Below are 72089 nucleotides of genomic sequence, written 5' to 3'. Positions count from 1 at the left end.
AATGTGGTATCTTGATAGTATATGTTCAAGGCACATGACCGAAAAGTCTACATTTTTCATCAAACTCAATGAGTACAATGAAAAATTTGTGACATTCGGTGATGATAGAAAAGGCAAGATCATTGCCATAGATAAAGTGGGTAAAGACTTTTCTACTTGCATTGACAATGTGTTTTTGGTTGACGGATTGAGAAATAGTCTTTTGAGTATTAGCCAACTTTGTGACTTAAGTTATTCGGTAATTTTCAAAAGATTAGAATGTCTTGTTGTTAATGAATATTCTGATGAAGTGTTGTTTGGAGCTAAAATATGCGATAATGTGCATGGCCTCACACTGGATGATCTTAAAAATCAAAATATAGCAAGTTTTAATTCCATGGACTCTGAAAAATAGATATGGCATAAAAGGCTAGGTCATGCTAGCATGTTTTAAATAGCCAAGTCAATAAAGAAGGAATTAGTGAAAAGTCTTCCTAAATAAAATTTGACGAATGCATCAATTATGATGCATGCCAAATGGAAAAATAAACAAAAAGCTCATTTATATCAAAAGAAGACATTTCTACTAAAAAACCTCTTGAATTACTACATATTGAATTTTTTAGGCCAACTAGAACTCAAAGTTTAGGTGGTAAATATTATGACTTGGTTATTGTGGATGACTACACTAGATTTGGATGGATATTTTTCTTGAGCATAAAAATGATGCTTTTTCGGCTTTTGAGGTGTTCAGCAAAATGTCCAAAATGAAAAATATTTGAAGATTGTTTCTATTAAAAGTGACCATGGAAAAGAATTTGAAAATAATAATTTTGAAAATTTTTGTGATGAATTAGGAATTTTACATAACTTCTCTTATCCAAGAACACCTCAACAAAATGGTGTTGTTGAACGAAGGAATAGAAGTCTACAAGAAATGGCTAGAGCTATGTTATGTGAAAGCAATGTTCCTAAGTTTCTTTGGGTCGAAGTGGTCAACATTGCATGTTACATTTTGAATAGAACAATTATTAGAAAGTTTTTAAAGAAAACACCTTATGAATTATGAAAAGGAACCCCTCCAAATCTTAAATCTTTTTATATCTTTGGATGCGAATACTGTGTTGAATACTAAAGATAACTTGGAAAAATTTGATCCAAAGACTTATGAATGCATTTTCATTAGATATTCTACAACTAGAAAACTTATAGAGTTTATCATAAATATTCTAGAGTTGTTGAGGAATCCATACATGTTTCTTTTTGTGACACTAATATTGTTTCAAGATCTTTGAAAGATGACTATGCGGGTGCTCAAAATAGTGATCTTAAAAATAAGAATTTAGCTCAAACTAATTCTTATTTGCAGCAAAAAATTTAACATGCTGAGATAGTTGATTCTCCCAGAGATATTTCTATTTTATCTCCTGAAAATGCAGAAAATCTTGGAAGGGACAACCAAACAATTCAAACTCCAATTGAATCTGATCCTAAGACTCCCAAACCAAGAAAATGGACATTTTTGAAGAATTATTCACAAGAGTTCATTATTGGAGATTTGTCACAAGGTGTCACCACTAAATCATCAAATAGAATGAGGATGGAACAAAATAGTCTTACCTTCATTTCTCAAATTAAAACACAAAATATGAGTAAAACTCTTGAAGATCCATCATGGATCAAAGCAATGGAAGAGGAGTTGATTCAATTTGAGAAAAATGAAGTATGGACACTAGTACCAAGCTTCAATGGAAAAAAGTGATGGGAACAAAATGAATTTTTCGAAACAATTTGGAAAAAGATGGTAGCATAGCAAGGAACAAAGCAATACTTGTGGCTCAAGGGTATGATCAAGAGGAGGGAATCGACTTTGATGAGTCTTTTGTTTCGGTTGCAAGGATGGAGCCATAAAATTGTTGCTTGCCTATACCGCTCACCAAGGATTTAAACTTTTTCAAATGAATGTTAAATGTGCCTTCTTGAATGGTATCATTAATAAAGAAGTATACATGACTCAACCTCCCGGTTTTAAAAATAAAGATTTCCCAAACCATGCTTTTAAACTCTCAAAATCCCTTATGGTTTGAGGCAAGCTCCTATAACTTGGTACGAAAGATTTAGTTTTTTCTTATTGAAAAATAGTTTTTAAAGAGGTATCATGGATACAACTCTATTTATTAAAGAATCTAATGATCATTTCATTCTAGTTCAAGTCTATGTGGATGATATTGTCTTTAGCTCGGCTAATGAATCCTTGTGTGCTAATTTTAGCAAATTAATGACTAGTGAGTTTGATGTGAATATGATGGAAGAACTCACATTCTTTCTTGGACTCTAAATCAAATAAACTCCTGGTGGCACTTTTGTGCACCAAGAAAAATATGCCAAAAAATTGGTTAAAAAATTTGGTTTGGAAAAGATTATGCCAATGAGCACACCAATGCATCCAAATTCTAGACTTAAAATGGATGAAAATGGCAAAGATGTGGATGAAACTAGGTTTAGAAGAACGATCGATTCACTCATATACCTCACTTCCTCTAGATTCGACATAGTTCAAAGTGTTGGAGTTTGTTCTAAATTCCAATCACACCCTAAAGAATCCCATCTTTCAACCGTTAAAAGGATCATTAGATACATTTATGGCACTTCTGATTTTGGCTTATGGTATCCTAAATTTGATGAGTTTGATATAGTAGGTTACTGTGATGCAGATTTTGCTGGTGATCGAATAGACCGAAGGAGCACAATCGGAATCTGCTATTTTCTTAGACAGTCACTAAATGTGTGGTCTAGCAAGAAACAAGCCACTGTAACTTTGTCTGTAGCCGAGGCTAAATATATTGCTGTATCTTCATGTTATTCACAATTGTTATGGCTGAAAACCCAACTTGGAGATTACAAATTACAAGTCAATAGTATTTCCTTACTGTGCGATAATGAGTGCCATAAACATTTCAAAAAATCTTGTTTTGCACTCTAGAACCAAGCACATTGAAGTGAGATTTCACTATATTAGAGAACACGTTCAATAGAGAAACATTGACATTCAATTTGTAAGATCTGATGACCAACTTAGTGATATCTTTATTAAATCACTGTCTGAATACAGATTTTGCAAGTTGAGAATAGCCTTGGACATTAATTGTGCTGACTCCTTGAACTAATTTGATGATGAATTTTTTTTATGTATTTTTGTCTCTCAGGTCGGCAAGAGACAAATTTGGACAAACGATGAATTCCTCTAGATTTTCCTGATCAACGCTAAGTGTTGTCTTTTTTTATCCAATTAGGTCAAACTGAACTCTTTTTGGTGGTTCCTTGTGTTTCTTTAAAAACCATCATTGAGCCCAAAATAAAGTTCTATTCTATGAGTGGCCTCATCAATTTTTTTTATCACAAATCCATAATATTTGTTTTTATATTTTTTCTACCAAGTTAAATTATATTCAAATTCTCCAAGATATTTTTTACTTGTCTTTTCACATGCTTACTTTCATATATTTATAAAAAAATTTAATTATATTTGAGACACCTTTTCCAAATTAATTTGAAAGACCATCTTGTGTTTTCAAAATCATCATTCATTGTAGTTACTTCTTGAAAACTGCTTATCTTCCTCTTATAGCTTCCATTATTCTCAAAAACTGCATTCATAAGTGTTCATTATAATGAGAAAGAAGGTGGCTACCCACAGAGGTTCTCTCGTAAACCGTCCTCCTAGAAACCCTTCTTCAAAGAATCAAGCACACACCTATATACACATATATTCTCACTCTTTTTCACATTCTTCTCTAGTTCTCAAGACTATGGCTCGAACAAAAACCACTTCTCGCCGACCATCAACAATGCCTCTAGATGCTGGCACTTCTAAGGCAAATGTGGGCAAGGGTAAGAAGCCTATGACTAAGGAAGAACCACCTATGTCTCCTCCTCCTTGATCCTCTTCTCGTCCACAAAGATGTTCTGCTCTCAAAGCTTCCTTAAATCATCCATCCAAAGGTAACCGTCACCCTTTTTCTTCATTCTATAAAGGAACCTGATGACTTTGATCATGTCAGTTTCAAGTCTCATTTTGGTAACCTCCCACATTATCATTTTGACCCCTTTCGTTTCTCTTCAAGCATGAACTTCAAATTTTACAAGGTTGTTGTAGCTAGTCGCCTTTTATGTTCAATATATCTAGCTGATTTAGATGCTTTGTCTAAAAAAAAAAGTTTGAACTTTTATGGAAAATATTGTTTACCTGGATTGGAAAAGCTTTATTAAAATTCAAAAACCAGTCTACCCTGAGTTAGTTCAAAAGTTCTATGCTAACATGTACTATCATAAAGAAACTGTTCATTCATATGTAAAGGACCAAAAAATTTATTTAAACAAAGAATCAATTAGTGAAGCTCTAGATTATTATGACTTAGGTGTAAATTCTTACACCTCTGGTAAGTGGGATAATGATCTTGGCATTTCACATCAAGATGTTTTGGCCAATATATGTGAACATTTTTCTCATGGATGGTGTCACTCCAAATTACCGGTCTCTAGGTCCTGTTAGAGCCCATCTGTACCAAATCATCACTCACATTCTCTAGGTCCTGTTAGAGCTCATCTGCACCAAATAATCACTCACATTCTCTAGGTCCTGTTGGAGTCCATCTACACCTTAGTTCTATATTTCCTTCTCAACAAAGCCAAAATCTCTTTTGCATACTTGATGATGTGTTATATGTATGATTACATTCGTAGTGACAAAAATGTTTCCTTAGCATATAGCATGTTTTTAACATATTTTTTTGAACATTTTGGTGTTGATCTAACTGATGAGAAACAAGAGAATAGAACTTCTTATCTGAAAGGCGGTGGTGCAGTAAAATAATCTAAGGAAAAAGGGACTAGAACTGAAAAGGACACTGTCATGGAAGAAGAAGATGATGAAAATCTTCCTCCATCCTCAGTTGTCGGTACATCCTTCTCCAACAAGTATTTTGTCAATGGTGTAGTGAAAGATGTTCTCCAAAAATTTGTGAATTTTGTAACACCCTAACTATCAAAATGTCACGCTTCTGGCTGCACCACTCTGATAGCTCGAGTCTTACGATGACTCTTATAATATTTAATACTAAAATATGAGCCTGTTTAAAACTTAAACCAAATTTTTCAAAACATACATCCATACTAATATCAATACTTACAAAGGATACATATATATACATATTAATAATTTTACAAGCATTAACTAATACAATTCCTATCCCTCTTATAGAATGTATAAAGATAAAGGCGAGGGAATAATAAATAATAACTAAAGCAATACAAACATCACGACAACAACAACTAGGTAAACTCTTCGTGACTTCTACGTCTATATCCTGAAAAGAGAAATCTATAGGGGGTGAGAACATCATCCTCAAAAGGGTTCTCAGTAGAGGGTTTTTGAAAATTACTATAATAGGATACGTAAAGATAAAACTGTTACAATGATTAATAACCGTCTTATGCATCTTTACAAAACCAAAGGTTTAATATCAAAAATCCAAAATCCTTTGTGAAAGAGAAAACTGTTTAATTCCTCAATAAAATAAACCAAAAGCCTTTTTGAAAGTTTTTCTTAGACAGTATGAATGACCAAGTTGTTCCAAGCATAGGTTCATTAAGTCTATGCTGAACCAACTTAGTTTTTCATACTTTTCTAAAAAAAAACACAAATCCAAACACAACCTTTGGCCCATCTCATAATCAACCACGGCCCTAGGCCCAAACAATCCAAACAGCAGCCAATCCACCACAATACAACCAACTTTTCAGCCACAAACACAAGTAAAAGATTCAAGCATAATCAAGCAGTTACTTCAAGTAGAGCAATTAGCAATTAAACACAATTAATCACATAGGCAAACCAAGTACAATATGTACACCCAAACAATATGACATAGATGCATATGATGAATGCCTATCCTAGTGACTGATGAGTCTCATCTGTCGGTTATAAAGCCAACCCCGACAAGTCCTGGTAGCTAGCCATTGGACTGTCCCTCTGTCGTGCATCCCCAACTCGAGTTATTCACAATCATAATCATAATCATAATCACACAACACCCACACTGGTGTTTATCCACGGGGGCGAGCTCATCCAGAATTTTCACATTGTCCGGCCACACTTACGACATAGGGTCAGCAGAGTATCGAGTCTCAACCTGGAGCACGTGGTGGCTAGCCACTGCTTTTACCCAGGGAAACTCGTATCTCAGATAATTGGAAGTGCAACAATCACATCATTAATCTCTAATCATCCATATTCATACTCAGCCATAATTCAATACCAATATAGCCATCCGGCTCATAACATAACAGCACTTCCACCATGCAACACCATCAAACTCATATAATCATCATTCAAGCCATAAATTACTTTTTCTCAAACCACTTTACTTTGAAATCAAAAATCAATTCTCTCCAGCCTTAACTTAAAAATCCCCCATTTCACAAATCTTTTCAGGCTCATAAGCCACTTTTCCTCAAACGTAAATTTCTCTTTTCTAAAACAAAGTCACCCTCGGCATCATCTTTCCAAAAATTCCAAAACCAGGCCAAATTAAAATCTCTTTTGAAGGATTCAAAATCATTCATCCTAATATAGGATTCGGTAATAAAATTCCTCAGCCGAGTCTCAAGGCTTTAGGGAAGAATAACATAACTCATTTCCTCAAATTCGTTTAAAATCTGTAAAGCCTTAAATTCTTGATTTGAGTAATAAAAATAGAATCTAAGCCAAGCCGAGTCGTGTAATCAATTACTCCAACCACATTTTCAAAACCATTTCTTTCACTTGAACTAAAACCAATTTCAACCCCTTGATAAAAATCTGAAGCGTTTCCAACGGCTCGAAAATCATTTTTGTTTTGCTAAACCAGAATTCAAAGGATACTTTAAAACTTATCTAAAACGTCAAAAAAATGATATTTGTCAATCGAAATCCAAGTTCTTTCAAAGTCACTAAAACTCCTCCAAGTGAAAATCTTTAAGTTAACTTCAGAAAACATAAACCCTTTTCACCTTTAAAATGGCCTTAAAGCATAAATCTCTTTCGAATGACTTGCACCCAAAAACATAATATTTTTCTTAGGAAACAAGGCGAAGTCATAATTCTCTTTTCAATAATTCTTTTCAAAACATAGCTTCATCGCTTTCATAATTGATTCAAGTAAAGATAATAAAAGTCTTAAATTCACAATTCTCCAAGTAAAATAGTAAAGGCATTAAATTCATAATTTTTCAGATAACATTTCAAATAAAGAATCGAATTTTATAAGAATTTTGGCAACATCTCTCCTAAAACTTGGACTTTACCACCCTTTTCATGTCCCAACCAAACCATTCCGCAACCCTTTTTAACAGGTTTCAAAACCAAATCAATTAAAGCAAAACCAGGTTGAATCCAAAAGTGTATACCATTTTCATATTTCAAGAAAAACCAACTCAAACTCAAATCAATTTCCAATGGATTAAACTCGATTCCAAGTTTTTAAAAGAAACAACTTCAAAAACATTCCATTTCACAAAATCGAACAATAATCTAGTCAAACAAACATTCGTATTCATTCAAGACAACCAAACAATACATAAGACGTATACAATCACCAAATATACATTCTCTCACATCAATATCCATATATAATAATTCCAATTTATAAAGTATAGTTTTCTGAAAAGGCCCCTACCTCGACACGTTGAAACCACAACCCAAACGCGTTAACTGACTCCTTTTCTCTCAACCTGAAATCAACGGCAACTGCAACCTCCACTCCGCTCTCTTCCACAGCAGCAGAAACAGCCCTTACACGCAACATGCATCCCCAATAACTTAATCCTAAAACATTAAAGCCGCAAAAACCTTAATAATAATACATAACTGAATAACGCGATAGTTCCGAGTCAGAAATACTTACTATAATGGCAAAACGAAGCAACCAAAACTCCGAATCGACCCGGCAGTAGATCCTACAACTATTTCAAGCGAGGGTGGTGACTAAAAGCTCCGGTGACCACAACTGCAACAACCACGCCGTGATGATAAAAACCCAGGAATTTAAGAGAACGAAAACCAACTACAAAATCCTTACCGATGGTGGATCTCAGCGGTGGCAGCGGTGTTTCCAAGTGACAGAAGCGCGGCTGGTTTTTCCTCCAGCAGCAGCTGTAATGGAAACAGCTTCTTCTCCCTCCATTCGCGATCCCAACGGCGGCTTCCGACGGTGACTGCAGCAGATATGAACGGTGCCGCTGAAGGGACGTGGTAGCAAGGAGCACAGCGGCGGCGTTGGGTTCAACGGACGGCAGTGATGGCAACTGGCTTGACGGTGACAACCCTTCTCTGTCCGTGCTTCCAATGGCGGCGGCAAGGACGGGTTCGGCGGCGGAGATCCAACAAAGTTGGCAGCGACAGGCTTCCTATCGGCGACAGCGGCAGGTTCGGCAGTGATGCAGCTCCAACGGCGACGACGGACCCAGCTTCGACGGCGGCAGCTCGCTCGCGAGCTCCCTCTCTCTCTCCTCGCGTTCGCCTCTTTCTCTCTCCTCCATTGTTGGCGACGACAGCAGCGACTGGCGATGGGCTGGACGCGGCTGGGGAGCGGCGGGATGAGCCTGACGGCGAGGCGTGGTGGCGCGGTGGCGACGCTCCTCCTTCCCCTCTTACTTTCTTCTTCGTGGATCCCTCTCCTCACTTCCTTTTCTGTTTCATTTTCTTTTCTGAAGAAGTTGTCGTGTGGTGTTGTATTTTGTGTAGGTTTTAGGGGTGTGCATGGGTCAGGTGAAACCGGGTTTGATGTGACCCAGACCCGATCTGAAATATATACAGGGCCTATTTATTAGACCCGAACCCGACCTAGACCCGATGAAACCTATACACTTTCGGGTCACAATTATACCGGGTAAAAACCAGGTTAAAACTGGGTCGTTAACATTACATTACCTTGATACCTTCTTATAAGCTAGCATGTGAAAATATCCAAATTTCCAAGACTCCAACCATTATTTGACATGGTAAAATTCATTTAAAAAAATATAACAAGAACCAACTCTTCTCTAAAATTAAAGCATAACCATAATCAATACTAATATTGTCTAATAACACCAAATATTTAAATCAATACAAATAACACAATATTATGCATTAGTGTAAAATCTTATGCATTTTAAACATAAAACATTAACTTATAGTTTTATAATAACTAATAACACAAAATATTAAGGTTTACAATACTTAAATTTCACATAAGAATAGCCATTATCCATCACTAATAACACAAAATATTAATTGTGTATGGTGACCGGGCCACCGGACCGAGTTCGGGTGCCCCGAGCCATGGCCCGGACCCTACCCAAAATAATGACAGGGTCTATTTTTGAGACCCTTACCCGGTCCTAGACCCGGTGAAATCACACCAAAAAAGCCCCTAAAGTGTTCGGGGCCGGGCTGGACCATGCACACCCCTAGTAGGTTTGCTGAAGGAAAAAGGAAAGGTAGCGGCTAGGGTTTCATTTAGGAATAGGGGAAAAAGTGTGTGTTAATAGAATTAGGGTTTGTGTATAAAATTAGGGATTTTTGGTTTAATTTGAGTAAGATAATTTTAATAAAATTGGAGGATAGAGTATTAATTTAAAAAAAATTAATTTAATCTCTAAAGTTACTTTAAAATATTATTTGTGGTATAAAAATACTAATTGATTCTCAATAAATTACTCTAGTTAAAAATATGTGGTAATATAATTAATTTTCTTTATCTTTAAACTTAAGGTATTAAATGATATAAATATAAATTATCTAAAATCAAATCATATAAAATTCTTATTATTTCATAACTACCAACTTCATAATTTACATATAAAATAATTCAATAATTATAAAATTAGACAAAATTCTAATTTAAATAGCCAAACTTCATTATTTTTGAATTTCTAGAATTTTAAATCATAAAAAGGAAAATAATCTATAAATATAGAGTTTGGATAAAAACCTTAATTTATTTCAAATCCAATTAATTGTCTTTAATTATTTTCAATAAAAATAATTTCTAAAATTAAACTGTAAATAATATATAATTTGAGATTAGTTTAAAATAGGACTTTTCAAAAGTCTTAGGTCTTACAAATTTGATCAAACATCTTATCAACTCGAGCAAGAAAGCAAAAAAATTGGCAATTCAAAATGAAAATTGTAAGACCCAGAACTTTGAAAAGTCTTATTATGATCAAGTCTCAATTCCTACAGTTATTTATAACCTTAATTTCAGAGATTATTTTATTAAAGATAATTAAGGCAAGTTTTGATTTATTGGATTTGAGATAAGTTATGATTATTATCCAATTTTATAATTATTGAATTATTTTCTATATTTAAAGTATAAGGTTGATAGTTATGAAATAATAAGGATTTTATATGATTTGGATTAGATAAGTAATATTTTAAATATTATTACTGCTATTTTGGAAAATGAAGAAATTAAGTATATTATTCCTAATTTTTAGATTTGGGCATTTTATTGAAAATAATTTGTGAAATTGATGAACAAATAGTATTTTCTATATACAATTAGTGTTGGATTTAATTTGGGTTTCAATTACTACATTATTCCTAATTTCATCTGAAATTACAAAAATGCCCCTAACCCTAATTTTTGAAAATGAAACCCTAATCCTAAAACCCTAACCCAGTGACCCGGTTCTCTTCTCACCCAACCCAGCCGCAGCAACACAAATGTTTCCTTTTTTTTCCTCAAACCCATACGCAGCAACAGTAGCAGATCGGAGGAGTGGGGAAGAGAGGAGGGGCGACGATGGCTGGGGCCTCACTGCTGCCGCCGTCCAGCTCAACGCCGCCGCACCCTACCCGTTTCCCTTCCTCCCCTCATTCACGCGACACATAGCAGCAACAGCTGCCAAACGAAGCAAAGAAAGAAAGAGAGAACGGAGTGCGGCAGGGAGAAGAAGGAGAGGAGACGCGTCGGAGCCGCGAGGCGTCACCACCACCGTCGCGTTGTGCCGCCGCATTCCACGCCTTGCCGCCACCGTTGTACACCGAAGGGAGAAAGAGAAAGAGACACGGAGTCAGCGTCGCGCAGAGAAGGACTCGCCGCCAGCTCCATCGTCCTCACTACCTTGCCACCGTCGAGCTCGCAACCTTGGAGGGAGCACAGCGCCGCCGTGAGTCTTGACCAGAAGAGAGCGAGAGACCAAGAGAGGAACGTGGAGTCGGCGACGCACAGGGAGGCACTCGCCACTGCCGTCGCGCGCCGTCGTGTGCTGTCGCTGCTGTTTGAGCAATCATCATCCCCTGCATTCTACTGCTCTGGTCTGCCACCGCCACTGCTAGAGATCCGCCCGATCTGATCTGAAGGAAAGAGGTTTAGGGGGCCACTGCTACTTGCGCTGTGAGCTGCTGCACCGCCGCTGTTGGGGGGGTCTGCCACCGGTCCGATCTGAGGGAGAGGAGATGCGATCAGAGGAGCAGGCGTGAGGTTATCACTGCTGCTGCCAGCTCCTGGGTGCCGCCCAAGCTGCCGCTCCGGCCACCCAAAACCCCGCTGCCGTCGCCGGAGGACTCTTCCGGTAAGGGTTTTAATTGCGGTTTCTGCCTTTTTGGATTTCGAGAAGGTTTTAATGCTGCGTGGTTTTTCTAGTTGATCCACCGGAGTTTCTGGCCGCCGCCGGAGCTGTTGCTGCCGTTGGTTCAAAATCGCGGCTGCTTCGTGTTGTTATTCCGGTAAGAAATTATGTTTCGAAAAGCCTTGCGTTAGTATTCGGTTGTGTTGGTTAATGAATATGAGTTTTGGTAACGTGAGGTCGAGTCCTGATTACTATATGTTGCGATTAGTGTTGCTATGGTTATTGCGAAGTGGCTGGGAGCTGAGGTTTTGGTTGCCGTCAGTTCGGGTTGAGGCGAAAAGGACTTGATGAGGCGTTTGGGTTATGGAATTGCGTTTTGAGGTAGGGGCGCTTTCCAAAACTATACTTTATGTATTGGAATTATGACATATGGATACTGATGTGAGAAAATGTGTATTTGGTGATTGTATCGGCCTTATGTATTATTTGATTGTTTCGAAAGCTTATGAATGTTTGCTTGGCTGAATTGTTGTGCGGCTTTGTGAAATGTAATGTTTTAAAGTTGATTCTTTAAAGATTTGAAATATGAGTTTAATCCGTTGAGGATTGGTTTGAATTGAGTCAATTATTTTGACGATGTGAAAGATAGAATACTCTTGAAATTCAGCCTGGGTTGCTTTAATTGATTTGGTTTTGATAAATGATTTATTGCTGAATCGATTCTTTAAAGCTTTGGGAATGAGTTAAATCGGTTGATATTGAGTTGATTTTGAAATGGTTTTCTTGAGATATGCCACTGAGGCGACTGTTGGATTTAGCTTGCTTTTGAATTGATTTCTGGTTTTGGGCTGTTGAAAAGGAATGAGAAACGGTTTAGTTGGGACCCGAACCGGGTGGCAAAAGTCCAAGTTTTAGGGGAGGTGCTGCCGAAATTTCTACAAAATCCTAGTCTTGTTTGAAAAGATGTTTAAAAAGGGTTGGATTTGAGGAATTATATTATTTGAATATTTATGTTTTCAAGCTTAATTTGTTTAATGAACTTTATGCGTTGAGTTCGGCTTAGTTAGAAATGAACTATTTGTACAGTTTGAGTCACTGAAGGAAAGAATGATGCTCTAATATTGATTTCAATATAAAAATGAGCTTTTAGTGATTTTAAAAGAATCTAGACTTTTGATTGAGTAATTAAGTTTGAGGCATTTTGGAAGAGTTAGAAAAATGGATTCCAAAAAAGAAACCTGAAGGTGATTTGATTCAAATGAACCGGTTCCGTTTCAAATGAGTGATTTTTGGACCGGGTTGGAACTTGTGATTTTGAATGGCCGGTTTTATAGTAAATTCAGTTTTATTTACTTGAACCGAGAATCTATGATTTTAAGAGTTTTAATGAATTTTGAAGAATTGATGTAAGATGACCTTCCCTAAAGACTTGGGACTCTGCCGAGAAGCTTTTGTTATAAAATCCCATTGTTGGATGAGTGATTTTGAATACTTTGAAATAAATCCTTAACTTGACATGGTTTTGGAAGTTTTGGAAAGAGAATGCCGAGAGTGGCTTTGTTTTCAAAAGGAGACTCACTTTGAGTAAATTTGGCTTATGAGCCTGAGATGATTTGAGAAAATGAGATCTTTAATGCCAAGGCTGAAAAGAGTTGAAATTTGATTTCAGAGTGAAACGACTTGAGAAAAGTAATTTATGGCTTAAATTCCGGTTTTATGAATTTAATGATGTTGAACGGTGGAAGTGTTGTTTTGTTATGGGCCAGAATGGCTGTGTATGATTATGAATATTGGCTGGTTTTGGATTGAACCGTGAGCCGGAATGGCTGTGTATGATATTGATTTATGGCTGAATGCCGAATGAGTTATGGGCCGTATGGCTGACTATGAATTTTGAATTTAAGCCGGATGGCTGAGATGGATGTTGATCCATGGCTGGAACTGAATGAATATATGTTTGAGATACCTGGGTAGTAGCAAGGGTTGTGGTTCATCCCACTTGCTCCAGGTCAGAGACTGTGACGCCTGGGTAGTAGCGGTAGTAGTGGTGATTCCACTCGCTCCAGGTTGAGCTTTTAAACACCCGCCTGGGTAGTAGCCGCAGTAGTGGTTGTTCCACTGGCTCTGGGTTGAGCGGGTAGTAGCAATTGGGTTGTAGCTCAAACCTACTTGCTCCGCGAGGGGTGTTTCTGTCCATGGTTAGCTACCAGGATGTGTCGGGTTGGCTATATAACCGACAGATGATATCATCAGCCACTAGGGACAGGCATGCATCATATGCAGTTATGTGACATTGTTTGGGTGTGCATATTATACTTGGTTTGCCTATGTGATTAATTGCTAATTGTTCTACTTGCAATAACTGTTTGCTTGAGCTTGCATCTTCCTATTTGTGTTTGCTACTGGGACTCTGTTGGATTGTGATGATTGGTTGATGGTTGGATTGTTTGGAGCCTAGGGCCGTGGTTGGAATGAGATGAACCGATGGTTGATTTTGGTTTCGTGTTTCTGGTTTGGAATAAAATATGAAAAGCTATTTTGGTACAGTATAGATAAACCTTTTTGAAAGGCTTTGATGTTTTGAGAATAGAATGGTTCCTCTTTCAAAAAAGATTTCTGACTTTACTTTTATTGTAAACCGTTGTTTTTGAAAAGAGGCATAAGACGGTTATTAATCACTGGTACGGTTTATCTTCATGTATTCTATTACAGTAATTCCCAAAAACCCTCTACTGAGAACCCTTTCGAGGATGATGTTCTCACCCCCCTACATTTTTCCCCTTTCAGGATATGGGCGCAGAAGTTACGAAGAGCTTATTTAATTGTTGTTGTGATACTCTGTATTGTTTTAGTTATGGTTTATTGTACCCTCGCCTTTATCTTGATATAATCTGTAAGAGGGATATGAATTGTATTGATTATTTTTGTAATATTATTTATATATATTTTTATGTATATATATATGGATGTACTCTTTATGAGCCTTTGTAAGTTGTATGGTATCTATGGATGTACGTTATCGAACGAAAGTATTTTTTTGGAGCGGTATTGCAGTTTAAAGTTTTAAACAGGCTCATATTTTAGTATTAAATAGTATAAGTGTCGTCGTAATGTCTGAGCTATCAGAGTCGCGCAGCCGGAAGCGTGAGCTTTGGTAGTTAGGGTGTTACATTATGGTATCAGAGCAGTTCTTCCTGTAGAGCCTGAGGAATGGACTGACTATGCTTCAATTGCATACTCTGAGTGTTTGTCATGTATTAGGTCTTGTCGAACGACGAGAATTAGAGTTTTATGCACATGACGATCTATTGATTTAACGCTGTTAGTCTTGCATTGCATAATTCTTGGTATTAAGTTTGGCCGGCTTAATACTAGTGAATTATGTACATGAAAGCACTAATGGGTTATCATAGATAATATGCGAGTTTTGAGCAAAGCGAATCGCGGGTTTTGGGAACGTTGGAAACTATTTCTCGAGGCTATTCAGTTGTGTGTTTTGGATCTTGTTCGAGTCGACCTGTTCTTTCATAGCCTAACTTGAAGTTCTTGTTTGCTACTCCTCTTGAAAAGTAATTTGATGTTTCCACTCTGTTTCTCTATTCATATGAAATCTTGTTTGATCTTAAGAGCATATGCTTGCTTAAAATCCTTGTTGCATCTATCTTCCTCTATTTGAATTCTTCTTGAATCATGTATTCTTTGATATGGCTTTGAACTTGTCCTAATGCGCTGTGCATTTTTAACTCCGGGATTTCGAGTCCATTCTTAAAGAAATTGTTGATTCGGTTTTTCTCTTATTTGACAGTGATTACAGCCAATTTTGAGACTTTTATGAAAATTGCTGTTGAATAGATGTATACTTATCTATATATGAAACTTTGAAGATTTCTTACACAGTTTGACAACTATTTATTTCTAATACCTCGCTTGTACTTTTGCTGGTTTGCGGAACTGCATTTTATTTTAAAATTACAATTTGACTTTCTAGTAATTTTACTATAGTTCCAATGCACATTTTCATTTGATTATGTATTTGGATATTTTTCAAAATTTTGGAAAGAAAGAATTTTTCATTTTTATCCTGGTTGAGTTTAGTTTGATAAGCTTTACTCAATTCATTTTGATTTGAGTTTGATTTAGCATACTACATGGCTTATGCCATTGTTGTTCTTTTGAAAATGTTGGACTCATAGCTTTCTTCCTATGAACGGACTAAATTCTCTATTAAATCTTCCATCTCCATGAATGTCATGTTTGACCTTGTTTTTGAATGATCTTTTACATCTTGTGAATATTGCCATTGATTTTGGTTTTTTCTTTTTGTGAAACTCATTCGTATATGAGTCAGTTTGATTCGTATCAAGTTAGTCCATTGTTTATTCTCCCATTATCTCTACAAAAGTTTTTAGTCAAAGATTTATCATTGAGAAATTACAAATGATTGAGTTGTCTTTTTCTATGACTTTTGTATTCTTTTGGATCAATTTAAAACTTGTTTGATGTTTCATGTCTAGTGGCTCTTGTTTGAACTACTTTAATTTAAGATCCTTTCTAGTATGGCTTGACTCCTTTTTAGTACATCTTAAACTATTTGGATGTTCTTCTGAGATGGTGATTTCAAGAACACTTTTGGAGTCTTGTTTTGAGCCTTGGTTAAATGGGTTTTGAATCCTCTTTGAAGAAATATTAAACGGAATTTATTTTCTGTTGCTTGATGGATATTGAAACCATTGTTCAATTTTGACAAAGTTGATTTTAAGTTGGCATGTGCTATTTTAAATGAAGTTTTGAATAGCTTCGTGGTTTGATGGAAACCTGTCCGTTTGTAACGCACCACTTATTTCCTTTACCAAATTGTAAGCAAATTTTTACTTCGGAGTTTCTTTTCTAAAAAGAGTTTAATTTTCTCTTTCGTCTTTGCCATGATTTTATACACGCTTGTTTGAATATGAACTTTGGGAATTTTTGAACAAGCATTTGATTTCTTTTTTGAGTTTTATGATTGCCTATGGTTAAGTTGTGCACCTAATTATCTTTCTAAAATATTTGAGGAAATATTTTAGCTTTTAGCCAAACTTGTGTGCACCTTGTTTTTAGAATTCTACATGATCTGTTTCAACATAAAATTGTATTACAGCAAAGCCACGTTATTGCTTTTGTTATTCTCTTGGAGAATGTTTGTCACTTAACCTTTCTTTTAGACTGCGAAGTGGTTTTTCCGCAAGTTTCGGTTCCTTCATGAACAATGTATTCGAAAGTATTTGTAATTGTGCTCTTGAGTTCTGTGAGCTTTGCCTTGGGTTTGAAATATTCTCTTGTGTAAACCTTATACTTCTTCGACTTGGCTTGAGTTTGTTTCAAACTGGTGCGCTGGTTTTCTTCCTATTGATCTTGTTGAACTTTTTTTGATCCAAGGGTTATCTTTGAAGTTGTCAATTGATCTATTTCTAGCAAACTTCATTGTTTGAACATCCTTGTTCATCTGGAATTGGATATATTCCTTCAAATCTATGAGTATTGTCCTTGACATTTGTCTCTTTTTTTAAGACCTCGTATTCTTCTGAGTAGACTCGAGAATTGTTTTGACATCACGTGCGACTTGTAGATGTAGTGACGTGATGCGCTAGTTCTTTAAGACGTGATAGATGTATACGGAAGCTGGGGCGGTAGGTGTACAATGTTATGAGTTGTGGGTGTTTTGTCCCTTGCGAACGGGTTGCGGTTGTTAGGCCTATGATTGGCTATGAGGTTGTAAAATGATTGGTGGAGTTGGGAAATTGAAGTTCTGAAGTGGGGACGAGGATTGTCAGCGAACGTTATGCTGCTGTTTAAATACCAACATGCCTTGCAGCCTTTTACCACACTAATTACCACTTTGCTTTGTGAACGCCTATCTTGATTTGCACCCTATTTTGGCACCTCAAGTTTTGTAAAGCTTTGAGATCATATAACCTTGTGCATTGAGCCTATCTTATAACGTTTGCTTTGCAATCACACTCCTACCTTTGCACCCTTATGCATATGACAATCAAAGTATTTGAAAATCGTATATATGATTATATTTTGAGATATTTTTGCTTCTTCCTTAAATGTGTTCAAGGGTGAACGGTTATGGAATTTCTTTCATTTTGTATCAATTTTCAAGGGCGAAAATTTTTATAAGGTGGGTAGAATGTAAGACCCAGAACTTTGAAAAGTCTTATTATGATCAAGTCTCAAATCCTACAGTTATTTATAGCCTTAATTTCAGAGATTATTTTATTAAAGATAATTAAGGCAAGTTTTGATTTATTGGATTTGAGATAAGTTATGATTATTATCCAATTTTATAATTATTGAATTATTTTCTATATTTAAAGTATAAGGTTGATAGTTATGAAATAATAAGGATTTTATATGATTTGGATTAGATAAGTAATATTTTAAATATTATTACTGCTATTTTGGAAAATGAAGAAATTAAGTATATTATTTCTAATTTTTAGATTTGGGCATTTTATTGAAAATAATTTGTGAAATTGATGAGCAAATAGTATTTTCTATATACAATTAGTGTTGGGTTTAATTTGGGTTTCAATTACTACATTATTCCCAATTTCATCTGAAATTACTAAAATGCCCCTAACCCTAATTTTTGAAAATGAAACCCTAATCCTAAAACCCTAACCCAGTGACCCGGTTCTCTTCTCACCCAACCCAGCCGCAGCAACACAAATGTTTCCTTTTTTTTCCCTCAAACCCATACGCAGCAACAGTAGCAGATCGGAGGAGTGGGGAAGAGAGGAGGGGCGACGACGGCTGGGGCCTCACTGCCGCCGCCACACCCTACCCGTTTCCCTTCCTCCCCTCATTCACACGACACATAGCAGCAACAGCTGCCAAACGAAGCAAAGAAAGAAAGAGGGAACGAAGTGCGGCAGGGAGAAGAAGGAGATGAGACGTGTCGGAGCCGCGGGGCCTCACCGCCACCGTCGTGTTGTGCCACCGCATTCCACGCCTTGCCGCCACCGTTGTACACCGAAGGGAGAAAGAGAAAGAGACACGGAGTTAGCGTTGCGCAGAGAAGGACTCGCCGCCAGCTCCATCGTCCTCACTGCCTTGCCACCGTCGAGCTCGCAACCTTGGAGGGAACACAGCGCCGCCGTGAGTCTTGACCAGAAGAGAGCGAGAGACCAAGAGAGGAACGTGGAGTCGGCGACGCACAGGGAGGCACTCGCCGCTGCCATCGCGCGCCGTCGTGTGTTGTCGCTACTGTTTGAGCAGTCATCATCCCCTCCATTCTACTGCTCTGGTCTGCCACCGCCACTGCTAGAGATCCGCCCGATCTGATCTGAAGGAAAGAGGTTCAGGGGGCCACTGCTACTTGCGCTGTGAGCTGCTGCACCGCCGCTGTTGGGGGGGTCTGCCACCGGTCCGATCTGAGGGAGAGGAGATGCGATCAGAGGAGCAGGCGTGAGGTTATCACTGCTGCTGCCAGCTCCTGGGTGCCGCCCAAGCTGCCGCTCCGGCCGCCCAAAACCCCGCTGCCGTCGCCGGAGGACTCTTCCGGTAAGGGTTTTAATTGCGGTTTCTGCCTTTTTGGATTTCGAGAAGGTTTTAATGCTACGTGGTTTTTCTAGTTGATCCACCGGAGTTTCTGGCCGCCGCCGGAGCTATTGCTGCCGTTGGTTCAAAATCGCGGCTGCTTCGTGTTGTTATTCCGGTAAGAAATTATGTTTCGAAAAGCCTTGCGTTAGTATTCGGTTGTGTTGGTTAATGAATATGAGTTTTGGTAACGTGAGGTCGAGTCCTGATTACTATATGTTGCGATTAGTGTTGCTATGGTTATTGCGAAGTGGCTGGGAGCTGAGGTTTTGGTTGCCGTCAGTTCGGGTTGAGGCGAAAAGGACTTGATGAGGCGTTTGGGTTATGGAATTGCGTTTTGAGATAGGGGCGCTTTCCAAAACTATACTTTATATATTGGAATTATGACATATGGATACTGATGTGAGAAAATGTGTATTTGGTGATTGTATCGGCCTTATGTATTATTTGATTGTTTCGAAAGCTTATGAATGTTTGCTTGGCTGAATTGTTGTGCGGCTTTGTGAAATGTAATGTTTTAAAGTTGATTCTTTAAAGATTTGAAATATGAGTTTAATCCGTTGAGGATTGGTTTGAATTGAGTCAATTATTTTGACGATGTGAAAGATAGAATACTCTTGAAATTCAGCCTGGGTTGCTTTAATTGATTTGGTTTTGATAAATGATTTATTGCTGAACCGATTCTTTAAAGCTTTGGGAATGAGTTAAATCGGTTGATATTGAGTTGATTTTGAAATGGTTTTCTTGAGATATGCCACTGAGGCGACTGTTGGATTTAGCTTGCTTTTGAATTGATTTCTAGTTTTGGGCTGTTGAAAAGGAATGAGAAACGGTTTAGTTGGGACCCGAACCGGGTGGCAAAAGTCCAAGTTTTAGGGGAGGTGCTGCCGAAATTTCTACAAAATCCTAGTCTTGTTTGAAAAGATGTTTAAAAAGGGTTGGATTTGAGGAATTATATTATTTGAATATTTATGTTTTCAAGCTTAATTTGTTTAATGAACTTTATGCGTTGAGTTCGGCTTAGTTAGAAATGAACTATTTGTACAGTTTGAATCACTGAAGGAAAGAATGATGCTCTAATATTGATTTCAATATAAAAATGAGCTTTTAGTGATTTTAAAAGAATCTAGACTTTTGATTGAGTAATTAAGTTTGAGGCATTTTGGAAGAGTTAGAAAAATGGATTCCAAAAAAGAAACCTGAAGGTGATTTGATTCAAATGAACCGGTTCTGTTTCAAATGAGTGATTTTTGGACCGGGTTGGAACTTGTGATTTTGAATGGCCGGTTTTATAGTAAATTCAGTTTTATTTACTTGAACCGAGAATCTATGATTTTAAGAGTTTCAATGAATTTTAAAGAATTGATGTAAGATGACCTTCCCTAAAGACTTGGGACTCTACCGAGAAGCTTTTGTTATAAAATCCCATTGTTGGATGAGTGATTTTGAATACTTTGAAATAAATCCTTAACTTGCCATGGTTTTGGAAGTTTTGGAAAGAGAATGCCGAGAGTGGCTTTGTTTTCAAAAGGAGACTCACTTTGAGTAAATTTGGCTTATGAGCCTGAGATGATTTGAGAAAATGAGATCTTTAAAGCCAAGGCTGAAAAGAGTTGAAATTTGATTTCAGAGTGAAATGGCTTGAGAAAAGTAATTTATGGCTTAAATTCCGGTTTTATGAATTTAATGATGTTGAACGGTGGAAGTGCTGTTTTGTTATGGGCCGGAATGGCTGTGTATGATTATGAATATTGGCTGGTTTTGGATTGAACCGTGAGCCGGAATGGCTGTGTATGATATTGATTTATGGCTGAATGCCGAATGAGTTATGGACCGTATGGCTGACTATGAATTTTGAATTTAAGCCGGATGGCTGAGATGGATGTTGATCCATGGCTGGAACTGAATGAATATATGTTTGAGATACCTGGGTAGTAGCAAGGGTTGTGGTTCGTCCCACTTGCTCCAGGTCAGAGACTGTGACGCCTGGGTAGTAGCGGTAGTAGTGGTGATTCCACTCGCTCCAGGTTGAGCTTTTAAACACCCGCCTGGGTAGTAGCCGCAGTAGTGGTTGTTCCACTGGCTCTGGGTTGAGCGGGTAGTAGCAATGGGGTTGTAGCTCAAACCTACTTGCTCCGCGAGGGGTGTTTCTGTCCATGGTTAGCTACCAGGACGTGTCGGGTTGGCTATATAACCGACAGATAATATCATCAGCCACTAGGGACAGGCATGCATCATATGCATTTATGTGACATTGTTTGGGTGTGCATATTATACTTGGTTTGCCTATGTGATTAATTGCTAATTGTTCTACTTGCAATAACTGTTTGCTTGAGCTTGCATCTTCCTATTTGTGTTTGCTACTGGGACTCTGTTGGATTGTGGTGATTGGTTGATGGTTGGATTGTTTGGAGCCTAGAGCCGTGGTTGGAATGAGACGAACCGATGGTTGATTTTGGTTTCGTGTTTCTGGTTTGGAATAAAATATGAAAAGCTATTTTGGTATAGTATAGATAAACCTTTTTGAAAGGCTTTGATGTTTTGAGAATAGAATGGTTCCTCTTTCAGAAAAGATTTCCGACTTTACTTTTATTGTAAACCGTTGTTTTTGAAAAGAGGCATAAGACGGTTATTAATCACTGGTACGGTTTATCTTCATGTATCCTATTACAGTAATTCCCAAAAACCCTCTACTGAGAACCCTTTCGAGGATGATGTTCTCACCCCCCTACATTTTTCCCCTTTCAGGATATGGGCGCAGAAGTTACGAAGAGCTTATTTAATTGTTGTTGTGATACTCTGTATTGTTTTAGTTATGGTTTATTGTACCCTCGCCTTTATCTTGATATAATCTGTAAGAGGGATAGGAATTGTATTGATTATTGTTTGTAATATTATTTATATATATTTTTATGTATATATATATATATATATATATATATATATATATATATATATATGGATGTACTCTTTATGAGCCTTTGTAAGTTGTATGGTATCTATGGATGTACGTTATCGAACGAAAGTATTTTTTGGAGCGATATTGCGGTTTATAGTTTTAAACAGGCTCATATTTTAGTATTAAATAGTATAAGTGTCGTCGTAATGTCTGAGCTATTAGAGTCGCGCAGCCGGAAGCGTGAGCTTTGGTAGTTAGGGTGTTACAAAAATTCCTTGAGAAAGTCTCATAACCGAGTTGAAGTGCTTCTTAAGTACATTGATTCCTTGGAAGATGAACCAATGTAATCTGATCAAGAAGATGAAGAGATCTTGAAAACCGAGGATGAGGGTCTGATGTCTAGTCCATTGTCTCTGTTGTTACTGCTTAAAAATATTTTAGTGATGACCTTTTGATATACTCTACTTTTATCTGGATGATTGTAATTGTGATTTGAAGGATTTAACTTTTGATATTTCATCTCCTTGATAATAAAAGGGAGTAAATATGTAAAATGAATTGAATGAATTTGGCTGTCTGATTACTGATTGGTGCTGTTAGCACTGTGCTGGTTGTTTAACTGTTTTATCACTTTATGGTTGTTTGATGCTGCATTATGGATTTTGAGGCTTGATAGTTTATTTTTAATATATTAAAATACTAGTTCAATATTTTGAGAAAGTGGTTTGATTGAAGTTAATTATAACCATTAGTTATAATTTTCGCACATAGATGGTTGTATTAATAGTTATCACAGGTTGAGAAAGCACATATTTAGGGGAGAGCCAACCGAATGAAAGAAAGGAGGAGATCAACTTGAAGTTAAATCATCAAAGGGAAGTATCATTAATCTCTTCTCACTTCTTTTAATTCCAATTCATTTTATTTCATAATGTTTATCATCGATGGGGAGATTGTTGATTTTGAGAAAATAAAAACAATAATTTGATGATGACCAATATTATAGCTTTGGGTGTAAAGCCCCAAAATGTATATGATATGTATGTCCATTATGCAGAAAAATAAAATTCTCAAAACAAGCCCAATAGAGTGTTTAATTAATTTGGTTATTGTGCAACAAGCCCAAATCCTCTTAACAGTACACTCTTCTCCTCTCTGGCCCGTAACTAAATGATCAAACACTCTCTTCTCTCTTCTGATTGTTACCCACGTGATTAACCTTAAATCAAGGATGAAAAATTTCAAAAGCAAGCAAAGAAAAGGAAACTCAGTTTAGGTTCCATCAAAATAAAAAGGGTTATCACCAAATACAAGCAACAAAGAGGAAAAAGGAAGAAAAGTCAGATGCTAGTGCCAAAAGCAAATATCAAATCAAAGGTTGAATCAGAAGAAAGGTTAGCATAGCATTTTCATCTTTGTGCTTCCATTCTAGCTTGTTAAAGCTGCCTTCCCACTACATGCACCATTCAGGTAAGATGAAGAAAATGGAGGTTGTGCATCATTGCTACAAATCAAAGGTAAAAAAACAAAACTTGGAGCTAAAGAATGGATGAATGGCTCAGATCTTTGAAGCCAAAAGAAAAAGGAAGAAAGAAAAGTAGTTAGGTAAGGATGCATGCCAACTCTAATCACCGCTACTGTCTTATCTCTCCTTTGCATTTCTGATATAAATTTTGGAGAAGAAGAACAAAGTCAAAGGTATTCAATCAAGCTTAAGTTTTGGAAGCTTTATTCTTCTTTAAAAAGGGTAAATAGAAATTGAAGCAAAGAAAGTGAGCACAATGTTTGGGTCTTCATAACTTTCGAACTTAACCTTCTTCTCCTTCATGGTTTTACATTGAATTTTCTGTTCTTCAGTTTGATCTTTCTTTGTTTTTTATCAATGGAAGAAGTGAGGTATCAATAAAAGTCGTTAAGAAAAAAGGCAAAGAGAGTATTCATGGAGAAAAGTCAAAAAATTATTTCAATTTCTTTTGTATGTATTTCTGTTTTGTATTCATGATCTTGAGAGGATTCCCTTGCTAAGTTGGGTGAGCACTTAGTGGTTGAAAGTCTAGGGAGTAAACCTAGCTAAATCAAGCTTAAGTAGAAGTTTGGTTTGTCCCGAATAGGATTGAGCACAATTCTAGGAAATTGGTGATTGTAATATTTGTGAAAGATAGTGAAAATTCCAACATAGTTGTGGTAGAGAATGGATGTAAGTCATATTACACATAGTGGTTGAACGAGGATATATGGCTGTGCATTTTTTTTCTCTATTTTGTTTCTGCTTTTTCATTCGAAGAGACAAAATAAAATTATCTCCTGCTTAATCTATCTCACAAAAGTCACTATAATTGAGAGTATCTAAAAGCAATGAGTTTGCTATGTTCCTAATCTATCGTGAAGAGACAAAACAAAATTGTCTCTTGTATTATTAACTTAGTAGAGTCAACAGCAACTTAGTTCTGAATCTAGTTTAAAGTTAAAGTGAACGAGTTTAAAAGAGACCATAGATTCAAGCCCCCTTCTCTAAGCCATTGATAACCTTCACATCCTAATAATGCTTTTAGAGTGTTGGTAGAGTGATTAGTATGATAGTATGTTTGTTATGCATCAATCTTTATCTTTTATGTCTCTTTGTTTCTATTAGGTTTTTCCTCTTGAAATTTAGTAAAAGTCAATTGTTATGCTAGTATAAATTCTCTTAATGAATCTATGAGTTTTGAATGTATTATCCGTAATTCAGATGATGGTTGGTTGAAAGGTTACACAGGAATGTTAGTCTTTTGCATGCAGAACTCCGTGCTATATAGAGGGGTTTAATTGTTGGCTTCTAGAAAGTTAGACGTGAAACTGATTGCTTAAATACTTTTTTGATGATGCATAAGAGGAATTTTACTGATATTATTATAGAGCAGAACTTGGTGACTAAGATTCAAGAAACTTTGAATAGGAACTAGAAGGCTAGTGTCATGTTGATTAAAAGAACAACTAACAATGTAGTTGATCTTATTGCTAGAACTACAACCTCGGACGAAAATCTCTAAAAAGAATGGCTTCAGCCTTAGAGTCACCATAATCATCTTATAAACTTAGACAGGAATCTGGCCAATTAGTTTGGCCCATTCCTTTTTTCTTCTCTACCTTCTTCTGTTATTTTTTTTTATTTATCTTTAGTCACCAAAAAATATAGCATGTCAATGAAACATGGACAAACCATATTCTGTCATATGCTACTATTGTGTACATTATCATGCTATGTGTCACTATATGACATGTCATCATCGAATTACATTACATGTAACAGCATTATATTCTTACACATGGCATTGACGATCCATATTAGTATGCAACATCAACATGCTGTTAATAAAAAATAGTCGATTAACCAGCGTGAGTCACAATCATAGGGATGGTAATGGGTACTCATGGAGGTGTCCATAGGTACCTCTCTCCCACTCTTTGTCCCCATTTTAAAAAATGCCCCTGTCCTTGGCCCATCTTCGTCACAAATTCTTGTTTGATTGTCTTTGCTGGAAAGACAAATACTCGTGAATACTCATGGATATTTATTTTAAAAACTTTAAAAATAAATTAATACAAAAAATAACATAATCCAATACCATTCAATACAATTTAACATGATGTAATACAATTGAAATAAAATTTAATATAATCTAATATACACATTAAATATTTAACATACACAATAAAAAGATAGTATAAAATAGTTTCTAACATAATAAAACACTAACATAAATAAGATCATTATAATAAATCCACCTTTGCGTAGATTTAACAGGTCCCATAGGGCGGGTAATTATAACTCTGTCTCCATCCCATTTTTTCGTGGGGGTAGCTCTTCGTCCAAATGAGAATTTTGTAGGTCCCTATTTATTTTTTCGTTGCGGGTATTCTATATAGATACCCACTTTTGCAAGTTTTTTGTCATTCATAATCATGAATGTCAACTTGAAGGATAAATTGAGTAAATTGAAAATTTGAAGACTAATTTAAAGCGCGAGCACAACTGCAGAAACCAATCCAATTAGTAATATGTCAATCATAAAATAAGTATGATATTATCCATCAACTCTAGATGAAAAGTTGATATTATCCTTTAACGGTTGACTTCTTTCTAACATCGAATATTTGTGTCAAATTTTTGACACAATCATAGTTCTGAGAACTTAACCAAATTGGCCAGTTCAATTAAGTTAATAAAAAATTAATCATCAAATTGGTCCAATTCAAGTAAAAAATAATAGACAATGAATCGAAAAATCGGTCAAAATCAATTAATTGGTTAAACCAATGTGATTTTTAGCAGTTAACTAGTTTAAAATAATAAAAGACAAAAAATATTTTTTTAAAAAAATATATTTTATACCTAAATATGTTATTTTATTATGTTCAATTCAAATACGATTAAACCTTAGTTAAACCTTTAACCCTTTAAAGTTTTAGCTCAATTAATTTAATGACGAATTTAATTTTTAGAACCTTGATGAGCAGGATACATATGTATTCAAATTATTACATTTGCATAACCTAAGTTTTCTTTCTTTGGAATAAATGTTTTATGTTATGGATTTTGTTCTTTTCGAGGTTTAAATCACTTCTAATTTTTCTTCTACCATATCACCTATAAACCTCATTTCTTGATTTTTCTTCTACTAATATTATTTGTAAAATACCTCAATCTACCATTTAATGTTGTTATATATCCATCAGCTGTATACATAATATTTTCAGTTTTGTGATTACTCTCATATCGCAAAATTTGTGAGAGAATTCATACTCTATTTATATAGACCAATATAATATAGACAGATGGGGCCATTAATTCCACTTAGTTAATAATCTAAATCATTTTAAAAAATTAAAATTTAATGTATTTTAAAGATATACTAAATATTATGTGTGCAAATACTAATACATATACACCGTTCACCATACATGATTAATCATAGTTAAATAATTTATTTTATTAAAATTTATATAAAATAAAAATAAAAAATTCATCTTTTTCCTCTTCAGACAACACTTTTCCCTAAAAAAACGAAACACCCTCATACTCAAAGAAACACTTCACCTAAATCTGAATCTTTACCGGCAGTTCTGCTATCACCGCTTACCAACACCGTCATATTCCTTCCGTCTTTCACCCCTTTATCTATCTCTCTCACGTTCTTGGCCTCTGTGACCCCCTGTTTGCACTGCCCCTGTGTCCGCCTCCTCTACCAGCATCATCGCGTCTCTCAATCACTGTCTCTCATGTCCTCTGCCTCCGTGATCCCCTGTTCGTACTATCCTTGTATCTGCCTCCTCCACTAGCGTTGTTGCAACTCGCCGCTGCTCGCGGTGGCCACTGCATCCTCCGTCACTACCGGCAGCACTCTATTTCTCCCTCCTGAGCCAGGGACACATAGCCAACGGTGATATTAGATTAGGTTTTCATCCTTCAAAATGTTCTCTGAACTTGTTTTGTGCTATTATCTGGGCTTGTTTTGCACCCTCTGGTTCAAACCATGAATTGTATTTGGTTGACTCTCTTTTTGTAATTACAATCCATGAGTAGTGCAATTAATTAGTTTCTAATAATAATTACATGTATAATTTTAATATGTATATCCTTTCCAATTATTTCTTCAAAATTTGAACATATTTTTTAGAGTAGTGCGACTAATTAGTTTCTAATAATAATTACATGCGTCCATATATAAACACTTAGAATTCAATTGATGGTTTATGCACTATAGAATTTAAAAATGGTTTATGTGTCTCATGGGCTTTAGACCTCATTCATAATGGATATATATATCCTTTGCTGCATTTGAGTATTTTTGTTATGGGAGTTTTTGAATTTGACAGATCATAATTGCTTGATTTATGATTTTTTTCGTTTGCTTTTATTTTTTTTAGGTTATTTTTTTTGTAAAATTTGTTAGTATCTTAATTAATTATTTTTATCATTTGTTTTTTGAATAGAATTTCATCATAAGTATGAACATCGATGACAATAAATTTTTAGAAGAGTCTATTGAATGTGATGAGTTGTGTTTTGGGTATGATAGTAGTTCTGATAAAGAGGAGGAAGATATTATCAACAATGAGAAAAAAGTTAGTGAATTTATAGAGGTGTCGAATTGTAGCTACAAAATTCAAGAAGTTGAGAAGAAGTTAAATGAACTAAGCTATGATGACATGTAAGGTATTGAGTTTAACACTGTTGAACAATGTTGTTATTTCTATAGAAATTATGCTAGAATACTGATGAGCGGATAATTTATACGCTTTTCGGCATTATTTTTAGTATGTTTTTAGTAGGATCTAGTTACTTTTAGGGATGTTTTCATTAGTTTTTATGTTAAATTCACATTTCTGGACTTTACTATGAGATTGTGTGTTTTTCTGTGATTTCAGGTATTTTCTGGCTGAAATTGAGGGACTTGAGCAGAAATCAGATTCAGAGGTTGAAGAAGGACTGCTGATGCTGTTGGATTCTGACCTCCCTGCACTCAAAATGGATTTTCTGGAGCTACAGAACTCGAAATGGCGCGCTTCCAATTGCATTGGAAAGTAGACATCCAGGGCTTTCCAGCCATATATAATAGTCCATACTTTGTCCAAGAATTGACGACGTAAACTGGCGTTCAACGCCAGCTTTCTACCCAAATCTGGCGTCCAGCGCCAGAAAAGGATCCAAAACCAGAGTTGAACGCCCAAACTGGCACAAAAACTGGCGTTCAACTCCACAAATGGCCTCTGCACGTGCAACACTTAAGCTCATCCCAAACACACACCAAGTGGGCCCCGGAAGTGGATTTATACATCAAATACTTACTCATGTAAACCCTAGTAGCTAGTTTATTATAAATAGGACCTCTTACTATTGTATTAGGCATCCTGGATTGTATTTGGATCCTGTGATCTCGTTTAGGGGGCTGGCCATCTCGGCCATGCCTGGACCTTCCACTTATGTATTTTCAACGGTAGAGTTTCTACACTCCATAGATTAAGGTGTGGAGCTCTGCTGTTCCTCAAAGATTAATGCAAAGTACTACTGTTTTCTATTCAATTCTTCTTATTTCTCTTCTAAGATATCCATTCGCACCCAAGAACGTGATGAAGGTGATGATTATGTGTGACGCTCATCATCCTTCTCCCTTATGAACGCGTGCCTGACAAACACTTCTGTTCTACATGAATTAAGCTAGAATGAATATCTCTTAGATCTCCTAACCAGAATCTTCGTGGCGTAAGCTAGAATGATGGCGGCATTCAAGAGAATCCGGAAAGTCTAAACCTTGTCTGTGGTATTCCAAGTAGGATTCAATGATTGAATGACTGTGACGAGCTCCGAACTCGCGATTGCAGGGCGTTAGTGACAGACGCAAAAGGATAGTAAATCCTATTCCGGCATGATCGAGAACCGACAGATGAATAGCCGTGCCGTGACAGGGTGCGTGAGCATATTATTCACTGAGAGGATAAGATGAAGCCATTGACAAGGGTGATGCCTCCAGACGATTAGCCGTGCCGTGACAGGGCATTGGATCATTTTCCCGTGAGATGACCGAAAGTAGCCATTGACAGTGGTGATGTATCACATAAAGCCAGCCATGGAAAGGAGTAAGACTGATTGGATGAAGATAGCAGGAAAGCAGAGGTTCAGAGGAACAAAAAGCATCTCCATTCGCTTATCTAAAATTCCTACTAATGATTTACATAAGTATCTCTATCCCTATTCTATTATTTATTATTCGAAAACTCCATGATCACTTTATATCTGCCTGACTGAGATTTACAAGGTGACCATAGCTTGCTTCATACCAACAATCTCCGTGGGATTCGACCCTTACTCACGTAAGGTATTACTTGGACGACCCAGTGCACTTGCTAGTTAGTTGTATCGAAGTTGTGACAATCATGAATTAAGATCAGAGCACCAAGCTTTGGAGCCATTACCAGGATTTGTTCGAGCCTGGAGATCACAATTTCGTGCACCAAGTTTTTGGCGCCGTTGCCGGGGATTGTTCGAGTTTGGACAACTGACGGTTCATCTTGTTGCTCAGATTAGGTAATTTTCTTTTTGTTTTCTTTTCAAAAATTTTTCAAAAATATTTCAAAATTTTCTCACTTGTTTTCGAAAAAAAAAATGTTTTCAAAAATATTAATTTTATTCAAGATTTTTAAGAATGAATTCTAGTGTTTCATGGAGCATGTGAAGCCTGGCTGGCTGTAAAGCCATGTCTAAATTCTTTTGGACTGAGGCTTCCAAACCATCAGAGGTAAGTTACATACTTGGTAAATGATGAGCAGCAATTTGCTATCAAGATCAATATACTCTGATGTTAAATGCTGAAGCTTGGCTGGCCATTGGCCATGTCTAGTGTTTTGGACTGGAGCTTTCTTTGAAAGCTTGGCTGGCTAGTGAGCCATGTCTAATTCCTGGACTGAAGCTTTAGACTAAGAATGCAAGATTCCTGGAATTCATATTAAAAATTTTGGAATCCTTATTTTTTCTTTTTCATATAATTTTCGAAAAAAAAAAGAAAAAAATCCAAAAAAATTTAGAAAATCATAAAAATCAAAAACAATTTTCTGTTTCTTGTTTGAGTCTTGAGTCACATTATAAGTTTGGTGTCACTTGCATATGCATCTTGCATTTTTTCGAAAATATCATGCATTCATAGTGTTCTTCATGATCTTCAAGTTATTCTTGGTAAGTCTTCTTGTTTGATCTTGATGATTTTTTGTTTTGTGTCTTATCATGTTTATCATATGCATTCTTGAATTCTTAGTGCCTAAGCATTAAAGAATTCTAAGTTTGGTGTCTTGCATGTTTTCTTTGCATTAAAAACTTTTCAAAATTGTGTCTTGATGTTCATCATGATCTTCAAAGTGTTCTTGGTGTTCATCTTGACATTCATAGCATTCTTGCATGCATCACATGTTTTGATCTAAAAATTTCATGCATTGCATCATTTTAGTGTTTTTCTCTTGCATCATAAAAATTCAAAAATAAAAAAAAATATCTTTCCCTTTTTCTCTCATCAAATTCGAAAATTTGGGTTGACTCTTTCAAAAATTTTTAAAATCAAGTTGTTTCTTATGAGTCAAATCAAATTTTCAATTTGAAAATCTTATCTTTTTCAAAAATCAAATCTTTTTCAAAATTCTTAGTTATTTTCGAAAATTTCAAAAATATTTTTCAAAAATCTTTTTCTTATTTTTATACCAAATTTTCGAAAATAACATAATCAATTAATGTTTTGATTCAAAAATTTGAAGTTTGTTACTTGCTTGTTAAGAAAGATTCAAACTTTAAGTTCTAGAATCATATCTTGTGATTTCTTATGAATCAAGTCATTAATTGTGATTTTAAAAATCAAATCTTTTTTTCAAAAACAAATTTCTATCATATCTTTTCAAAAATATCTTCTTATCTTATCTTTTTCAAAAAAAAATATCTTTTCAAAATATCTTTTCTAACTTCCTAACTTCTTATCTTTTCAAAATTTGTTTCAACTAACTAACTAACTTTTTGTTTGTTTCTTAACTTTTTCAAAACTACCTAACTAACTCTCTCTCTCTAATTTTCGAAAATATCTTCCCTCTTTTTCAAAAATTTCTTTTTAATTAACTAATTATTTTTATTTTTTATTTTTAATTTCAAAAATTTTCGAAAAAAAAATACTAACAATTTTCAAAAACCATTTTCAAAAATCACTAACTCCTTTTCAAAAATTTTCGAAAATTTCCTCCCCCATCTCATTCTATTTATTCATTCATATCCTAACATCTCATCTCACCTCTCTTCCATCCTCACAGTTGTGTTTCTTCCATTATATTACATTCTTTGTCTCTCCCTCTTCTTCTACTCACACAGGGATCCCTATACTGTGGTATAAAGGATCTCTATTATTATTATTATTTTTCTGTGCCTTCTTCTTTGTCATATGAGCAGGAGCAAGGATAAGAACACTCTTGTGGAAGCAGATCCAGAACCTGAAAGGACTCTGAAGAGAAAATTAAGAGAAGCTAAAATACAACAATCCAGAGATAACCTTTCAGAAATTTTCGAACAGGAAAAGGAGATGGCAGCCGAAAATAATAATAATGTAAGGAAGATGCTTGGTGACTTTACTGCACCTAATTCCAATTTACATGGAAGAAGCATCTCCATTCCTGCCATTGGAGCAAACAACTTTGAGCTGAAACCTCAGTTAGTTTCTCTGATGCAGCAGAACTGCAAGTTTTATAGACTTCCATCTGAAGATCCTTTTCAGTTCTTAACTGAATTCTTGCAAATATGTGATACTGTTAAGACTAATGGAGTAGATCCTGAAGTCTACAGGCTCATGCTTTTCCCTTTTGCTGTAAGAGACAGAGCTAGATTATGGTTGGATTCTCAACCTAAAGACAGCCTGAACTCTTGGGATAAGCTGGTCACGGCTTTCTTAGCCAAGTACTTTCCTCCTCAAAAGCTGAGCAAGCTTAGAGCTGATGTTCAAACCTTCAGACAGAAAGAAGGTGAATCCCTCTATGAAGCTTGGGAAAGATACAAACAGTTGACCAAAAAGTGTCCTTCTGACATGCTTTCAGAATGGACCATCCTGGATATATTCTATGATGATTTATCTGAGCTATCAAAGATGTCACTGGACACTTCTGCAGGTGGATCCATTCATCTAAAGAAAACGCCTGCAGAAGCTCAAGAACTCATTGACATGGTTGCTAATAACCAGTTCATGTACACTTCTGAAAGGAATCCTGTGAGTAATGGGACGCCTATGAAGAAGGGAGTTCTTGAAGTTGATACTCTGAATGCCATATTGGCTCAGAATAAAATATTGACTCAGCAAGTCAATATGATCTCTCAGAGTCTGCATGGAATGCAAGCTGCATCCAACAGTACTCAAGAGGCATCTTCTGAAGAAGAAGCTTATGATCCTGAGAACCCTGCAATAGCAGAGGTAAATTACTTAGGTGAACCTTATGGAAACACCTATAACTCAACATGGAGAAATCATCCAAATTTCTCATGGAAGGATCAAAAGCCCCAACAAGGCTTTAATAATGGTGGAAAAAACAGGTTTAGCAATAGCAAACCTTTTCCATCATCCACTCAGCAACAGACAGAGAACTCTGAACAAAATGCTTCTAATTTAGCAAATCTAGTCTCTGATCTATCTAAGGCCACTGTAAGTTTCATGAATGAAACAAGGTCTTCCATTAGAAATCTGGAAGCACAAGTGGGCCAGCTGAGTAAAAGGATCACTGAAATCCCTCCTAGTACTCTCCCAAGCAATACAGAAGAGAACCCAAAAGGAGAGTGCAAGGCCATTGACATAAGCACCATGGACGAACCTGTGAGGAGAGGAGAGGACGTGAATCCCAAGGAGGAAGACCCCCTGGGACGTCCAGTGGTCAATAAGGAGCTTCCCTCTGAGGAACCAAAGGAATCTGAGACTCATCTAGAGACCATAGAGATTCCATTGAACCTCCTTATGCCCTTCATGAGCTCTGATGAGTATTCCTCTTCTGAAGAGAATGAGGATGTTACTGAAGAGAAAACTGCCAAGTTTCTTGGTGCAATCATGAAGCTAAATGCCAAATTATTTGGCATTGATACTTGGGAAGTTGAACCTCCCTTGTTCATCAATGAACTAAGTGATCTGGATCAACTGACATTGCCTCAGAAGAAACAGGATCCTGGAAAGTTCATAATACCCTGTACCATAGGCACCATGATCTTTAAGGCTCTGTGTGACCTTGGTTCAGGAATAAACCTCATGCCCCTCTCTGTAATAGAGAAACTGGGAATCTATGGGGTGCAAGCTGCTAAAATCTCACTAGAGATGGCAGACAGCTCAAGAAAACAGGCTTATGGACAAGTAGAAGATGTATTAGTAAAGGTTGAGGGCCTTTACATACCTACTGATTTCATAGTTCTGGATACTGGAAAGGAAGAGGATGAATCCATCATCCTAGGAAGACCTTTCCTGGCCACAGCAAGAGCTGTGATTGATGTTGACAGAGGTGAAATATTCCTTCAATGGAATGAGAACTCCCTTGTGTTTAAAACTCAAGGATCTCCCTCTGCAACCATGGAGAGGAAGCAGAAAAAGCTTCTCTCCAAGCAGAGTCAACCAGAGCCCCCACAGTCAAACTCCAAGTTTGGTGTTGGGAGGCCATAACCAAACTCTAAGTTTGGTGTTGAACTCCCATATCCAAACTCTAAGTTTGGTGTTGGAGAGTCTCAACAAAGCTCTGCACATCTGTGAGGCTCCATGAGAGCCCACTGTCAAGCTATTGACATTAAAGAAGCGCTTGTTGGGAGGCAACCCAATGTTTATTTATCTAACTATATTTTTCTTAGTTATGTGTCTTTATAGGTTCATGATAATGAGGAGTCACAAAATAAATATAAAAATTGAAAACGGAATCAAAAACAGCAGAAGAAAAATCACACCCTGGAGGAGCATCTGTCTGGCGTTCAAATGCCAGAACAGAGCATAGTTCTGGCGCTGAACGCCCAGAATGGGAGCATCCTGGCGCTGAACACCCAGAACAAGCATGGTTCTGGCGTTCAACGCCAGAAATGGCAGCAAAGGGGCGTTGAACGCCCAAAATGGGCACCAACCTGGCGCTGAACGCCCAGAGTTGTGTGCAAGGGCATTTTACATGCCTAAATTGGTGCAGGGATGTAAATGCCTTGACACCTCAGGATCTGTGGACCCCACAGGATCATCTCAGGATCTGTGGACCCCACAGGATCCCCGCCTACCTCATCATCTCTCTTTCCATTCATGATCATCCCTTCTTTTTTTCCATTTACCACTCACATCCATACACCCACTACCTTCAAAAATTCAACATCTCTCTCCCACCCAATCCCACCCATATGGCCGAATACACACTCACATCCATCTCCTCCATATCTTCTTCTTATTCTTCTATTCTTTCTTCTTTTGCTCGAGGGCGAGCAACATTCTAAGTTTGGTGTGGTAAAAGCATAGCTTTTTTGTTTTTTCCATAACCATTGATGGCACCTAAGGCCAGAGAAACCTCTAGAAAGAGGAAAGGGAAGACAAAAGCTTCCATCAAGGGTCTATAGCTCAGTGGTAGAACATTTGACTGCAAATCAAGAGATCCCTGAGATACCTCAAGGGATACATTTTCTTCCACACAATTATTGGAAGCAACTAAGGGTGGAACACCAAGAGCACTCCATCATCCTTCATGAAATCAGAGAAGATCTAAAAGCACTGAAGGAGGAGCAACAAAGGCAAGGAAGAGACATAGAAGAGCTCAAGGACATCATTGATTCCTCAAGAAGGAAATGCCACCATCACTAAGGTGGATTCATTCCTTGTTCTTAATTCTTCTGTTTTTCGTTTTCTATGTTATGTACTTATCTGTGTTTGTATCTTCATTACATGATCATTAGTAGTTAGTAACTTTGTCTTAAAGTTATAAATGTCCTATGAATCCATCACCTCTCTTAAATGAAAAATGTTTTAATTCAAAAGAATAAGAAGTACATGAGTTTCGAATTTATCCTTGAACTTAGCTTAATTATTTTGATGTGGTGACAATGCTTCTTGTTTTCTGAATGAATGCTTGAACAGTGCATATGTCTTTTGAAGTTGTTGTTTAAGAATGTTAAATATGTTGGCTCTTGAAAGAATGATGACTAGGAGACATGTTATTTGATAATCTGAAAAATCATAAAAATGATTCTTGAAGCAAGAAAAAGCAGCAAAGAACAAAGCTTGCAGAAAAAAAAAAGAAGAAAAAATAGAAAAAAAAAATAATAATTAGAAAGAAAAAGAAAAAGCAAGCAGAAAAAGCCAATAACCCTTAAAACCAAAAGGCAAGGGCAAATAAAAAGGATCCCAAGGCTTTGAGCATCAGTGGATAGGAGGGCCTAAAGGAATAAAATCCTGGTCTAAGCGACTAAACCAAGCTGTCCTAACCATGTGCTTGTGGCGTGTAGGTGTCAAGTGAAAACTTGAGACTGAGCGGTTAAAGTCAAGGTCCAAAGCAAAAAAAAGAGTGTGCTTAAGAACCCTGGGCACCTCTAATTGGGGACTTTAGCAAAGCTGAGTCACAATCTGAAAAGGTTCACCCAATTATGTGTCTGTGGCATTTATGTATCCGGTGGTAATACTGGAAAACAAAGTGCTTAGGGCCACGGCCAAGACTCATAAAGAAGCTGTGTTCAAGAATCATCATACTGAACTAGGACAGTCAATAACACTATTCGAAATCTGAAGTTCCTATAGATGCCAATCATTCTAAACTTCAATGGATAAAGTGAGATGCCAAAACTATTCAAGAGGCAAAAAGCTATAAGTCCCGCTCATATGATTGGAGCTCTGTTTCACTGATAGTTTGGAATTTATAGTATATTCTCTTCTTTTTATCCTATTTGATTTTCAGTTGCTTGGGGACAAGCAACAATTTAAGTTTGGTGTTGTGATGAGCGGATAATTTATACGCTTTTCGGCATTGTTTTTAGTATGTTTTTAGTAGGATCTAGTTACTTTTAGGGATGTTTTCATTAGTTTTTATGTTAAATTCACATTTCTGGACTTTACTATGAGATTGTGTGTTTTTCTGTGATTTCAGGTATTTTCTGGCTGAAATTGAGGGACTTGAGCAGAAATCAGATTCAGAGGTTGAAGAATGACTGCTGATGCTGTTGGATTCTGACCTCTCTGCACTCAAAATGGATTTTCTGGAGCTACAGAACTCGAAATGGCGCGCTTCCAATTGCATTGGAAAGTAGACATCCAGGGCTTTCCAGCAATATATAATAGTCCATACTTTGTCCAAGAATTGACGACGTAAACTGGCGTTCAACACCAGCTTTCTACCCAAATCTGGCGTCCAGCGCCAGAAAAGGATCCAAAACCAGAGTTGAACGCCCAAACTGGCACAAAAACTGGCGTTCAACTCCACAAATGGCCTCTGCACGTGCAACACTTAAGCTCATCCCAAACACACACCAAGTGGGCCCCGGAAGTGGATTTATACATCAAATACTTACTCATGTAAACCCTAGTAGCTAGTTTATTATAAATAGGACCTCTTACTATTGTATTAGGCATCCTGGATTGTATTTGGATCCTGTGATCTCGCTTAGGGGGCTGGCCATCTCGGCCATGCCTGGACCTTCCACTTATGTATTTTCAACGGTAGAGTTTCTACACTCCATAGATTAAGGTGTGGAGCTCTGCTGTTCCTCAAAGATTAATGCAAAGTACTACTGTTTTCTATTCAATTCTTCTTATTTCTCTTCTAAGATATCCATTCGCACCCAAGAACGTGATGAAGGTGATGATTATGTGTGACGCTCATCATCCTTCTCCCTTATGAACGCGTGCCTGACAAACACTTCTGTTCTACATGAATTAAGCTAGAATGAATATCTCTTAGATCTCCTAACCAGAATCTTCGTGGCGTAAGCTAGAATGATGGCGGCATTCAAGAGAATCCGGAAAGTCTAAACCTTGTCTGTGGTATTCCAAGTAGGATTCAATGATTGAATGACTGTGACGAGCTCCGAACTCGCGATTGCAGGGCGTTAGTGACAGACGCAAAAGGATAGTAAATCCTATTCCGGCATGATCGAGAACCGACAGATGAATAGCCGTGCCGTGACAGGGTGCGTGAGCATATTATTCACTGAGAGGATAAGATGAAGCCATTGACAAGGGTGATGCCTCCAGACGATTAGCCGTGCCGTGACAGGGCATTGGATCATTTTCCCGTGAGATGACCGAAAGTAGCCATTGACAGTGGTGATGTATCACATAAAGCCAGCCATGGAAAGGAGTAAGACTGATTGGATGAAGATAGCAGGAAAGCAGAGGTTCAGAGGAACAAAAAGCATCTCCATTCGCTTATCTAAAATTCCTACCAATGATTTACATAAGTATCTCTATCCCTATTCTATTATTTATTATTCGAAAACTCCATGATCACTTTATATCTGCCTGACTGAGATTTACAAGGTGACCATAGCTTGCTTCATACCAACAATCTCCGTGGGATTCGACCCTTACTCACGTAAGGTATTACTTGGACGACCCAGTGCACTTGCTGGTTAGTTGTATCGAAGTTGTGACAATCATGAATTAAGATCAGAGCACCAAGCTTTGGAGCCATTACCAGGATTTGTTCGAGCCTGGAGATCACAATTTCGTGCACCAAATACACGGTTTTATTGCGAGGCTTGACGGAAAAGAACAAGATTTCAATGGAAACATTAATATGCGATGGATAGTTTGTAATAGAGAAGGTACATGACTACATGAAGAAAAAAGTACTTGGAGATGGAGAATTAAAAAAAGGATCATAAGCCAATCACACGTGTAAGTGTCAAGCAAAGATTACATCTTACCTTATCCCACCTAAGTATATCCAATTTGTTCTGGCATATTGAACTATGATCGACGCTAATAAAGCACAGGCTAATAGTTTGTATTTTTATGGTGTTAGAACTTGTCATATAATAGGGTTCATGATGGTGCAAAAAGAAGGTCCAAACAGGACAATATTCACAAAGAAAGATCTATACAATCATTTTGATAGATCGAGGCGCACAAAAATAAAAGATGGTGATGCACATGCAGCAGTGAGTTACCTAATTTCTAAGGTAGATGAACCCACTATTGCAAGAGAAGTTTACTTTGAAAGATGATAAGCTTGATAATTTAGTGTGAGCTGATGAGTTTAACATAACTGATTATCAATGTTTTGGTGATGTGTTGGCCTTCGACATGACATACCAGAAAACAAATACAATAGGTCGTTGGTTGTCTTCACAGGAACAAATCATCATGGACAAACATGCATTATTAGTTGCGGTTTATTATCCGATGAAAAGTGTGAAACCTATGTTTTGGTGTTGAAGATGTTCATGGAGATAATGGGTAATAAACAACCTATAGTCGTGGTGATAGATGAAGATCTTACAATGAGGGAAGACACATCAAATTACTAGCAACAAGTTTAATCCATAACCTAAAAGTGATGAACATGTTAATAATTGATTTGGTAATTACTAAAAGAGAGTCAACCAAATACAATTCATGGTTTGAACCAGAGGGTGCAAAACAAGTCTAGATAATAGCGCAAAACAAGTTCAGAGAATATTTTGAAGTGACAGATGACTCAATGGCCACGACAAGCAGCGGTGAGATGCGACGACACTGGTGGAGGAGGCGGACATAGGGGCGGTGCAAACAGGGGTCACGGTGGCAAAGGACGTGAGAGACTGTGATGAGACGCAACAGCGCTGGTGGAGGAGGCGGACACACGGGAGGTGCAAACATGGATCACGGAGGCCAAAGACATGAGAGAGATATATGAAAGCGTGAAAGACGGAAGGGATATGACAGTGTTGGTGAGCGGTGGTGGCAGAGCTGCCAGCGAAGGTTCAGATCTGGGAGAGGTTTTTCTCCGAGTGTGAGGGTGTTTAGTTTTTGAAAGGAAGGTATTGTTTGAGAAAGAAAAATAGGATTTTTTATTTTTTTTTGTTCTATATAAATTATAATAAAATAAAATATTTAATAATGATTAATCATGTATGGTTAATGGTATATATGTATCGATATTTGTATATAAATAATATTTAATACACTTTTAGAATACATTAAATTTTAATTTTTTTAAATTGTTTAATTATTAGCTGAATGAGACTAATAACGCCACGTGTTTATATTGTATTGATCCACATAAATGGGATATGAATTCTCTCACAAATCTTGGGATATGAGAGTAATCACCTTCAAATTTATATAACATACATGTCGAACACAACTATTTACTTTTTTTTTTCGCGTGTGTAACCAATTCATATCCATCTCTCCTCTTTACTTCACACCATTGATTTACTAGAGCTTTGATTTACTTCCAAACATTTTAAAAATTTTCATGTCCTTTAATTTCAAATAGACTAAAAAATAGCAAAAAACATCATTTTTCTTTTAAATAACTATTTGTACCAATGAACTTTATAAACATTGACCAAAGTATCCATCAAATAAAAAAACTAATGTTATATCCATAAAAGATGAATTTTATGTGACAAAAATATCCAAATCCTAATTTTTTTGTTAATTTTTTAATAAAATTCCCAAATTATTACTATCCTTTATCTTCAACCTCAACTCCACCAATATTTCTTCTTACCCAAAGATCAAATTTTCACATTTCTCTATTACATAACCGCTCGTCCTCCTATCCTGGCGGCAGAATTCAACTTTGATAGCAACTGTTCCTCCTCTTACATAACTGCCCCTTCAAACTCTCAATGTTTCAGCAACTTCTTTTTCAGTGCTCCCACAAGCCCCACTAGAATCTCCACCTTCATCAACAATAATATTCCACTTTCTTCTTCTCTTATTCACAACCACCATCAACATGAACAAGAATTTCAATTCAATTTCAACAGCCACCTCGAACCACCTTCCCTTTCTGCCAATGAACTCTTCGATGATGGAAAGATCCTCCCTTTAGAATTATAATCCAGACTCATTGCTTCGAGTAGCAAACTGCTTTCTCCATATCGCAAGAGCAAAAGCTTCGATCCTGCAACCGCCGCCATGGAAGACGAAGAGAAAAAAACCACCAACGTGAAGAAGAGAGGAGAGAGCTTTCTCTGGTAAAAAAGGAAGTAGATAACTATCTCCATTAAGAGTTCCAGACATCATCAACAATAGTAACCGCAACAAATTCTTCTTCTTCTTCTTCAAGAAACAATACAAAGCCTTCACATGCATTGTTCTTATCTTCAATCTCGTTCACGAGAGGGTACCCAAAATGGAGGTTAAAGGATTTTCTTCTCTTCAGGAGCGCCGCAGAAGGAAGAGTCATTGATAAAGACCATCTGAGAAAGAAGTACGAGGTTTTGTCCAAAGATAAATGTGGTGGTAATGAAGGGATGTGAAAGTTTGAGATTTGGGAAAGAGTAGATGGTAGTGGAGGTGAGGTTGAAGATAAAAAGTCGGATAATTTTAGAATTTTATTAAAAAGTTAACAAAAATTTAAAATTTGAGTATTTTTGTCACACAGAATCCATCTTTTATGGGTATAACATTAGTTTTCTTCTTTGATTAGTACTTTTGTTAACGTTCGTAAAATTTATTATTACAAATAGTTATTTTTTCTTTCTTTTTTTTGTTGTCATCTTGATGCAAGAAATTTTTAAACCATATTTTAATATCCATCACTCCTAAAATATATGTCACAGACGGTGAATATGACATATTATGAAGAAGAAATTATATGAGGGCGAGTTGTGGTGAATGAGTTGAGTGATATGCGAATAGTAACCATGGATGACAGTGAGAGAGGGTGAGCGGGGGGTTGAATGCGAGAGGAATAAGGTTGGCAATGGGTAGGGTTGGAAGTGAGTCAAGCCAGCTTATAAGCCAGCTCGAACTCGACTTTTTTAATAGCTCGATAAGCTCAGCTCGTGAGCTGATGAGTCGAGCTTGAACCTGGAATTGAGCTCATAAATTAAATGAGTCGAGTTTGAACTTGGATAAATTCAGCTTATTAACTCGTGAGTTAGCTCAATTATATATATATATATATATATATATATATATATAAAATTATTAATACACATATCCTATATACATTTAGTATGTACTTTTAATATTATATATATACATATAAAATAGTAATATATAATTTTATATATATTAATATTCTTCTTTAAAATTTTATAATTATTTTTTATATGATTTTGATGTAGGACATAAATAAAAAATTCATAATTAATAGATACACAATATATAAAATTAATATTTTTTAATATATATAAGTTATAATTTATTAATATAGAATTATAGATTATGTTCCTGTTATTTAAGCCAGCTCGGGAGCTTGAGTCGGCTCATGAGCTTTCGGTGAACCAAGTTTGAGCTTAAGAAATAGGCTCGATTGTTAATGAGTTGAGTCATGAGCCGAACTTAACTTTCGTGAGTCGAGTTTGAATTTGGTCTAACTCGACTCAACTCGACTCAGCTCAACTCACTTCCAGCCCTAATAATGAGTAGGATAAGATTTAAGCTCAACTTTAACTCTATCTACTAATTGAAAATATCTCTAAAGTTTAGAATTCCACGTCCCAAACTCTATTGACACCCTAAAGACCAACATTCGATCTTATTCCACCTTATCCACACAAAAAATATTAAAAAAAGAATTTAATCATACAATCTTTAATAAACATACTAATAATATAAAAACTACCAGATTAAGTTCATATTAAAATTAAAACAATAAAATCATCACGTTAAAATTACAAACGACACAAACATCAATTTGTAATCAGGTTCATGTTAAAATTAATAACACAAACAATATTAAAATGATCAGTTTAGTGGTTTAGAAAAATTATACAAAACAAAAAAAAGTGTGTTTGATTTCACAATTCACAGTAAATATATCATTTTTTTTTATAAAATATACTAATATATTAGAAGTATGGGTAGCTTAGGTAAGATTAAACTTAAACTCACACTCTATTTAAATTTGTGACAACAAATTAGATTATCAATACTATTTAAACGAATTATATGAAATTGAATATCCGCAAATAAAATTAGTATTACCAATCCTTAAAAAAAGAAAAATTTGAAGTGAGAGTAAAGAAATCATTTATTTTAATTGTTTTTTTTTTTTTCTTATGATTGCACTTTGTCACTCATTTTTTGTATTTTGTTTGAGTGTGCTTGTTTGGCCAGTCTAATATTTATTGACTAAGATTGGCTTATTAGATAATTGTATCATAACATAGTTGCATTTAAGGTTCTATTCCCTTAGACCGTAAAATAAATAAAAATAATAATAAAAAACAATATATTATCTATTATGATATCATAATTTTCTCTTCCAAATATTCATTTTAATTGTTCTATAAGCATTATTATACGGATTTTTTATTTTTATAAATTAAATAAATATAATAATTATCAAAATAAATACCTCTCTTTTATCTTGTTTATACTGTAAACGAGATAATTTTGCATGTATCTTATTTATAATGTAAACAAAATAAGACAGATGTATACAATACGTGTTTATCTCGCATGCAAAATTATCTTGTTTACAGTATAAACGAGATAAGAGAGATATTTATTTTGATAAATATTTTTTAAATTATTTATTTTAATAATTATTACATTTATTTAATTTTTAAAAATAAAAAATCCATTATTATACAAGTCAATGGTCAATGAGCGTGATATTATCCATCAACTCTAAATAAAAAGTATTATTATTATTATTATAACCATTTTCATCTTTTTTTTTCATTGTACATGATATAAAAATAATATATATATATATATATATATATATATTTCATTTTAATATATCTATATTATAATTACTATAGCGACTTTAGTATTTTAAAAATAATATTAAAAAGGTATTATTAAAATAAAAAATATAATTATTTTAATTTTTAAAATACTTGCATAATCATTATAACTATTATAAACATATGTATACTAAAATTCACTTTATATATATAAAGATAAAGATAATAAATACAAAATAATTTTATAAAAGTATTTCTGTTACAAAAATACGTGTTAAACAGATAAATATAAGAATTTAAATTTATTGTGACTAATTCATTCGTTGATTAATTTTTTATATTGATTATTTCAGTTTAAAATTAAAAAAAAAAAGCAATTTTAATTAGGATTGGAATGAGTTTATAGTCATATTTTATAGTCATTAGTTCCTAAATTGACTCGATTATATATATTATTAAAAATAAAGATTAAATTCATATAAGATAAGATATACGTATTAATTTAATATATATATAAAATATAATTTTACATATATATTAATATTTTTAATTATTTAAAATTTTATAGTCATATTTTATATATAATTTTATTTAATATATTATTTATCTATCAATTTTAAATTTTTTTTATTTATGTTTTACATTAAAATTATATATAAAATATGACTATAAAATTTTAAATAATTAAAAATATTAATAAATATGAAAAATTATTTATTAAATTATAAATATGTATATTTTATCTTATATAAATTTAATTTATATTTTTAATATTATATATATAATCGAGCCAATTTATAAACTAATGAAATGAGCTTATCTAATCTTAAATTTGGTTCATTTAATTTATAAATTTAATTTCAGATTTAAACTCAAATTTAGTTCACTATTTCATAAATTTAGCTTAACTATTAACGACCAATTTTAAAGTGGTGCATAAATGGGCTCGACTCACTCGTGCTAATCATACGGCTGCTGGTAATAACGTAGTTAAAGTTGAAGGATGAAAAGGTGGATAGAGAAAGAATAACCGAATAAGTGAATAATGAAAAAGTAGTAATATGCTCAATTGGTCTCATCCGTTTATTAAATGCTCTTTTGTTTATTATTATTTATTTATATTATAAATTATAAATATTTAATTTTCACAGTTGAATAATTCGAAGAGACCTGAGAAAATCACTTAGCAGGGTTTTGGTGTCTCACTCAAAACACTAACACACGCCGCACCCTCTCTGCTACCTTCCTCCACTCACCACTCGCCGTCGCCGACGAAGGCACCAGGTCCACCCTCCGTCGCTAATAGCTCACACCACAGCCTCAAAGCAAACAGCAATTCCAGCAAGTGCACACCAGGTTCTTTTTCTTTTAATCTGAATTTATTTTTATTGTTATTGTTTTTTGCCATTGGTGATTGCTAATTTATTGATTTGGTGATTGGAGTTGTTGAAATATCGATTGCTTGCTTATTGAATGATGGCACCAGTGAATGTAACACAATGCGGAGCAAATATTTATTGGCCGTGTTTTGAATTGAACTATTATATGAACGTTGTTGAATATAATGCAAGTATGTGTTGTTGCTGCTGTATGGTTTATTTGTACCTTTTGTTTTTCGAAAAAAAAAAAACTAACTGTAAATATGTGGTGGTGTTCTTGCTGCTGTATAACGGTTGTTGATATGGTGTTTTCAGGCTTCAGACCAGGGCAGTTACGTGTTGTGGTCTCTCTGCTGCAGCCGCGGGCGGTAGCTCTCTCCCTCTTTGCCAGCCGCTGGCACGTCACTTCATTGACTAGTCAGCTTCTCACTCTATAGCTGCTATATTGTAAATATCTGATCTTGAGGAATGAAAATATAATCATGATCACTTCTTGTGGTTTTCTTATTTTCTTTTTTCAATTTCCTGTTCACAGCTTTCTAACTTGATCAAGGACATGGTGGGTGTTAAGGATATTGGGGTGTCTGAATTCCTTCAGGTTTGATTTTACTGCCGCTTTTTGGTTAAGCATCATCATATAACAATGCTCTTTTGTTTTCTGCATTTTGTTTGCTGTAGTAACATAGAAGCTACATAATCAGTTTTAGCTTATTTGAGAAACTTTGATAACATCATGTTGCGATATATTTTAACATGATTTTTAGTTTCAAACTGAAGATTTCCATTTCCATTGGATCAAACAATAGATCAAACATGAGCTTGTTTTAATTTTCAGTTTGAATATTGTCTCTGATTGACCAATTAATTACGCTTATTTAATTTGGCATATGTGATGCTATTGGTGTTAATGTGGTTTGTGTCTTGGTGGTTTTGGTTTCAGGGTACCTGTAGGCAATCTTTGTTTTTGGTGAAGAAGTCTCAGAATCAAAGGAGTCATTTGCTTTGGGGTACACTTGGGAATAGGAGGCGGGCTCAAGGTTCAACTTGGAGAGCTTCTTCTTTAAGGTGCCAAGCACAGGAAAACCCTAGAGCTGTGGTTTCAGGGGCTGTGACAAGTTCAGTAGAGGAGCAACCTAGCTTGGTTGAGAAGCCTGCCTCTGAAGTCTTTCATTTGTATCGTGTCCCATTTATTCAAGAAAATGCAGCTGCTGAACTTCTCAGGGATGCTCAAACAAAAATCTCTAATCAGATTGTGGATCTGCAGACAGAGCAATGTTATAATATTGGCCTTGTTTCACAACTTTCAAGCATGAAGCTTTCAGTCCTTAAATGGCTTCTCCAAGAAACTTTTGAGCCTGAGAATCTGGGCACTGATAGCTTTCTCGACAAAAGGGGGAAGGAGGGCTTGACTGTTATAATAGAGGTTGGCCCGAGGTTGTCGTTTACGACAGCATGGTCTTCAAATGCAGTGGCCATTTGCCAAGCATGTGGTTTGACTGAAGTTACCCGTTTGGAACGATCAAGGAGGTACTTGTTGTACACTACAAGTGAATTGCAGGATCACCAAATCAGTGAATTCGCATCTATGGTACATGACAGGATGACTGAATGTGTTTATACTCAGAAGTTAACATCCTTCGAGACCAATGTTGTTCCAGAGGAGATTCGTTATATTCCTGTTATGGAGAAGGGTAGAAAGGCACTAGAAGAGATTAATCAAAAGATGGGTTTAGCCTTTGATGAGCAGGATCTAGAATACTATACTAAACTTTTCAAAGAAGACATAAAGCGGAACCCAACAAATGTGGAGTTATTTGACATTGCACAGTCCAACAGCGAGCATAGCAGGCACTGGTTTTTCACTGGAAAGATTTTCATTGATGGACAGCTCATGAATAGGACTCTTATGCAAATTGTGAAAAGTACTTTACAGGCAAATCCAAATAATTCTGTTATTGGCTTCAAGGATAACTCTAGTGCTATCAGGGGTTTTCCAGTAAAGCAGCTACGACCTGTTGAACCTGGTTCATCATGCCCATTAAGCTTGATATCACGTGATTTAGATATCTTGTTTACAGCTGAAACACATAATTTCCCATGTGCAGTGGCACCTTATCCTGGTGCAGAAACAGGTGCAGGAGGTCGCATTAGAGATACACATGCAACAGGTAGGGGGTCTTTTGTCCAAGCAGCTACAGCTGGTTATTGTGTTGGGAATCTTAACACACCTGGGTTTTATGCTCCGTGGGAAGATCCATCTTTTACATATCCTTCAAATTTGGCATCACCTCTCCAGATCCTTATTGATGCTAGTAATGGTGCATCAGACTATGGGAACAAATTTGGGGAGCCCTTGATCCAGGGCTTCTGTAGAACTTTTGGAATGAGACTTCCTAGTGGAGATAGGCGGGAATGGTTAAAGCCGATCATGTTTAGTGCAGGAATTGGGCAGATTGACCACCATCATATATCAAAGGGAGATCCTGAAATTGGAATGTTGGTTGTGAAGATTGGAGGTCCTGCTTATCGTATTGGAATGGGAGGTGGGGCAGCCTCAAGTATGGTCAGTGGGCAAAATGATGCAGAGCTTGATTTCAATGCTGTACAACGTGGGGATGCTGAGATGTCACAGAAGCTATATCGTCTTGTCCGTGCCTGTATTGAGATGGGGGATAAAAATCCAATTATCAGCATTCACGATCAAGGAGCTGGTGGTAACTGCAATGTTGTAAAGGAAATTATATATCCAAAGGGTGCTGAGATAGATGTTCGAGCCATTGTGGTCGGTGATCATACAATGTCTGTTCTGGAAATCTGGGGTGCAGAGTATCAGGAGCAAGATGCAATCTTGGTGAAGCCTGAAAGTCGTGAGCTCTTACAATCTATCTGTAAAAGGGAAAAGGTTTCAATGGCTGTGATTGGTACTATTAGTGGCGATGGACGTGTTGTATTAGTGGATAGCTTAGCAACTCAGAAGTGTCTATCAGAAGGACTTCCTCCACCTCCCCCTGCTGTGGATCTTGAACTGGAGAAAGTCCTTGGTGACATGCCAAAGAAATCTTTTGAATTTCATCGGGTTGTTCATGAGCGGGAACCACTTGATATTGCCCCTGGGACCACTGTAATAGATTCTTTGAAGAGGGTATTGAGTTTGCCATCTGTCTGTTCAAAGCGCTTCTTAACAACAAAAGTTGATAGGTGTGTCACTGGTCTTGTGGCCCAGCAGCAAACAGTTGGCCCTTTGCAGATTACCCTTGCCGATGTTGCTGTTACAGCTCAAACTTTTACTGGTGTAACTGGAGGTGCATGTGCCATTGGGGAACAGCCAATCAAAGGGTTGTTAAACCCCAAAGCAATGGCAAGATTAGCTGTTGGAGAAGCACTGACAAATCTTGTATGGGCAAAGGTCACTTCCCTTTCTGATGTTAAGGCAAGTGGTAATTGGATGTATGCTGCTAAGCTTGATGGAGAAGGAGCTGACATGTATGATGCTGCCATATCTTTGTCTGAAGCAATGATTGAACTTGGTATCGCTATTGATGGAGGGAAAGATAGCCTTTCTATGGCAGCTCATGCTGGAGAAGTTGTCAAGGCTCCTGGAAATCTTGTAATTAGTGTTTATGTTACTTGTCCTGACATTACAAAAACAGTGACACCAGATTTGAAACTTGAAGACGATGGTGTTTTGCTTCACATTGATTTATCAAAAGGAAAGCGGCGATTAGGCGGATCTGCTCTTGCACAGGCATTTGATCAAGTTGGGGATGAGTGTCCCGATCTTGATGATGTTCCGTACCTTAAAAAGGTCTTTGAAGGTGTGCAAGACCTTATTACTGATGAGCTGATCTCTGCTGGTCATGACATCAGTGATGGTGGGCTGCTAGTTTGTGCCTTAGAGATGGCATTTGCTGGTAATCGTGGATTTACTTTGGACTTGACTTCACGAGGTAAGAGCCTTTTCCAAACACTTTATGCGGAAGAGCTTGGGTTGGTTATTGAGGTAAGCAAGAAAAATTTGTCCATAGTAATGAACAGATTGAATGGAGTGGGGGTTTCGGCTGAGATCATAGGTCAAGTTACTATTGCTCCATCCATAGAAGTCAAGGTTGATGGGGTAAGTTGTTTGAAAGAAGAAACTACCCTCCTTCGGGATATGTGGGAAGAAACCAGCTTCCAGCTAGAGAAATTCCAAAGGCTGGCAGCCTGTGTAGAAATGGAGAAAGAAGGGCTGAAACATCGATATGAGCCCTCATGGAAGCTGTCCTTTACGCCTTCCTTCACTGATGATAAGTATTTGTCTGCAACTGTTAAACCTAAAGTAGCGGTGATTAGAGAAGAAGGGAGCAACGGAGACAGAGAAATGGCTGCAGCATTCCATGCTGCTGGTTTTGAACCATGGGATGTTACCATGTCTGACCTTCTTAATGGGGCCAGCTCTTTGCAAGAGTTCCGTGGGATTGTGTTTGTTGGTGGATTTAGCTACGCAGACGTACTTGATTCTGCAAAAGGCTGGGCTGCTTCCATTAGATTCAATGAGTCCGTTTTGAAACAATTCCAGGAGTTTTACAACCGTCCCGACACTTTCAGTCTTGGTGTATGCAATGGTTGTCAGCTAATGGCATTGTTGGGATGGGTACCAGGCCCGCAGGTTGGGGGCGTTCTTGGTAACGGCGGCGACCTATCACAGCCAAGGTTCATTCACAATGAATCAGGACGGTTTGAATGCCGCTTTACAAGCGTGACAATAAAGGATTCGCCGGCTATAATGTTCAAAGGTATGGAAGGTAGTACATTGGGGGTATGGGCTGCTCATGGTGAGGGAAGGGCTTATTTCCCGGATAAAGGCATGTTGGATCGCACAGTTCATTCAGATTTAGCTCCTATAAGATATTGTGATGATGATGGCAATCCAACAGAGACATATCCTTTCAATGTGAATGGCTCTCCTTTGGGGGTAGCTGCTATTTGTTCTCCAGACGGGAGGCATCTTGCTATGATGCCTCATCCAGAGCGTTGCTTCTTAATGTGGCAGTTTCCATGGTATCCGAAGCATTGGGATGTGGACAAGAAGGGTCCTAGCCCGTGGTTGCGCATGTTCCAGAATGCAAGAGACTGGTGTTCCTGAGATGAATATATTTATGGATTTCAGGTTTTCAATGTCACTTTTATGATTTGATTTTACTATTCTTTCAGGTTTTATTTCTATGATTTTATTTCCAGAGAATCCGCTAACACTTTCAATCTGCCTCAGCTATTATGGAATGTGTTATATTCGATGGTGTTAATCAATTCTTTGAAATTGATTATCACCATGGAAATTCTCTCATGACATTTATAGACTAATTTTGTGGTTAAGGTTGTTGAGATAGATTTTTCATCATTCAGGGTGATGATGTGGTGATAATTAACCAAGTCCTTTCACATTCATTTTATTTGAGTTGGATTTATTTGTTCATAGCATTGCCTTGGTTTGTTTTTGCATCCTACTTTGTTACACAGCTGCTGAAAATATATCTTTCTTTCTTTCAGCTGCAGAACAAGTCATGGAAAAAAGATGAAAAATCAAGAAGACCATGGACATTAGAAGAAGACAAATTCAAATGGTATTAGGGAACTTACCTGGATAGTATATAGTGGTTATAATAATGTCGTACTATCCATTCAATTCTTAGGAGTTTCTCTTTATTACTTTTATAGCTATGACACATCTTAAGGTGCCTTTGTTCCTAGTGTTGAGTGTAATACAACCTAGTAAATGCCCCCATCGTCAAACAGGTGTTACGGAGGGGAAAACATACCGTTCTATGTGGTCCCTTTTTTTTTGGGGTTTTTTTATAAATAATAAAGCATGTTCATAAGAGGAACTTTCTCATTAAAATTTTGTACTCAGCTTTGATATAAGATGAATTTTGATGCTTTTATATTAGAGTAAATAATAATTTTTAACCACGAAAGATTCAAGTATCGACAAATTTAGTTATGAAAAACCAAAACTAACAATGTACTCATAAAAGATAGATTTCATAAAAGATAGATTTCAATTGACAAAATTAATCAAAATCTAAAAAATTATTTAGAATTTTCAAATTACTCTTTTGCTAAATTTAATTTTACAACTTCTCTTCCTCTTCCTCTCTTACCACCACAAACAACTTTAACTTGACAAGCTCAGTTTCATCATTCTCCATCAACTCACCCACCATCCTGAGCTTCGATCTTTTTTTTTGGGTGTGTGAAACTCTGAAAGTTTTCCATGTTGCAAGGTTGGATCTTCATTGCTTCATGATCAAGGGTGGTTGTTGTGGCTATTGGTTCCACGGTTTTGTGAACTTTGTGCTAGTATTGGAGTGCATGTAGGATTTTATTTGAATTCTAGTTCGTTGAAGGATTTGGGAAAGAAAATAGTGAGTTCGGATTGTGGTTTTGCGATTAGAAGTAGGGGTAGGTGGGGCAAGTGTGGCTGAATTCTCTCTATGAAACCTTTATTTTCAGAAGCCTTGTGGTTTTCAAAAAGTAAATGTGGTGGTAGAAGAGGAAGAGGAAGAGAAAAAGAGGTTGTGAAATTAAAAGGTAAAATACTTAAATAAACTAAATGAATGCAAATATTACTAATATCACCCAAAGTAAAAAATGGTACATGTATCTTTTAAAGGTGTTTTTTATATAAATCGAATTAGGATAATTAGATTTACAAATTTTAATAGTAAATCGAATTAGATTAAATAGATTTATTAGGTGAACTTTACCTACACATAAATCAAAATAGGTAATATCGATTTATAAATAGATTTAGAATTAATGCACTAGTACTCAACTTTTTTTAACATATACTGAATTATTTATATATTAAATATTTGGAATTTGAATTATTTGAACATATACTCAATTATCTATATAGATTTGAGATAGTAAAATTCAAATGAATCTATTTACGTAGAAGTAAACATCACCATCCAGCAGTCTCTATAATAAAAATAATAATAATTCTATCTGATAAATATAAATTTTGTTATGAGATGGATAAGGATTCTTTTTAACTGGTTGTACTCTTTACTATTAGTTTTTGGATATTAATTTCAATTTTATATTTAAATATTTATTTTTGTCCATGATTTAATGATGATAATTTAAGTAGAATAAAAATGTTAAATTATAAAATTTAATATTTAAATAATTAAAACAAAACCATAATAATATAATATTCAATGTAATTTCACTGTAAGCACGTATTCAATTATTTTATAAATATTTATTATTATTTTTTAAAAAATATTATAGAAAATAATTTTTTGTGATCCTAAATACGTATTATTATTATTATTACAAATCACTCTAATAAATTAATGGCATGTAAATCGAAATAGGACAGCTAGATTTATATAAAGACTTTCGTCCTATATAAATGGAATTAGTCTGGTTAGATTTAGCATTGGGTAAATCGAAACCACCTAATTCGAATTACTATGGACACAAAATTATTGGCTAATTCAAACCAGTCCTGTTCGAATTACTATGGACAGTTTCAAAACCGTGTGGTTTACTAACTATGCCCAACTTGGTTCGATTTACATGCGGGAGTGTAAATCTAAATTGCCTAATTTAATTTAGTTGAAATTAAAACTTCTCCTAATAAATCTATGTAGCCTAATTCGAATTGCTACTAGAATTTGTAATTCGAATTAGTCTAATTCAATTTACATAAAAAATCTCTTTGGAATATATACATATCAAATTTTGATTTGGATGATATAGATAATATTTGGCTGCATTTGATTTATTCAAGTACTTTATCCGAAATTAAATTTGGTAAGAAAAGGTAATTTAAAAATTTTGAATAACTTTTTAGATTTTAGTTAGTTTTGTGAACTGAAATCTATCTTTTATGAATACAGCATTAGTTTTTCTTTTTTCTATGGACAAATTTATTAATATTTGAATCTTTTATGGTTAGAAATAATTATTTACGCTTTATATAATAACACGTGAATTGAACTGTTACTAAGTCACTTTTTTTTTTAAAATGCGAACGAGTGGATGGATGATGGATCATAGGTCGGACAATGTATTTTTGTATTTGTTAAGAGCACAACCACCTACACTAACTTAATTTGCTCAAGATTTAAAGCCATCGCCTAATCTATATATTATGCACATACCATTCATTAACCATTATCCCATGATGAATGGTATGTTGATCGTTGATCCCATCGACCATTCTAAGTTGTTATGATCGGTTATTAGATGTTATATATTCTTGCAATATTCTATGCTCGTCATAATTAGAGTCATGTCCATATGCATTTTGTCCTAAACTGAATGCTGCTCATTGAGAACATAATTTTCTCGTATGGAAAGAGATAATAATCTTCATAATCTATCAAAAAAAAAGAAATCATAATCATGTCCATTTTATGCCTGTATTATTTTTGTACAATATGTTCTATTTACATAGTGTGATAAACAATATGCTCTTCTATTACATAGTAGGATAAAGCTTTATTGTGTACTCTTCTCTTTACCTCCATTGATGATGATATATATACATGAGAAGTGTAGGTGGGTACAAACTTAACAGTGACTATAAACATATCCATATATTGGCAATTAAAGAGTAACACTCGTTCACCCACCCAAAAATAATTTGTTTGCATGAAAATAGTTGATTTTAGACAAGGAACCCCATGGTGGCATCATGGCAGTTAAATCCCTGGAGCTAACTGAAGGTTAAGATTCCAGAGACCACAACATCTTCCAAACTGCATTTGCATTAGATTCAAAATTTGATGTATTGGTCATGGCCAAAAAATCATAGAAATTAAACATGTAATCCAAGACAAACATGGAGACAAGAAAATAGACCAATATATTAGTCCAATCTAATGGGAAGCAAGTGATGATACAAAAACTACACCAATCGACTGGTCCAAGGGAAGGAAAATATAAGTTGAAAACCAGAATACCATGGAACAAGGTTTACCATAATTTATTCCTCCTAGGCGCACCAACCCCATCATCTACGGTTCAGAAAAGCTTGTCATGCCACCACCTAGTTCACTGGTTAAATTGGTGCACCCTCAGTTGCCACTTCAATTTGGATGTGTTACCTATAAAGGTAGATATGGGGTATGGACACAACCATCCCCATGCCTTTGTATGATAATATTAAAAGACCATGGGAATCCAAACTTACACCTAATCCTGCACATACTACCCCACTACATGCTCTCTAGAAGACCACCAACCCCGTAACAGGAAGCTCCCCCGTCAGAAGAAAAAGACAAGACAAGAGGAACATATCAAGCCAAGTTTATCATAATACACAATAGGCCTGATTGCAAATTTGTCACAAAATTCTACATGGCAAATCAGCAATATAACAAGTAAAACATAAGAAGAGGCCAAGACTTCCAAGGCAGATGAACCTGATACTTCCACAGCAGAAATTGCTCTGAAATAATTAGAAGCATAAGGTTGTCCCCATGTGATTTGGTGCCATTTTTTACTTCGAAGACAATCTCCTTCAGGAATCTGGATTATAATCAACTCAGCACTGACTCCGAGTTCACATGGCCGCCATTACCGCCACCATTACTGTTGAATCCAACTACGGGCATAGAGCGCTGAGCAAAATCAAGCAATAGCTTTTTCTGGCGATCATCAGTGTGGGGTAGACTGGCCCGTAAGAGCTCAACTGGCATTTCCCTACTAATAGCTCTGGCAGCATCTGAGCCAATACCACCCATATTTGGTATACCTTGAACAAGCAATGATTGCATGACACTGTCATATTTGGTCACACAATACTTGGTCAGAAGGCCAAAGAATTCATCAAATGAAGCCTGCCAAAGGGAACGATTTGCAATATTATAATGGCTAGCAGCATGAGGATCAGTCAGAAGTTCAGTTGCCTTCTCAAGCACAGACACCAAAACAAGGGAAGCCCCATCTCCAGCAGGGCTTCCAAGTGGACGTAGAGGAGGCTGCTCAGAAGAACAAACAACTGCTGCTAGACAAGCACTTAGTGCACCAAGATCCATTTCACGGATGCACTTTGAAACAACCCTTGCAAGGTTACTTACAGTTTCTGCAGCAACTGGATCTGAGGGAAGACCACCAAATAAGAATCTCAAATGACGAAAGATTGCCATGCACACAATTCGCATTAGCTCACCACCTGGAAAAAGCAGCTGAAGATACTTAGCAAGAAGCTTCCGACCCTTGGGTAGAGAAACTATCCTGAGAAACACAAGGTCATCTTTTGCAGCAAGCCCAACTGTATGTCCAGTCTTTCCCAGTGGATCAACTAACTGAAGTGATGCTGCAAGTCCTTCCAGAAGACTCTGCCGCTTCCGTTTTAACTGAATTCCACCATCCTGAAGCTGATTAAACTGTAGGAAACGATCAATATCATCTACATCAAGAAGAAGACAAAGACCATCCTCAATTGTGACCCTTGCTGCAAGCATTGGCTCCTTTTCAAGGGGCTTCTCTGATATATTTTGCTCATTGCCACCAGCTGGAGAGGAATTTGGAGGATCAACTTCTAGAAGAGGACGGGGCCTCCGGATTGATGAGAAAGGAACCCTTCCTAGAGCATCAACCTGAAGAAATGCATGTTGTTCAGTATTAGTAGAGGCTCGCAGAGGGAGTTCCCTTATTTGATTTGGACAAAAGTGATGCCTCAGCTTAGCACCTGCTGATCTTTTCGCAAGACAGGCTTGGTTGTAATAATCATCTACATATGGATCATTACTATGAGTTGCTGCAAGCTGCACTCTCAGAATATTCTCAATTTCCTCAGTTGACATATGCTTAGACCTAAATCGAGGCCATCCGATATTACTCTTCATGTTACTTATATCAAAACCCTGAGGGGGGAACCGAAAGTTCTGTCTACCTCTTTGAGCTGATTTTGGTATTTGATCCCTTAGTTCCATTAGCCCAGCCATCTGATCAAAGGGTAAACCTGAGGAAATACTAGGGTTAAATAAATGGGACTGCAAACCAGGTAAATATCCTGTTGAAGGCTGAGGGGGACGCATCCTCTGCTGCTGTTGCTGTTGCTGCTGCTGCTGCTGCATCTGAGTCACTAAGTGAGGAGGTATTGATCCATTATGAAGAGGTAATTGCTGCTGCAATAAATTGTTCAGAATGTTGGGAGGATCTCCAGAATATAATTCACCTTGGTTGAGCCATTGATTCGGCATTCGATTATTAACAGGAGATCCACTAGGAAACTGATGCAAATTCCCACCAAAATGAGACCCATGGGAAAGGCCAGCCAATGGGATCTGGGAGTTAGGCAAATGAGATTGATTAGGTGACGACATTGGCATCTGAGACCCACCAGCATGAAATGGGATATTCAGATGGCCCATGCTCTGATTTGGGGAATCTTGTTGTTGCATGCCACCAAAGTGAGGATAAGAAGAAAAAGAAGATTTTGGCACCATAATTGGTTCACTAGAAAAATGTTGATGTTGCTGCTGATCAGGATATGAGGATGTTCTATACAACAAGCCCTTAGACTCTTGTAACAGAGCCAATGAATTATGTGGTTGTGATGACCATCTTTTGAGATCTTGACCACCTTCACTGTCATAATCATGCTGATCATACCAATTATAAATATCATCCCTATGTGCCCGTTCAGCAGCAGATGAATCTAGACACAAAGAAACCCAAATTAACATAAATGGATCAACTAAGGAAAGAAGAGTGATACAGTTGACAATATGGTCTTTCAAATACATCTAGCCAACAACATGAATCACATTTCATTAACACAAACCTGTTCTGATTAAATCATGGCATAACCTAATGGGGTGCTTGTAAGGCAGTGTTCATGATAAGATTAATTTTAATTTTATTATAGAAGAACTTTGACTTGAATGGTTATAGCCAATGAAATGAACCTTAACTTCATCAGCACCAAATAAATATGCCCTCCTTTTCTAATTATATCATGTTGAATAATAGAAAGACGTTTGACAAGAGACATTGAAGAATACATTGCTCAGTTAACAGATGGGTCAGGCCATATAGCATTTAGGGCTATTTGTGCAATATATTATAAATATAAGGAGGTTTTGTGGTGGTGGTGGTCAGTATGGAAGGAAGGGATGCAAGAACTTTTAACAAATTACAGGTTAGGAAGGAGCACGTCACTCTTAATATGTATAATAAATCCATAGCTGGTCATTCCTCGTAAATATTAGATAGTTGGTCATTCCCCTATTTGTTTCAAATTATATAATTCGTCAACTCACTTTCTCTTGATCCATGTTCACCAATGAGTCCAGCACTTGACCCACTAACATCCTTGTTCAACTGAAATAAGACAAGAACCTAAGGTCAGTGTCAATCAACATAAAGCTATTTAAAATAAGCCAACAACATATACACTATTGACAGGCAACTACTAATTAGCATTGTAGTGAAGAAACAGACAATTAACATTGTTCTCAAACACCTTCCCTGTGTAACTCTTTCTTCTAAAGAAACCCATTATTTACCACGGAAACAAAACCTTGGCTGCATTCCACATATTCCTCTGATATTGCATTCATCAAACGTGACAGTGGAGGAGTGAAATTGTAGAATAATAATACTCATGCTATTGTTTAAACGTTACATACCCTTGTTCCCATAGAACTTGCTCTCTCAAAAACTTTCTTACTGAAACTAAAGCAAAACATCATCCTCCTTAGTTCATATTCCACAATTACCAGTCACTATTGTTCCTTGTGGAGAGGAGAGATGATTCATACATCATAACATAGCAATGCATTGGGATTTCCTTTTCTTCCTCCCTTTATGTTACTTACTAAATTGGCCAATCCAAATAGGTTGATATAAATGTTAAGTGCCAATGTTTTGGCCAACTAATCTAAAAAAATGTCCTGCATCAAGAATAAACATGAAGCACAAATGCTGAATAATCTAACCTTTGAAAATGTTGTTGTGAGATCATCAACCTCTGAAGTAGATCTTAAATCGTCACCCTGCAATGCAAAAATGAGAGTTAATTACAGAAAGAATAAACCTCCAAGCAATATCTTTTTCAACCATTCAGGTGTGCTTAAGTAACTGTTCAGTCAGAAAAAGAACAGCCATTAATGAACTTGTTATTTCCTAATATTTATGAAATCGAAGAAAAATTGTCCAGAAAGATTTTGACCATGATTGCGCCCGCCCGGCCGCCGGGGGGGGGGGGGGGGTGTATATACATTTCTTCTACCAACATTGAGCAACAAGAACTGACCAAAAAGGAGATAAAATCGTGCAAGGAAAGTGAGATAGGACAAACAAATCACTTATGCTAAGAAGGAGGGAGATCTCCATTTAAATTCCTTCCTTGGTTTCCAGAACCACCAATGAAACAATGACCAAAAAATTTAGAAGTATGCAAAACAAATGAAACCCTGCTTTATCAAAGACTTATGTACTTTTGTAAGTTGTAATTCCATCCCTTTGGCTTTTTTGTCATCCAGGAGAATTCATTGTATCAGTTTAGCTCCATTAAGTATAGCAAAACAATTGGATTGATATATCAAGTCTAACAACCATTTAAAAGGAGCAAATCAATAATAGATACATCATTAACTTATGAACAAGTACAAGAAGCAGGAATTGCAAAAAGATAAGTATAACACTTACAATGTTAAAAGAAAAAGAAAAAGAAAAAAGAAAAAACATTACAACCAGTTATGCAAAAGGAAAATTGCACATACTGTTTAGTGTCTACTCACAAAATCCAAAAACATTATTTAAGGAACAAATTATGCAAACTAGATCACAGTCATTTTAAGATGAATGGCATCATGTAGAAATAAATATGCAGACACCTAACCTCTTCTCTATTGAAAAAAATCTCCTCCTCTTCATCAAATCCAACGGGAGGCAATTCACCATCTTCATCTTCTAAACCCCCCAACTCCACTTCCTCAACAAAATCTTTTCCAAAAAAGTCATATTGTGATGCATCAAATACTGCATTTTCTGCACGACACAAAAGTATGAGTCAAAAAACTTCTTCCAAATTCTTCAAATCCAGGAAAACAATATATAAAAAATCCAAAAGTAAAAGTAAAGAGATGTTAGTAGATACTTTGAACCAGAAGAAATCCAAAATTCACAGCATATATAGACAGTAGCTTAACATTGCACTACTTGAGCTGTTGAGCAGATATTATATGCATAATATAGACCTTAAGGGCAACTCATCTTATAGCATAAAATTAATAAAGAAAACAAAGTGAATAATTTTTTAGTAAAAAAGAAAAAATTGTGTGTAACAAAATCAAAATTGTTTTCCAGTTGCTATTCAGTTCTAACAAGCTTCCAATGCTTAAGGAAATTTGCAAGACTGACCAGATTATGGTTGTGTTTGTATGTGCGCACAAACCAAACTAGGTTGTCCTTCTACTTCGCATTAACGAAGGCTCAAATGCTAATCCTCAATCCCGACACATACAAAAATATTTTACTTACACTTCAGTGACTTCAAAAACTACTAAGCAAAATATGGCCATAGGGCAAGCCCATAACTATAGAGAGAAAAAAGAGCCTATGGGAAGACAGAATGAATATATGTGCTAAGGCTCTCCAAACCTTATCTCTTCACTCTGAATTGTTACTGTCTTCTATACATTTTCGTTACTAACTTGTAACTTCTAACCACAAAGGACCATTAATCAGCAGAACTATCAACCCGTAAATTCTAACTACAAAGGGCCATTAATCAACAGAACTCTCAACTCTACCACAATCTCCAGGTTCAGCTATACCTTGCAGACCATAACACCCCAAACTAAATGGCTGATAATTGAGCTTCTGTGAACTGAATATATAACACACAATAAACACCTTTAGGGCACAAAACAGACCAATTTCATTAACACGGTAGTAAATCATCCATCAAATTTCCCATACTTCAAATCAAATTAGTGGCTAAAACGGACCAGATCTACAGGAACAAAAGTTGAACAAAATAAACACCAATAAAAGGGGAAATTTGAATCCAAGAAGGTGAAGCGAACCTGAGGAAGCACCCCCTAATTGCCTAAGATCCTCTGTGGTAGGAGCTCCTCCAAGATTACCCCCAGCTCCAAACACATCCATATCCACCATGAAAAGCAGGGTAAATTGCCAAAAAGATCGAAACTTCAACGAGTGGAATTGGGAGAAGACGAAGAAGGGCGAAGACCTGCGCTGAGAATCGAGTACATGAGAACAAAAAATGGCTTCGATTTGGATCAGAGAGAAACGGGAAGAGAGAGAGAGAGAGAGAGAGAGAGAGAGGAACCCTACGGAGAAGATATTGATCGAAATTTATCGTAGAATTTTGTTTGGCGTTTGTTTTTGTTTTTCTTTTTTATTTTGGAGTGGGTTATTTCACTTATTTGTTTAATTCCACTCCTATTTGTTGTATTTTAAAGAATTATCTATCAATTTATTATCTAAAAATTTAAATGCTGACACACAACTTTTTAAAAGACATTATTAATAAAATAATTCTAAAATATCTGAAAATATAACAAAAACAATTAATAAATATTATATATTTTATAAGTGATAAAAAAAGGGCAAAAAACGCTAATAAGCCAATGCTAGTTGGAAATTTACGTATATCAGCCAAATTCAAAATCGTTTCAGTAATGAGCCAAACCATATTTTAATATAATTCGAACCAACCTGGTTCAAACTCCTTTTACTAATAAATCGAACCAGAGCAGTTCGAATTACTAAGAAAGAGATCAAAGTAATTCGAACCAGGTTGGTTCGAACTAGCAATGCACGTAATTCGAACCATGCTAGTTCGAATTATGGAGAGAGAAGCTGGCCAAAGATTCGAACCAGGCTGGTTCGAATTACACAAACCATAATTCGAACCAGGTTGGTTTGAATTAGTGAGAGATAGAGCTGTATATATATGGTTGTAAACGTGAGTTGCTCTCATTAGAGGGTGTAAGATAGCTAGTGAGGAGAGTTTTGTTGTTTTGGTTCACCACAGAGGATCCATTAAGAGGAAAGCTCGTTCCGGTGTGAAGTTCACAGATAAGGATCCTCTCTGTATTGTCGTGAGTCCTACGATGAGCTATGATGACCTTGTTAGATCTGTACTGATGAAACTTGGTCTGGAAGGTGCGAAGCGGGTTAAGAAGTTTTTCTATCGCACTCCAATCACGGTCCTTCAGGATACGGTGAAGTATGATTGTTTCACGATTGGTAGTGACGAGGACTTGCAAGTCATGTTTCTTTGTCGGTGGCAGTTTCCGGAGGTGAGGACACCAGAGTTGTTGGCAAAGCTGGTTGATGTTGTATCCAGCTCAGGGGGTTCGAATCGGAATACCACCACTTTAGCCACGGCAGCCGGTTCAAGTTCCAGGCCTGCCGTTGCTTCTTCCTCTGTCCCTGTGTATGAGCCAGCGGTCCAACCTGTCGCCTCCCCGTCTTTTGCTGTTGATCTCAATGGCAGCGTAGGCGATGAGGTAGGATCAAGGGAATTTCTGCTGAACGCTTTACAGGGCGTTGCACCGCTTGGCGTTGGAGACGGATTGTTGGGTGATGCAGAGGAGGATGACGTCGAGCCGGATATGATTGATGATGACAGCGGCGATGATATTGGAGCGAGTGAGCCTGCATTGGCGGTAGGTGGTTCTAGCTCTGGCACACAGTAGTATCCACCATATTTTTCCTCTTTGGACTTGGATGCCATGAGGCAGGAGGGAGTTTCTGGGCACTCTGTTGGATTTGGAGCTAGAGACGCGGAAGGGACTGCTGGTCTGACAGAGTTCCAAGTCGGTCAGCAATTTCAGGATAAAGATGAGGCCTTGTTAAGTGTGAAGACTTACAGCATCCGGCGAGGGGTACAGTACAAGGTAGTGGAGTCTGATTATCGCCAGTATGTGGGCAAGTGTTCTGAGTTTGGGAATGGGTGCCCATGGTTGATTCGACTGAGTCTCCGGTAGCGCAAGGGCATTTGGGAGGTGAAACGGTACAATGGACCTCACACTTGTCTTGCCACCTCCATCTCGAGTGACCACAGGAGTTTGGATTATCATGTGATATCGGCGTTCATTATGCCAATGGTTAGGGCTGATGCATCCGTCAGCATCAAGGTGCTCCTAAATGCCACGGCAGCACACTTTGGGTTTAGGCCGACGTACAGGAGGGTCTGGTTGGCAAAGCAGAAGGCTATTGCCCTCATCTACGGTGACTGGGATGAGTCATACAACGAGCTCCCCAGGTGGGTGTTGGGAGTCCAGTTGACGATGGCTGGTACTGTTGCAGTCCTACGGACGAGCCCTGTTCGAGTTGGTGGACAAGTAGACGAGTCTCAAGCTTATTTTCACAGACTTTTCTGGACGTTTCCACCGTGCATCGAGGCATTCCGTCATTGCAAGCCACTAGTTAGCATTGACGGCACCCATCTATATGGCAAGTATGGGGGAACGTTGCTCATCGCGATTGCACAGGACGGGAACTCCAACATTCTACATATTGCATTCGGACTAGTAGAGGGTGAGAATGCAGAGTCTTGGACATTCTTTCTCTCCCACCTTCGGCAGCACGTGACACCGCAGCCGGGTCTGCTGGTTATATCGGACAGGCATAACGGCATCAAGGCTGCGCTTGAGGCTCCTGACGGAGGTTGGTTACCTCCATCTGCATACCGTGCTTTCTGCATTCGACACGTAGCGGCTAATTTTGCCCTTACCTTCAAGGGCAAGGATGAACGTAGGCTTCTAGTGAATGCCGCATATGCCAAGACCGAGGTTGAGTTTGATTACTGGTTTGATATTCTGTGGTCTGAAGACCCGGCGATGTGTGAGTGGGCGAACCGGATTGATTATTCGTTGTGGACTCAGCATCGTGATGAGAGGCGGAGATTCGGTCACATGACGACCAATATATCCGAGTGTGTAAACTCAATCCTGAAGGGTGTCAGAAGCCTCCCTGTATGCTCCCTGGTGAAGGCAACATATGGAAGGCTTGCGGAACTCTTTGTTCGCAAGGGGAGAGAGGCTGAGGCCCATATAGGAACCGGACAACAATTCAGTCAGCACTTGGTGAAGTGTATTGAGGCCAACCTGAAGATGGCCAGGTGCTTCACGGTGACTTTGTATGACAGGGATAACTCCGAGTTCACCGTAGCAGAGACCACTCTGACTGGTTCTTTCTCATTGGGTAGCTACAGAGTATCGCTCGCCTCTCAGACATGTGACTGCGGGTACTTCCAGGTGCTACATTTCCCGTGTCAGCACGCACTTGCATGTTGTGCCTACTCACGGGTTACCTGGACCGCTTATGTTCACAGCGTGTATCGGATTAGTTCGGTATTCAGTGTGTATCGGATGGGATTCAACCCTCCGATTCCGGAGGGTTTCTGGCCACCGTACGACGGGCCCACTATTATACCGGACCCTGACAAGAGGCGTGCGAGAGAGGGTTGTCCGAGGTCCACTAGGATACGGACAAATATGGACGAGGCAGATCCGAACCGGCCAAAGAGATATGGCCTATGTCGCCAACCCGGACACACACGTCGGAGTTGCCCACAGCTCGGAGGATCGTCTCAGACAGGGGCAGGCCATTAGAAGCCATGTTCTTAGTGTTGGTACTTATTTTATTTAAGTTTCATTGTTCGATGTTGTATGTGAGCACTCATGTAATTTGTTGAAGTTTCTGCGTTGTATTATGCATGCTGCGTTAACTAATGAATATGCTTTGTTTCCATTTGCGTCTTTCTACAACTCCCGTAAATGCAAAGTCTAAAAAATAAATGTACATACTAAATTGTAAGATGATGCGATAATTACGATAGTAACTGATAAATCCAGTAAACACCAGTTTTCAAAGTACAATATGATGAAGAAACAACAAAAAGTAAACATGGCTACAATAACAACAAAAGTACACATCGCTATCATACATGAATGAACTTGAAGATCCAAGATACATGAAACATGAATCATCTAAATAGATGTGAGCCCGTAAAGCAACGACGGGGGACTCGTGTCCTATGACCTCTGCGGATAAGCGGCTCCTCGTCCTCGATCTCATCCTCCTCCTCATCCGGGGCAGGCTGTGCCGGTGGTGTAGAATGGACGGGTGCCGCAGACGGCCCGGCAACAGAATCTAATGCAGCAGCGTAGGCGGATGGTGGGGTACCTCCCAAAGCAAAATGGTCAGCAACAGATGTCGTAGGAGGCTCGTTTAGATCAACATCTAAAGGTGCCTGTGTGCCGGAGGTCTAGCCACGCCTCCGGGCCGGCACGTCCTCCTGCATGATGGCAGTAATCTCGTCTAGAAAGTGTGAACACCCGAAGTTCGCATCAAGCGTGTCTGAGGCAAGGAAATCTGCCCACTGTGATCCCGGAATAACCCATGGGGTACTCTCCTACGGAATCTGGTCATGGCCGGGTACACTAACGAAGTAATCTCCAAGAGGCCCCGACCCAAGTCCAGGGTCACCATGGTCAGCCCCGTCACCCATACCTGACCCATACCACTCACCTCCATGTCCGCCATCATGGCCACTAACACCAGCAACTGCAACAGCCCCTGAACCATCCCCGCCAACGGGCCCGTGCTAATCGTCATTATTGTCGTCCGCCGCACGACCAGGGTGGTCCGCCGCAGCACGCCCTCTCCGTCTCCCTCCCTGGCCTCGTCGTCTGCCTCCAGCGGGACCGGCATCGTCATCCTCCTCCATCGTCATCCTCCCTCCACTTACGCTGGCTCCGTCGTGTCCCCACACGAGCCCTCCTCTCAACCCGACGCCTGTCCGGCATGTCCTCAACACGATCCATGTCAGGAACTCGCCCAGCACCTCGCTGTGACGCCTCAATTGGAATAAGAACGGCTCTCGGATCCCCCAAGGACATCTCCGGAGACAAGAACCTCTTCCCATGCTGACTCCACCACTCCAGGAACTCATGCGACGGTCCAGGGTCGGCAACAACATCAAACCTCAGCACGGTCTCCGCACGGGACTCCCAATGGAGATGCCATGTCTGCAAATGGTACGGGAACCATCAATCGCCGCCTCTGCCGTCCTTCGACATCAGAAAGTCGATGTTCAGGGCGGGATGCGGACGCAGCTAGACCCCGCCGAACTGCGGAAGAACCCTATCAATCTGATGCCACTCTATGACGGCAAAGTATATCAGTGACGTCACAGACCGCCACAACGCCATATGCCGAGGCTCCAAAGCCTCTGGATGCACAACTTGAAGTACGTCGGGGCTGCTATACGGCATCCAGATAAACTGCACAGAGACCTCAACATTGTCAAGGCAACTCATGGACGCAATTCATAACGTGTGGTAACTTAAAGCAACTTAGTAATTAGCGTACTCACCTCCCTGTCCTGTAACCTGTCTATCCTCAGCCTCCACATCTGCACTCTAGGACCTTTCTCGCTACCGGAAGGGTTGTAACCTGACCACCTGCATCTCACATGTGTCTTATGGCTAATTAAATGTGTGAGAGATTTCTAATGCATTATTAATGAACATGGAGTTATGTATATTAAATTGAAGTAGAGAAGGCTGAATAGAGTACCTCGAGGCCAATGGCCAGCTGAAGGTCCCATACCCTCCAAGCCTAAACCGAGGAAATCGCCAGAAGATCCAAGACTGAAGTAGCTGTAGTGGGCCTGCTAACTTTACCACATGTCTGTTCGCCACTCGGCACATGCACCGGTACAACCATGCCAGTGCTGCAGACCCCCAGCTGTATGTACCCATCTCCTCAAGCCTAGCTACGTAGGGAAGCCATCTGATGTGAATGCGGTTGCCGGACTTGTCGGCAAACAGCTGCGTACCCAACAACATCATGATGTACGCACGGGCATATCGCCGCACAGTCTCCTCATCGGCTCTCTCGGGGCACTCTCCAAAAGTCTCCTGGAACCAGCTGCAGTTTACTGCGTACTTCTGAACCTGGCTGGGAGGAGGAATCACTCCAAGCAACTCCTGAAACCACACCCATGCTGGACAGCCACCCTGGATGTATATCTGGAACTCTGATAGGTAGCCGCTCACGTAACGCCCGTCCACTGGCAAACCCAACTGGTACGCCACGTCCTAAAGTGTGATCGTGCACTCTCCGAACGGCATATGAAACGTGTGCGTCTCTGGGCACCATCGCTCGACAAAGGCACTGACAAGGGCTTCATCTAACCGGAACCATCTATCGTTCAGCCTTGCAAGATGGTATAATTCGGCCATCTACAAGTACGAAACGTATCTGTCATCAAGTCGCATGCCCTGCTACCGCCGCATGCTCCTGATGCATCGCTGTGGCTACGCATTACATGCACCGCAATGTTAGAACCAGCTTCATAACCAATGACTTAATTAACCAAGACGATAAATCATCAACAAAACATCATATAAAATAAAACCGCATAACAGTCCATTAACGAGAACCACATGCAAAACAACTACCATAAACCACACAACTAAACCACTAACATAAAACAGCTAAACTTAAACCATTAACATAAAACAACTAAGATAAAACAACTAACAAAAACCACTAACATAAAACAACTAACATAAACCACTAATATAAAACAACCAACATAAACCACTAAACATAAAACAACTAACGTAAACCACTAACATAAAACAGCTAACATAAAACAACTAACACAAACCATTAACATAAAACAACTAACATAAACCACCAACTAAACCACCAACATAAAACAACCAACACCTACCACTAACGTAAAACAGGTAACATAAAACAACTAACATAAACCACTTACATAAACCACCAACTAAACCACCATCTAACCCGCATGCAAAACCACTCAACTAAACCACTAGCAATACCACTTCGATTAACCGCCAACCCTAAACCGCCACTAAAACCGCATGCAAAACCACTATCTCACATATACCGCTAGCACGAAGTTTTTTGTGTACTAACCTCGTCGTTGATGACCCCGGCTATATGAGCAACTCCGTCCAACCAATATAACCTTGCCGGATCGTCCCCCATCGGCAGAGTATTCCGATCAGGTCTTTGTCGGATCGAATCTGGGTCGTTTTCTCTGGGATTTGGTGGGGTAGGGGATAGGAACAATGGTTCGAATGAGGCTGATTCGAACTCCTTATATAGCCGAATAATGAGTAATTCGAACCAGGTTGGTTCGAATTACTATTGGAGCTAAAAAGTGAGTAATTCGAACCAGGTTGGTTCGAATTACTTGGTAAGCTTTGATAGGTATAATTCGAACTAGCCTTGTTCGAATTATATGCATATGGAGTTCGAACCAGCTTGGTTCGAATTATGCTCAACGAATCTCCACCCTAATTTGAACTAGTTTGGTTCGATTTACTAGTGAATGTAGTTCGAACCAGGCTGGTTCGAATTATATTAAATTATGCCTTGGCTCATTGCTGAAACGATTTTCATTTTGGCTTATATACGTAATTTGAGACTAGCCTTGGCTTATTAGGGTTTTTTGCCCTAAAAAAAATTTATATTTAACAAATAATTTATTTATTTAATTTAAATTTTGTATCAATTTTTAAATAAATATTTAAAAAATATCTAAAAATTTTTGAATAAAATTTAATTTTTAAATTTGTTTATATTTCAAAAATTTTACAATAAAAAATTAAGAAAATCAATTGACATAGAATTATAAAATTTTGAAGATGAAAAGATTTTATTTTTCTAACAATACTTGCCAAAAAAATTGCATTAAAATATGATTTTTAAAATCTTTTTTTAATATATATTTAATATATAGTTCTTTTTATCGCATTTTCAAATCTTTCAAAAATTTATTTGTCGTTGATATTTTTTAAAGTTATTTTTTTCAGCAATGTGAATTTTCAAATACAATTTTAATAGTTTACTCTTTTTCGAATGACTCCACATTTGCTTTTTCCATGAAATACTTTTTTTGTGTGTCTCCATGAAATACTTATTTGCTTTTTCAAGAATTTGGATCTTTTAATAATTAAAATAAATATAAAATTTACGCATATAGACATGTGTACAAAAATTTATGTTTTTTTTTCCTTTATTACCTATTTCGTTCTCAGAGTGGAGGATTTCTTCTTGTATGTATCTCATCCCAATTGAGGTCGAAATACATGTATAACGAAAAATAAAGTATCACGGTTGTAATCGCCATATGTGGTTAAAAAATTGGTCACCAACTCACCATATCTTATCCTCAACAAGCATAGACACACTTGTAATAAACTTAAGACCGCCACTTGACTCTATCTATCGAGTAGACGTGCACATTATTGAAGCACATGATTGGAATTGTCGATTTCTAAGTGTACACCTCATTTTGGTTGCGCATCCAATCGGAGCACTTTTTCTATCATGCAGGCAAATATACGATGTCCACCAAACCTGCATACAATAACCGAACTAATAACTATAGATTAAATTACACACCAAACATAGAATAAAATGACTGATGGAACTAAACAACTAGCACGAACTACAATCATATACCTCATCTATCGCAATTATGTCCAGCTATTGCCACCGAAGTAGATGCCCTTCCATGTGGTTCTGATTCTATTGTGGATACCCAGCCAAGTTGTAATAAAGTATAAAAAATTTGATTTTGCAATTAAAATAAAAAACATGAAACTAAATTCAAATAGAACTAACAATTAAATTTATATCTAATGGCCAAAGGAAAGGTCGGGACATCTCTATCCACAGGTCCCAAGCAAAAAACGTATAGCATATCCAGCTCATGATCAAACATCCAGCTATGTCCGTAGTGGTCCGATTAGCCGCATTGCTGAGGGGTCTATATGTCTAAGCTAGGACAACGGATCCCCAGGACAACCTCCTGCATGTCGCAAAATCTGCAAGCAGGAGAAGCTACCAAATATGGACAAAATTGTTGGACTTGTCCATCATTAAGTATTCGCTAATCAGCATCATGATATAGCACAAAGTATACTGTCACAACGTGTTAGGATTAGCAGAAATCTATTGCATCCTCTGTCTTAGCCATGTCATCTTAATGGAAAAGCTCTCCTTCTTGCCCCTTCAGCTTTTTTGGTGGCATGGCTCCCAATAGCTCTGCCACCCAATCCTAGATCGGTCGCTGATAGTATGTCTTGAAATCTCTTATACACCCACCAACCAGATCTTCATCCATGTGCAATTCAAGATGATACGTCACGTCCTGAAGTGTGATCATACACTTCTCCTATTGTAGGTGGAATGTATGTGTCTTTGGATACATCTCTCGATAAAAGCAGAGATCTGTGTGTTTTTGAAACAAAAGTCTCTAAGATGCACTGCATGCTCAAAGCTGGCCTCCTTAAAGTATGACACCAGAATGTCGGGAGGTGTCATGGTGTGGCTAATTTGCATGGCTGAAGCACCTTCGGCTACAAATATATAACTAAACTTCAATCTTGTAATAAAAACTACTTTTGCATAGGACATTTATAAAATCTATATACTCTAAACGGAAAAGCAACTTACAAAAATTCAAAAAACTAACACTAGTGTCATGATGTAACTAGTTACAATTTTTTTAAATAAATAAAATAAATATTTAAAAAATATCTTAACTAAGAATTTTTCAAGTTTGTTTAAAAGAGTTACGAAGATGTTTAATAAGTTATTTTTCTTTTAAACAGATGTCATAGGTCTTTTAACTTCAGTGGGAGAAGACAAAGAATATGCAAAAGAGGAAAAGATTGTCAAAATGATTGTGATTGAATTATCTTCAAAAGAGTGTGTTTTTTTAGTTATTTTTGGTGGTTTTTATTGTATTTTAATTTTATTTTTTCTTATTTTTTATTTTCATTGTTATTCATCTTTTGAGTTTTAGATTTACAGTGCATTGTGCACTATTTGGAGAGTATGTTAATCAAGTAAATCATTTCTTAGTATCTGGCTATGTGGAACAGCCTGTTGTTGTGATTCAACTTGCTAAAGTCAAGTTTTTAGGGGTATTTTATTTAATTTTTTTATATTTTGTTATGGTTAACTAAGTATTGTTTCAAATCATGTTTGCTAAATTTTTTCGGTATTGTTATGTAGGTCAAGTAGGCCTTCAAAATGTCATATATGCCACTCAAATATTATTTAATCCTTATCTTCCTAAAGTTGTTGATTTCAGACAGAAGTTAGCATGATTTATGTAGTTTTTTTTTTTAATTCCAAACAATCTAGAGTAATATTTATATGTATTTGCATGATGTTTATGTTAGTATGATTAAGCAAGGTGTCAATAGTACCCAGCCATTATTTATTGCCAACGACGATAAAATAGTATCTTTGGAAGATGATTTCTTATGCTTAACTAGAAGATGCATTATTGAAGAGTTCCAAGAAAACAATAAGGTTTACATTTATTAAGTTAGTTATGTTTATGTTAAAAATAAATTAACAGAAAAGAACAATCTAGAATCTATTTTATATTTTATATTGTTAATTATTTCTTAAATGTGCATTGCTTAAGAGGATTCTTTTGTCATATTTGGTACAATTAGAGGTATCATTTGTGAAGAAGTTGACATATGTTCTATTTCAACGCTCATGCTTATTAAGAACAGTAATATTATATAGTCAAAGATATGATAAATCAAACTTTCATGCTTTTGTCAAAATGAGAGATTTTTAAAGGAAATTTTTGACACAATTTACAAATAATAATTAAAATAATATATTAATTCACATCAATCTCATATATAATAGGTATAGGTATAGCATGCGTAGAATTATAATATTTAGAATTTAGAATATGAATTTCTGCTATTTTTCCTTTTTTATCTATATTTTTTTAATTCCGACATAAAATGAGAAATAATTTCTTCGTCTAAGAGTTATAAGTATAGTTTGTTTATAGATAGATAGATATATAGATTGATAGATAGGTATATATATATATATATATATATACATTGAATTTCATATGTCAATCACTTGTGTGTATGCATTATTCTTGTGCGTACGCACACACCCGAACTCCAAGCGCTAAGTTATGACCCGTTGAAGTTTGTCAAAAACTCATTTTTACTAATTTTTACATAAAGTTATTTTAACCAAATTCACCAATTTACTCCATTCCAAACCATCTTAAACCTTCACTAGACACCATCAGCACACATTCCTCAATACTTAAATATCTTCTAACTCATTCAAGCCTAACCAACCCAAATCCAATCCATATAGCTTAAACCATCAAAATATCAATTTATAATACAATCACCACTTATAAATTTTTAATCTAAATCCATCATTTCAACCACAATTCACATTCAATTCATTCATATACACATTTTACATTACTCAATAACAATTCAATTTACACAACCAATCAATCACAACAACAATCATTTCCATTCAATCCTATCCTAGGGACAATTAACTTAGGTTTTCACATAATTTTACATAATGCCTACTTTAAACTAAAACTCGTACCTATAGTGATGATATTCCCAAGCTCAAACACCTTAGACTCCTTCTTCCTCAATTCAATCCATGCTTTTGTCCACTTCAAGCTCAAATCACACCATCCATGTTCTAACTAAGTTATTCAATCTAATTTTTCCACCAATTTCATACAAAATCACAACTCTCAATACCTAACCTTTATGAAATTGAAAGATTCAAAGAGGATACGAGTGTCTTACCTTTACTCACTGATTATTTGGATGAAATCCATCAATAGCTCATACTAGAGCATCCATAAACCATCAAAATTACAAAATTTTTCAATACCCAAACCAAAATTGTAAAATTGAAGAAAAGAAATAACTGGGTGAGAAATTTAGAGTTTTTTATCACTTTGTTCAAATAGAATCAAAGAGGATTTCGAGATAAACGCATGGCCATAAACGACTCGTCAATCGGAGCTACGGATTGAAAGTTATGGTCAATTTAAGAAGAGGAAGGTTAGGGTTTCATTTTTCTTTTCTCTCTTTTTCTTCAACCCGTGGAGCACAAATGAAAAGGGGGTTTGGGTGGTGAATTGTGTCAAGTTAGAGAGTTATATATATGGGCTTGGGCTCATTTGGGCCCGGTTCACTTGTTTTAGTCTGTTGGCCAAATTTTGGGGCAAAACCTTTAAGATTAGCATTTTAATTCGTATTCTAATTATTTTCACTTTCTCAAATTATAAATTTTAATTTCTTAATCTCCTTGGCTTATAATTAATTTATTAGTTAATTATTCATTAATTAACTGGAGTTTACACAGACATTCTGGCATCAATGGACACTCCAAATTTTTGGCAACTATTAAATCTCCCGAACTTCCAAATCATGAGCTTTGCTTTAAACAAGAG

General features: G+C 36.9%; 2 protein-coding genes, 1 non-coding gene and 1 pseudogene across 5 annotated transcripts; 2 read left to right on the top strand and 2 right to left on the bottom strand.

Moving 5' to 3' along the window:
- Positions 1–32544: 32544 nt before the first annotated feature.
- LOC148547472 (small nucleolar RNA R71) lies at positions 32545–32652 on the bottom strand. Its single transcript, XR_015897398.1, has one exon. It is a non-coding gene; the product is annotated as a small nucleolar RNA R71 (small nucleolar RNA).
- A 6767-nt stretch (positions 32653–39419) lies between these two features.
- LOC110265264 (uncharacterized) lies at positions 39420–41015 on the top strand (annotated as a pseudogene).
- A 3525-nt stretch (positions 41016–44540) lies between these two features.
- On the top strand, positions 44541–50657 carry PUR4 (purine biosynthesis 4). Of its 2 annotated transcripts, none has more exons than XM_016314482.3 (5): positions 44541–44756; positions 45095–45226; positions 45315–45377; positions 45720–49928; positions 50309–50657. In XM_016314482.3, the coding sequence occupies exons 3-4, from the start codon at positions 45336–45338 to the stop codon at positions 49902–49904; spliced, it is 4227 nt and encodes a 1408-aa protein (XP_016169968.1). In that variant the 5' UTR covers positions 44541–44756; positions 45095–45226; positions 45315–45335; the 3' UTR covers positions 49905–49928; positions 50309–50657. The 2 variants fall into 2 exon arrangements, with proteins under 2 accessions (XP_016169968.1, XP_016169969.1); XM_016314483.3 differs by having other exon boundaries at positions 44554–44756; positions 45095–45196.
- Positions 50658–53621: 2964 nt separating this feature from the next.
- On the bottom strand, positions 53622–60213 carry LOC107612863 (protein PAT1 homolog). 2 transcript variants are annotated; one of them, XM_016314626.3, is made up of 6 exons: positions 60092–60213; positions 59821–59987; positions 58632–58780; positions 57727–57783; positions 57049–57109; positions 53622–56444 (listed from the first exon to the last, which is right to left on the bottom strand). In XM_016314626.3, the coding sequence occupies exons 2-6, from the start codon at positions 59909–59911 to the stop codon at positions 54319–54321; spliced, it is 2484 nt and encodes an 827-aa protein (XP_016170112.1). In that variant the 5' UTR covers positions 59912–59987; positions 60092–60213; the 3' UTR covers positions 53622–54318. The 2 variants fall into 2 exon arrangements, with proteins under 2 accessions (XP_016170112.1, XP_016170111.1); XM_016314625.3 differs by having other exon boundaries at positions 59821–60101.
- Between the last annotated feature and the right edge of the window lie 11876 nt (positions 60214–72089).

Source organism: Arachis ipaensis, chromosome B8 (assembly GCF_059453495.1).
Source record: "Arachis ipaensis isolate K30076 ecotype BB chromosome B8, ASM5945349v1, whole genome shotgun sequence".
Taxonomy (NCBI): domain Eukaryota; kingdom Viridiplantae; phylum Streptophyta; class Magnoliopsida; order Fabales; family Fabaceae; genus Arachis; species Arachis ipaensis.
The sequence above is the reverse complement of the archived record's forward strand: the minus strand, read 5'-3'. Positions and strand labels throughout refer to the sequence as shown.

Bases quoted from the DNA above. Each gene is read 5' to 3' on its own strand.
- PUR4 (XM_016314482.3), top strand. From the start codon at position 45,336: ATGGTGGGTGTTAAGGATATTGGGGTGTCTGAATTCCTTCAG. The intron at 45,378-45,719 runs GTTTGATTTTAC...TTTTGGTTTCAG, and splicing joins GGGTGTCTGAATTCCTTCAG to GGTACCTGTAGGCAATCTTT.
- LOC107612863 (XM_016314626.3), bottom strand. From the start codon at position 59,911: ATGGTGGATATGGATGTGTTTGGAGCTGGGGGTAATCTTGGAGGAGCT. The intron at 58,781-59,820 runs GTTCGCTTCACC...TGTGTCGTGCAG, and splicing joins ATTAGGGGGTGCTTCCTCAG to AAAATGCAGTATTTGATGCA. The intron at 57,110-57,726 runs GTTAGATTATTC...GTCTTATTTCAG, and splicing joins TCACAACAACATTTTCAAAG to TTGAACAAGGATGTTAGTGG.